At 44.2% G+C, this 70,964-nt stretch overlaps 3 protein-coding genes and 1 long non-coding RNA gene across 7 annotated transcripts; 1 reads left to right on the top strand and 3 right to left on the bottom strand.

Annotated features, from left to right (window-relative positions):
- Positions 1-4,196: 4,196 nt before the first annotated feature.
- LOC100710015 (phosphatidylinositol 3-kinase regulatory subunit alpha) lies at positions 4,197-24,630 on the bottom strand. Of its 4 annotated transcripts, XR_003213130.1 has the most exons (18): positions 24,421-24,630; positions 20,749-21,203; positions 19,824-19,953; positions 17,103-17,195; positions 16,561-16,632; positions 16,359-16,475; positions 16,061-16,259; positions 14,299-14,381; positions 8,664-8,763; positions 8,447-8,545; positions 7,723-7,903; positions 7,525-7,650; positions 7,117-7,259; positions 6,650-6,826; positions 6,457-6,531; positions 5,929-6,099; positions 5,489-5,789; positions 4,197-5,457 (listed from the first exon to the last, which is right to left on the bottom strand). XR_003213130.1 is itself a non-coding variant. In XM_005463450.4 (17 exons), the coding sequence occupies exons 2-17, from the start codon at positions 20,938-20,940 to the stop codon at positions 5,600-5,602; spliced, it is 2,148 nt and encodes a 715-aa protein (XP_005463507.1). In that variant the 5' UTR covers positions 20,941-21,203; positions 24,421-24,630; the 3' UTR covers positions 4,197-5,599. The 4 variants fall into 4 exon arrangements, 3 of the variants coding, with proteins under 3 accessions (XP_005463507.1, XP_025752611.1, XP_005463508.1); XM_005463450.4 differs by having other exon boundaries at positions 4,197-5,789; XM_025896826.1 differs by lacking the exon at positions 24,421-24,630 and adding an exon at positions 21,326-21,485 and having other exon boundaries at positions 4,197-5,789.
- Positions 24,631-25,305: 675 nt separating this feature from the next.
- Positions 25,306-40,155, bottom strand: shld3 (shieldin complex subunit 3). The gene is made up of 2 exons (XM_025896827.1): positions 39,610-40,155; positions 25,306-26,526 (listed from the first exon to the last, which is right to left on the bottom strand). Exons 1-2 carry the CDS (start codon positions 40,117-40,119, stop codon positions 26,323-26,325), a joined length of 714 nt encoding a protein of 237 aa, XP_025752612.1. The 5' UTR covers positions 40,120-40,155; the 3' UTR covers positions 25,306-26,322.
- Positions 40,156-40,606: 451 nt separating this feature from the next.
- On the top strand, positions 40,607-40,980 carry LOC112841779 (uncharacterized). Its single transcript, XR_003213131.1, has 2 exons — positions 40,607-40,741; positions 40,828-40,980. It is a non-coding gene; the product is annotated as an uncharacterized LOC112841779 (long non-coding RNA).
- Positions 40,981-41,829: 849 nt separating this feature from the next.
- LOC100710281 (serine/threonine-protein phosphatase 2A catalytic subunit beta isoform) lies at positions 41,830-55,880 on the bottom strand. The gene is made up of 8 exons (XM_003458432.5): positions 55,447-55,880; positions 53,221-53,259; positions 50,404-50,574; positions 48,992-49,165; positions 45,160-45,249; positions 44,410-44,571; positions 43,201-43,319; positions 41,830-42,538 (listed from the first exon to the last, which is right to left on the bottom strand). Exons 1-8 carry the CDS (start codon positions 55,546-55,548, stop codon positions 42,466-42,468), a joined length of 930 nt encoding a protein of 309 aa, XP_003458480.1. The 5' UTR covers positions 55,549-55,880; the 3' UTR covers positions 41,830-42,465.
- Between the last annotated feature and the right edge of the window lie 15,084 nt (positions 55,881-70,964).

Raw genomic sequence — 70,964 nt, forward strand, 5'->3', positions numbered from 1 at the left:
GGTTTCAGAGCTCATCACAGCACAGAAACAGCTTTAGTGAAGGTTACAAATGATCTTCTTATGGCCTCTGACAGTGGACTCATCTCTGTGCTTGTCCTGCTAGACCTCAGTGCAGCGTTCGATACTGTTGACCATAATATCCTATTAGAGCGATTAGAACATGCTGTAGGTATTACAAGTACTGTGCTGCAGTGGTTTGTATCATATCTATCTAATAGACTCCAATTTGTACATGTAAATGGAGAGTCCTCTTCACACACTAAGGTCAATTATGGTGTTCCACAGGGTTCAGTGCTAGGACCAATTCTGTTTACATTATACATGCTTCCCTTAGGCAGCATCATTAGAAGACATAGCATAAATTTTCACTGCTATGCAGATGACACGCAGCTCTATCTGTCCATGAAGCCAGGTAACACACACCAATTAGTTAAACTGCAGGAATTCAGATCAAACTGAGGGTTATTGCACTTGACCCTGAAAATCTTAGAAATATGGTATCTAACCGGGCTTTTATTAGCATTCACAATTACTGGAGGCAACAAATGCAAAAATAGTTCTGTAAATATATTTTAAGTGGACAAAAGGGAGCTGATTGATTATAATGTAAGTGCAATAACACAGTCACAAAGATACTTGAGAAACAGGTAATTTTTTAATTTTAAATATAACCCCTTTGTAATACCTGTTCATCAAAGTCTATTTAGCAACATATGTAACGATATTACACATAAAAAAAAACACACGCAAACATTGGAAATCAGTTTTTGGCACAACACCGGCCTGTGATCGAGGCCTGGACAATTATCACCAACACAAGCTGTAGTTTGACTCGTGGGGTGTTAGCCTTCCAGTTTGGGGTGTGTGTGTGTGTGTGTGTGTGATTTCTTTTATTAAAGATTGAAGTTTCAGGTTTTTTATGATATGTAGCCAGCCTGACGCTCGGTGTTCTTTTATTCTTTTAACGTGTTATTCTGTTTTATTTCAGTGAACAGAGGACGTGCCAGTGGCCCTGGGACCTCAGGTGCTGGGTCGTTTTCACACTTCCTTTTGTACAGCACTGGGTGGGCTGTAGTCATTTTCTTTTTGTGCGATTTTCTTTTGGGTCCACGGCTGCTGGTAAGTCCAAGTTCCATGATTGTTTTATTGTACTTTTAGGACACTGTCAACTACGACGCTACATTTCTTTTTCTTAATATTTTATTTATTTATTTATTTTACTATTAATAAAACTGTATTAATATTGGAGCCAACCTGCCTCGGTGTGCATCCTTGAATCTGTGCGGCCTTTTTATTTGTTTTTATCCATTTTTCTTAAATATATATTTCCTGGGGGTGAAATTCCCCTAGGTGGCATTGTCATTGTATTACTTTTTTGTATAACCCCACCGACCACTTGGTCACATCAGTGTTGCCAACTTAGCGACTTTGTCGCTATATTTAGCAAGTTTTCAGACCCCTTAGCGACTTTTTTTCTAAAAAGCGACTCGCAACAAATCTGGCAACTTTTTCTGGTGTTATTGGAGACTTATTTATGACGACTTTTTGACGTGAAAACGCGTATCGCTCTTACTCTCAACAAGCAAAATTCTCTGTGGTGATGAGCAGAGTCATCAACACAGTGTCGTTATTCAGATACTAAAAAACTTAACTGTGTCTCTGTAAACACCTGAAATATCACAGAACGAAGCTTTGAGTCGTAGCAGCACTCAGACCTGTTTCTGAACATCGAGCAGTGAAGCAGATGGCTGAGCTGATGTGCCCGAACGCGTCTGAACACTACGCGTAGATAACATGTAGGGACTTGAAGCAGGGCAGACATTTAGAAAGTGAAAGTACAAGTATGTGGCCGCGCTGTGTGTAAATATGTCAATAAAAACAGAGCTCAATTTTCTCATAAATAAATATTTTATTCATTTATCATGTAAACTGTTGAAACTGGAAAATGCACCATCTTAAGAAAAATGTGAGCACAAACCTTGACACTCCTGGACGGCGTACCCATGTCGTTTCTCCATCACCCTGGTGGTGGACTCTGATGTAAAGGGACAAAAACGACAGCTTGTGAAATAATAAACGTCAGTGTGCGTCTAGGAGCTCAGAAATAACGTAGACACTCAGCAGCTATGTGCGGAAAAGCTCTTTTTCATTGACAGCCTTCATTTTTCAGCAGGACGATGTTAAACCACACGCAGCAGGACTTCGTAGCAGATGAGTCCAGGTGCCAGCTCCAGCCTGGAGCTGCAGCGCTGTGCTGCTGCTGGTCATGAACATTTGATCCAAGAGTTGAGCTCAGAAACTGAAAATGAGAAACTCGACATTTCAAAATTGAGCCGCCTTCTCCTCTGCAGTGGCTGATTCACCTCATCATGGGAAACAAACATTTTGTACATCCAACAACCTTTTCTGCCTCCTGGGTTCGTTGGCTCGCTGTGCTTAAAAAACATCTTCTGAGAAGATGAAGTTTTGTGGAGCTCAAAAGAGAAATCCAGTCATTTTACTCAGATTTAAAAACATTTATTGACCAAAACAACTTTAGTGTGAATCCTGTTCGTACACGACTGCTTTCTGTTCTCAAATGTAAATGAAGTACACATCTGTGTGGGGTTAAAGCTCTTTACTCAGAGTAGACGATGAGGCTGAACGGACCAATCGGGATGGAGGCCACGACTCAGGTCGAGCCCGCCCCCTGGTGGTCATTTGGTGGTATCAGATGGTTAAGCTGCAGATTAAAAAGCATGTTTGAGATAAAGTGAAGCACGACACAGAGCTGAGGCTTTAACGTCACTCATGGACACGTTTAAACACGTCAACCTGACAGGAAGCTGTTTTTCAATTTCTGGTACTTTAAAAATATTAAATATTTTCTAATATTTTTAAATATTTTAAAAATTGATGGTTGTTGTTGTTGTAATACTTCTAGAATAATTTAGTGGTTCCACGGGATAGTACAGATACATTAATTAGTACTGAATACCTTTTTTAATTTCTTGTAAGACTAATGAAATGAATCAGTGTTGTTGGTATTATGCGGTGTCCACAGTCACATGATTTGATGGATGTGCAGGTTGTGTTTGACGTGTCAGCTGTTTTATACTCAAACCTTCTATTGTAACATAATTACACACTTACAGCTGTTAAAATCCTCTGATGTACAATAAAAATGAGAAAAGTGCTTTTAAAACAAACAAACAAAACAAACACTTCTTACTTCAGAATAAAACACTATTAAAACTTAAACCTGTTTAATGTTACGACGGCCAAAGCAGCGCTGCTGGTTTCAGCCTCCTTAAAACACGAGAAGTCACATCGCAGCTTCACTTTTCATCTACAACCCTAAACGTTCATTTAAAACCAAAAACTTAGTGTTTAAAAACAAAGATTCAATTATTTAAACAGGTTACAGAGAAAAGTTCGTCCTTCTTGCTCGACAGTAAATATTTTTACAAATTGAGATCCCGTCATGGAGCAGTGACTCCATCACATTCAGCTGTTTTGGTAAATGGACTGGTTCTTATATAGCGCTTTTCTACTCTTCTGAGCACTCAAAGTGCTTTACACAACTTGTGCATTCACCCATTTGCACAAGCACATTGTTCCAAGTGCTTTCTAAGTAACATTCACACACGTTCATACAACGATGGATGCATCGGAGAGCAATTTGGGGTTAATATCTTGCCCAAGGATATTTGGCATGCAGACTAGGGGAAGCCAGGAATCAAACCACCAACCTTCCGATCAGTAGATGACCTGCTCTACCGCCTGAGCTACAGCCACCCACCGTTTTGTGCAGTAACTTTAAGAAGATGTGGAAATTTTTACTTTCAAACGCTGAAAAGCATCTTTGGGCGTCGATCTGAAACATCGACCAGCGTGTCACTGAGCCGTGTTCACTGTGATCCTCTGCTGTGGCCTGTTCTAAGCAGCCCGATATGAACCTTCAAATTTTACCCAGAATGCACTTTGTTAAGTTTCCTGCGGTGAATCAAATCGATCAAACAACGATGCTCGTCCCTGCTCCCGTGTCAGTGGGTTAACACCTCCACGTACCCGGAGAAGCTGCAGCTCTGGTGACGTTGCAGCTTTGTTACATCAGCTGAGTTTACTGTACAAATACATCAATCAGCTGATTTTCAGCGAGCACTGAAACGTGATGCTGACACTAAACTGAGCACAGACTGACGACAAACAGACGCTTCAATGTTTCAGCGTAAAGGCCGACATTTTTATTTATTCGAGCTTCCAAACAGTTCATCTCAAACATTTTACACAGTTTTGGTTTTAGTAACAGGCGTCACAGAGTCCACAAACCTGAAGCATCCACGGTTCAAACGTCTCAGCGGGAGTTCAGGCCACACCCCCGTACTGAGCGTCACAGTGGGGCGTGTCTTCTAACGAGCCACACAGGAAAATAATAAGCCATAAAAACATCGTCAGTGGTCGTTCAGCGGCTGTTTAGTCCAAAGTTCAGGAAACTCGATTCCACGACTGAAACGATCCACCGCTCGTTTATGATTGTCCTCGGTTCTGATCCGGACCTCCGACTTGTGCTGACGGGCGCAAAACGAAAAGAAGAATTAAAGAGCGGCGAAGTCCAGGATGCACAAACTGAGGAACTGAAACACGGGAGGGAGGGGGGACGAGTCCTCGCTCATTCAGAGTCACAGTGTTCACACCGACGCCTCTTCATCATCGTCCTGCTCTCGTCTCAGAGTTCGTCCGAGCTGCAGTGGATCAGCGCCATGATTAAAGCGCTCATCATGCCGACGTGCCCGCTGCGCTCAGGCCGAACACGTGCCCGTATCACGCTGGATCAGACCCGTCGGGCTGAGCTTTGTTTCCCCCTCAGACTGAAACACGTTCTTCAACAAACCCAGCGTACGAGCTGCTGTGACTCTGATCCACATCACAAAGAACAAAACGCTGAAACCAAAGACTCAAAATGATTTTTGAACTTTTTAAATCAAACGTATTAATGTTTACATGTGTGAATGTGCACAAATGACAGGAAACTGTTGCACAAAGTTAAAAACGAAACAAAGGCAGGGAAACATGGGCGCAGCTGCAGGGTCACAGTCAGGAAACCCCTTCACCTGCATTCTACCTGAACGCCACCAGAGGGCGCCAAAAATACTTTCAGTCCTACAGAAGTCTGAAGGACCAATGACCTCTGACCTCCAACCTCTGACAACGGCTCATTTTGGGTCATACTGAATAAATCATCAAGTCTGTAAATTTTGGTCACACCAGGTTTTAGGCAACAGCAGCCCCGCCCATCCTCACACCGCCCGTGAAACACCGTCAGCTGAAACACGGCGGCCCTGCCTCGCTTCTGTTCCTCGGCGACATCGATCTGTGACAGAGAAACAGCCCGCAGCACCTTGAGCATGCTGACAGAAGGGAAAGCGTGATACGGGCACGTCTGTAATGTGTTCCTCGCAGGAAGTTAAAGCTTCACGTCGCCTTTCACAGGAAAACGTTTATCGGTGCATCAGCCTGAACAAAAAGCTTCATCCAGACGCTGATCTGTGTCTGAAGAGGGAAATGAGGAGAGCTGGGGATGGGGAGGGGGGCGTGTAAACGATGTCGGGGGGGCGGGTCACCGTCTCTGCTGGCTGTAGACGGGGAAGGCCAGCGTGACGTTGAGCGAGTCGTTGTGCTGGACCAGCGACGTGTGCTGGTAGTGCAGCACCAGCTCCTTCAGTGAGCCGTACAGGTTGTAGGGCTCGGCGAAGCCGTAGCCGGTGCTCGTCTTGTTGATGACGCAGTGCTTCACCTCGCCATCCACCCTGTGAGAGAGAGAGAGAGAGAGAGAGAGAGAGAGAGAGAGAGAGAGGTGAGACTGAGGCGATAAACACTGAAGCAGGCTGATGTGCAGTAAATGGGTGAAGAAGAGGAGCAGGAGGAAGATGGAGGAGTGTTTCTTACACCACGGAGCAGGCGTAGCAGCCCGGCTTGCTGCTGTCCCGGACCAGGAAGGTGCCATCCCTCTTCCCTCGCAGCAGAGACTCCGCCTGGCTGCGGTTGATGTTTCCGAGGCGCCACAGACGCTCGTCGTGATGAGGAAGGTCCTCCTCATCCTCCACCATGCTGTACTCGCTGAGGGGGCGGAGACAGGACTGTGAGGAAGCTGCTTTACTCGAGTATTTCTACTTTCTGCTTGGATTCAGGCTGAGAGCTGCCTGAACTGTGTGTGGGGGGTGGTGCCCCCTTGTGTGACCTTTGAGGTAAATTTAACGAGGTTTCTCTCGAGAATAAAGCCGAGTCACCTCCATCTTTAGTCACATGACAGGTTTCTGTGGCTACACAGCGTAACCTGCCATCATCATTTTACAGTCACACTGAATTCTAAAGGCTGGACTTATTTGTGACCCCTCCTCCTTTGGGTGGAGCAGCTGACGGAGGCTTTGAGCACTAAAACAAACTGTTTGAACCCCTGGTGTGGTCGGTACTTACTCCTCTGTGGTTTCGTTCTTCAGGCCGAGCCACTCGTTCAGCCTTCTCTGCCGAACTCCTTTCTGAGTCAGCCACCTGTGAACACACACACACACACACACACACACACACACACACACACACACACACACACACAGTTATTAGTCTATCACACCGGGCGTCACAGCCGTGCTGCGCTCTGGGCGTCACCTACATCAGGTACTGGTCCCTGGTCTTGCGGAGCTGGATCAGGTCCGGTTTGATGCTGTTCATCTTCTTGTCGATCTCTCGGTAGTCGGCCGCCTGCTTCTTCAGGTCCACCTCCAGGTGGCGCTTGCTGTCCACGATCTCGCTGATGCGGGACTTGAGCTTGTCGTAGTTCTCCATGATCCTGCGGAGACGCAGCGGGAGTTCACTCTCACGTGACAAACACGCCGCTGCACGGCGAGCGCGCCGACTCATCATCCTGTAACGTTTGTTTCTATCGGGTTTGTCGTTTCGATATAAAAACATAATTCAGATCAAACTCTGAGCTGAAGCTCGTTTCTGACTCCAAACTTCGTTTACCAGCAGATGGCTTTCTTCCTACAGTCTCTGCTGCCATGGCAACCAGGCTTCCTTTTAGTGTGTGTGCTTTTCCCCTCAACGAGCTCTGTCACAGTTGCCATGGTAGCGGCTTACCTCTGGATCTCCTTGTCGTTTCCCTCCCGGCGAAACTTCTCGATGTACTCTTTGCTGAAGCGCTCCTGAGTCTGACACTGCTCCTCGAAGATCTTTATGGTCTCGTTGAACGCCTCGATGGCCGTCCTCTTCATCTGGATCTCCTGAGGAGGAGGAGGAGGGGGGAGGGGGGGCAGTAATGTTTTATTTACCATAATTTAAATGTAATCATTTTAATTAAACTGTAGGCCTCAAATCTCTCAGTCCTCTTCCACTCCAGTACTAAGAGTTCCCCGTTAACACCCTTAAATGATACAAGTACTAAAAGTAAAGAATCAGCTACTTCTTAAAAACCCTGTAAGATCATCACTGTTTGTAGTTCTGTTTGATAAATCTGTAGTTTTATTAGAGTACTTCCTCCGAGCGTACCTGCGACGTTCTGGTGTACTCCTCGTACAGCCTGTCGTACTCTCGGTTCTTCTCCTGGTACTGCAGGTGATACTCGTGCAGCTTCTTCCCCACCGCCTCGATGCTGTCCTCCTTCACCACCTGATCCTGAACGACAACCACGCAGCGGTCAGACGCCGCTCGTTAACCAAACGCAGACTCTCAGAGAGCGCGACCCACCTGCTGGTGCTTGGAGACCGGGTAGAGCAGCTTGACGTCCAGTTTGGGGTTGTACTGGGCCAGAGACTCGTGTCTGTAATGGTTGATCAGCTCCACCACAGAGCTGAAGGTCAGGGGGTCGGAGAAGCCGTACTTCCCCTCCCGATGGAAGATCTTTATCAGCTTGTTGTTGCCTCCTTTCCTGCAGGTGACGACAGAACGGAGAGCTGGTAAACTCAGAGCCCGCGGCATCGTCCAGACACAAACCAGACAGTCGTACTGTGGACGTTTACTGCACAAATAACAAGACTGTAACTATGCAAACGATGAAATCTGTAAATCAGCTGGAAGATGTAGAGCCTTGGCCCCCTGGTGGACAGTGAGGGCGCTGCAGGTGAGCAGCCACAGATCACTGAGTGTAAATTATTTTTATAGGATTTTAAAAATGTGAATTGACGAGTATAAAGTTGTTTAACTTTGTATGAATGTTTTAGTCTAACAAGATTAGCAAAGATTTTATCCTGCACAATGGTTCCATATTCTATTAAATTATTAGTTTCGACTTTCAGCTGAACGTTTCTCTCAGCTTTATTTGAGCCTCGTATCCACGAGTTTTGGCTCTTCCACGCTTCACACCTGTAGATCATTCAGTCTTTACATTTAAACAAATATTTAAACGTTTCATTTCTGTTCACTGGATTTTAAACCTGTGTTTGAAAAGCTGGTGATGCACTGAGAGCTTTACCTCAGAGTCAGAGTGTAATCTCCGTGCATCTTGGTGGAGGCGTCTCGGACCAGAAACGTACCGTCGGCCGTGTCCCTCAGCTTCTCGTTCACCTCCTCCCTAAAACGCCAAAAACAGACTCTGCATCACTCCGTACATCCTGCATGTCCTCCCACGGTGTGTGTGTGTGTGTGTGAGTGTGTGTGTGTGTGTGTGTGTGTGTGTGTGTGTGTGTTACCTGGAAATGTCTCCCCAGTACCACTCAGCGTCCTGTAGAACCATGCTGTTGTTGAAACTGGTGGAAGGAGCCGGAGCCTTCACAGGTTTAGGAGGTAAAGCTGAAACAGAGAGCGAGGAGGAGGAGTCACACCCCGAGATGGAGCAGTTGTCTTTTTGATGGATGAATAATCAGACCCCATCTTATCTTAATGACCTTGTAGTACCATATCACCCTATTAGAGCACTTCGCTCTCACACTGCAGGCCTACTTGTTGTTCCTAGAGTATTTAAAAGTAGAATGGGAGGCAGAGCCTTCAGTTTTCAGGCCCCTCTTCTGTGGAACCAGCTTCCAGTTTGGATTCAGGAGACAGACACTATCTCTACTTTCAAGATTAGGCTTCAAACTTTCCTTTTTGCTAAAGCATATAGTTAGGGCTGGACCAGGTGACCCTGAATCCTCCCTTAGTCATCCTGGTTTCTTTTAATAGTTTCCAATCCGGTCTTTAAGTCTGATGTTATTAGCCGTGTCTGGGCCCAAAGTCAAACGAACACTGCAGCATCACTGGGAGTTAAAAACTGTCTAAATTCTTTCATCTTTAATAAAATGATCAGCGTTGCTGCTTTACCAGGTGTAACAATTAAGTTTAACATCCATGAAAACAGATTTTATTACATTTAACAGAGTTAGAAGTTAGCAGGAAGTTAGCTCGCTAGCTTCCACCTAAACATGATATAGCATGTTCTGACTGAGAGATTTCTGAAACATTCAAACGTACAGCTCTGCTGTCACTTCCAACATAAATGAAGACAGAAAACTAAACAGCAGTGACGTTTGTAGGGTTACTGAAGTTGGGCTAGCTGCTATATAATGATGTGCTACGTGATCGCTAGCTACACAGCTACGTTAGCATAACATAAACAGTGAAGCTGGAGGATGAACTCTAACTTTTTTCCACTTGATAAAAGTTAACGTGAGGGTTCCTGATGGTTAGGGACAAATGCAATCGCATGGCAGGATGCTGTAAACGGACCAAACTTCAGCCAGGAGAACAACTGAGATAATCCATCCACAATACCAGGTTAGTCATTAATATACTGCTGCAGGGGCTGGGCTGTAGTTACAGCGTAGGGTTTAAACACTGAGCTTTAAAATGATTAACGGTAATAAAAACAGTGAGAAGCCGACAGTGATCACTGACTATTTTTAGGGGCTTTTTGAGATTAAATAGAACAAGATACCAAGCATTAAAACATGTTAAAAACACAACAGCCTTATTAAACGCAGAGTAGTTTGGGCCTGGAAGCAGGTTTCATCACGTCATCACTTAAAGAGCGGATTAAAACAGAGTTCTTCCTTCCCACTGTCACCAAATGCTCCTGGGTGAGTTTTCTCTCTCATGCTGTAGAGCGGGGGGGGGGGGGGGGGCAACTCCAGGCCTTGAGGGCCGCTGTCCTGCTGGTTTTAGCTCAATGTTCTCACTTTGGGTCAACACACCTGAATCAAATGATGAGTTCATTACCAGGCCTCTGGAGAACTTCAAGACATGTTGAGGAGGTCATTGAGCCATTTGAATCAGCTGTGTTGGATCAAGGACACATCTAAAACCTGCAGGACACTGGCCCTCGAGGCCTGGAGTTGCGCCCCCCCCCCCCGCTGTAGAGTCGGTGCTACATGAAACACCGTGAGGTAAGTGCTGTTGTGAACCGCTGCTCTCCTCCTCACAGTGTCACCTGTTCCAAAGTCACACCACCAGGGGGCGCTAACAGGTGAGCATTTGAGTGTGGAAATGAACAGAAAGTATTTAAGCCTTTGTTAAATCAGCCTCACAAACATCCTGCGACTGTGTTGATTTATAGGCGCTCACTGACTCTGACGTTCACCCTGATGTCAAAGGTATCTGCAGTCAGGTGACACATCAATGACTGATGAGGGGAGGGGGGAGGAATCACTTTCTTGTGCAGACTATATCGAAGAAACCACAACCAACCAGCAGTGTGACCCACAACCCAAAGAAAGAACAGTGGGACTGTGTGAACGTGTGCGCTGGCGGGGCTTTTAAAGCTCCACACCAGATTTAGAGACGCGTCTTCATCTGACAGCACAACCAACAGAAGCCTCAGCGACGTGCCGGCAGCACGGAGGAGACGTTGGTGTTCCTCACTGAGAGCAGGTGCTGCATAAACACCTGCTGTGCAGTCTGACACACACCTGTGCACCTGCTCCACACGTCACCGGCTGCAGCAAACTGAGCTCAGGCTGAGACGATGTTTAAATCAGGCAACAGGCCTGAGTCTAAAGGGGGGCTCGGGGGGTACCAGACCACAACTGTTTCAAGACTTTAGTAACTTTATTTTGAAGATTCAGATTCACATAAATATGAACAAAATGTTATGTTTATTAAATTGTCTTAATAATTGAAAATTATTCTTAACATTGATTAAGTATTTATATTAACTATTAATTATTAACACCAGAGCGTCTGTTCTCAGCAGGAAACGTTGCATCACAGCAGAGAGTAAAACTGAGCTCTGAGAACGTCGATGCGCTCATGTTCTTCAATGCACACACACACACACACACACACACACACACCCACCCATCCCCCCGTCAGAACCGTTTCTGCTTCCTCTTAACGTCAGAAATCCTTCACACTTCATTCTATCTGACAGAACTCTACACGTAAATACAGCGACAGCGTTTAGATTCTTTGCGGTTTCTAAAATGGAAACAAATGATTGGTTCATATTTATTATTTCTCATTAATGAGACATTTAGTATTTCTTATCCAAATACTCGATTATTAGACTAAATACTCGATTACTAAAATAACCGAGCATATTAGGACCGAGCTGTAGAGTAAGAGCATGATTTCATTTGTTAAAGAAGAAGTGAAACTGAGCTTTTCGTCACTCACAAATAAAAAAAAAGTGACAGCGCGCTGCGTTCAGCCCATCCGGCCTGAAAACAGCAGCTTCCAAATCGACTGTCTGCTCACCAAAATAAAGTTTAACACGTTTCATGTTTCTCTGAGGAACACCTCGCCCTCTCCTGACTGAAGCTTCACTTCCTGCTCAACTGAACAGCGAGTGAGTCTGAGCTTTTAGAGGAGGAGCCACGACACAGGAGGCGCACGGGGAGGAGGCGCACGCCATTTATAACAAGTGAAAACCAGAGCTTTGCAGCACAAAACACCTGAAACTAAACTAAGCGTCGGAGCAGTTTCTCTGAGCTCGCCGCGTCTCGTGGCCATTTTTAGGTTTGAACTTTAAGCTCAGATCAGGTTTGACACCATTTTTCTTTCTCACGCGTGGCAGGAAGCTTCAGACGCGTTTGCGCTTCGGGAAACACTCCGACACACGGTTTGGTGAAATCACCACGAGATGAAGTGCGGGGTCATCGTGTGCCGACTCCTCAAGCACACAGCGACGTCACATTTTAACCTCTGACACGACTCCATCAGATATCTGCACTCACACGTGCACCGCCGGGTTCAGCCTGAACATGGTGACTTGGGTGGAATGACGAGAACATCAGGAATAACATGGAAACACATTTTGAGGCTTCACAGCAAACAAACTTCCAGCTTTAGATGCAGATTTTTAACCCGACACAGGTTTAGTCTCCCCGCTACGGCCATCTGATCAGGCGCTGCTACCTCCAGGTGGGGGTCTGACTCCTACCTGGGCTCTGCATGTTGATGTAGCAGAGGATCTTGTCTCGTCCCCTCAGCGGCTCGGCCTCGGCCCTGCCTCCCTCCTCTCGCTCCATGTCGGCCCCTAAACCGTCACCTGCCTCCACGACGAAGACGAGTCCTCAGAAACGAACGGACGCCCGGCTCTCATGTCCCGCTGCTTTCAGCCCGTTCGGCTGCCAAAAATCTGACGTCATCTCAGCTACATCTTCATTTTCGGTCACCTCGCTCAACTCAGGCCTGCCGGACGTGGCTTCGCGCTGCACCTGCAGCTCTGCTCCGCCTCCACGGTCTCAAAACCTCCTTTTTTATTTTTCCAGCTCGCTGTCCGCGGCTCGGAGACGTTTCCAAACGACGCAATTTTCTCCCGTCCGTCTCTCTCTCGTAGTCTCGGTTCAAAGCTCAGGAGAGCAGCTTGGAGATGTGTGACATCACCGATGGCTCCAGCCAATCCTGTGATGGCAGTGATATCACCAAGGCAACACCCCCCTCCTCCCTCCCCTCTTCGTGTGCTGCATCTCTCACTCTGTGGACGGGTGATGTCATCGTTTCAGCTGCTGACCGGCTGACTCAGAGCCGGGCTGAGTGAACGGATGAGTCGATGAATGAGTGACTAACGCAGTCAGAGCTGCTCGTTGACCCACTTTACTGACCCAGAGACAAACGCCAGCGATCATGTGTGCATCGCTTTTTTTAAAACAGCTGATTTAGGCTTTAAATATTCCCTCCCATCACATCTGAGAGGTTTTATCTGCTGAAACCTTCCATTTCTCTCCAAATCCATCTTTCCTCTGTTACCCACAGCACCCGATCCTTCAGCCAATCATCATCCTGAAATAACAAAACAAAGAAAAAAAAAAAAAAAAAAAAAAAAAAAAAACACCCTCCTCCTTCCTTAATGGGACAGGAATGAGCTGCAGAATTCCTGAACCCCCAAAATGGCAAATGTATGACAGAAATCCTGCCTCTTCCCCCCCGAAGAGCCAATCATCTGCTTTCTAACAGCCAATCACGTGTGCCGGTGCACACACGAGGACCAACGTTAACAACTGAGTGTAAATGCTGCCAAAAACGATCCAGAGGAGTGAGCGCTGTAATTAAACAGCGACACAAAGCAAGCATGAAATAATAATAATAATACTAATAATAATAATAATAATAATACTAATGATAACAATGATAATGACGATGATAATAATAATAATGACAGAATAGAGGTTCGGTGCTCTGGGTCATCCTCGCTGTGAGAAACATGAAACAGGAAGTTCTGGAACCATCCGTGAGCTGCGCTGCGTAAAGCTTTCATCACGAGCATTACTTCAACCGTTTCCACCGTCTGCTGAACAAAAGTACCAGACTGTACCTCAGGCTGATCACTTCCTGTCACATGTTAAACCAAAGGCCTCACAGATGTTGCCAAAGTAACCGCGAGTTTAAACGTCGTCCGATTCTTCCATACGACGTGTAAAACTTAAAAACATAAACGTGTCGTTCGACAGTGTGAGGACGGCGCTCTAAACACTCCTGGATCTGTGTGATGTCAGAGAGGATGGATAAGCCCCACCTACTTCATGTTCACGAGGAGCAGCCAATCGGCATCCCTGATCATCTTAAAGGGGGAGGAGCCAAAACAACTTGAGTGTAAGACAAAGGAGGATTATTTTTGGACTTCAGTCCGAGAATAAAACTGCGGAGCTGGAAATGAGCTTCAGTACTTCCCTGAGTGAAACCAAAGCCTCGTGCAGTCGTAACCAATAAACCCAGTCATCAAATCTTTGTTGCTGCACTTTTTCAGACTCCTCTCTCCCGCCGCCGTCTCATCTGAACCGTTCGATTGAGCAACAGCTGTGCGTGACAGACTAAACGTGACGGCCTTTACAGGAACTGAGAGCAACCGTACGCGAGTTTTACACTCATGCACATCAACACTCAGCCACTCGAACACGGGCAGGTGCGTGTTACCTGGTGCGGCCTGGTTCATGTTGAGCTCGCTGGTTATCAGAACCTCCAGGACCTGAACCAGAGGATCCAGACCGGACTCAGACCTGAACACAGAGACACAACATCATCAGTGCTGTTAACAAAATGGGTCAAAGGTTTTCTCTGCTTCATCTTATTAATCATCATTAATCATCGCACTTCCTGTGAGTGTGGCCTCAAATATGTGGATGTGCCAGGACCTGCAAGCAGCTGACCTCCTTCCTGACATCAGTGACTCCCTGAACCAGACCAGCGTGACCCATCTAAGCTAAACTTCAGGCCTCAGGGTTTGCAAGCCAGACAACACGACAACCTTAACCTCTTAAGCCCCAAGGGGGTTTCTGAGCTTCCTGCTCGAAAATGTAATTGATTATTTCTCTGCAATTACAAACTCTGTGTATACAATCTTGGTATCAAACTAAAGCTAACACTCGTGAGATTTCATCAGAGGTGTAAATATTGAAGCAGATATTACTGTGTCAAAGTTACTGAGACTGGAACACAGAAAAAGTAAGTAGATTTTATCCACGCCTAATTTTTTTCTTTAATTTTTAGCATATAACCCTTTTAAAAATATGCCTCAGATCACATTTGGTTCCAGGATTTCAGTAACCAACATATAAACATCATCTGTGCAAAGATTTATGTTTCTAAAGTGAAACAGTGAAAAATTACAGCACTGTAAATACATGAATATCCAGACATTGTACAAAAAACCACGCCAATTGAATTTTTTAGGTATTAAAGAGCAGAAATTAATTAGTTTTATTAACAGGCCTAAAAATGCTTTTTTAAAAAAAATATATTTTTGAAGAATTAACCACACATTTACATGGTAATGGTCCTTTTCTGCCGTGCGCATGCAGCGCTTCATTGGCCTCTGGCCCTTTAAACTCTGAGGGGCTGTAACTTTGGTTTATTTTGGTCAATTTGCATGATTGACACCTCTTTTTAATCGTTTTAGCCAATAGAATCACAGTAATGATGCCACGTTCATGTCACTTCAACCAATCAGACGTTGCAATGCCAAAACCCACGTGGGCCCAAATTTACTGCATGTAGCGTCTGTCCAGTCACGTGTCTGTAGGTGGGTCTAAAATGGAGGTTGTTGACGGAAAACAGCTCTGATGCAGCTAGGTAGGCATGGTAACTACTGGTAATCACGTGGCTACTGGATACCAGCGAAAATAATGGAGGAAATCGGGACGGTAAGCCAATTTCTGTCTTAGCGCATTTGCGCCGCTGCGTGTTTTTGTGGTCTTCTTTTGCGGCTCATTCAGTGAATTTTGGTCAAAGTGTGGTGAAACTTTGTGTGTGGATACAGTGATAGCTCTGGAAGCTAACCAGCCTGTCTTTAGCCGGTTACATGAAGTTTGAAGAACTTCTGGTTCGGTTTTGTTTGTTTAGCGGACTTCTGTGCATTTACGTAACTGCTCGTTTAATCATGGCTTGTCTTCGATGTGTTTGGTGGTTGTAGAAATGGTTTATATGACATTTTAGCTGAGATTCTGAGGTTTCTGTGGATACCACACATGTCTGGATTTATATTTCTCACCCCGTGTTATAACCGATTAAACGTGATCTCCTCCTTTTTGCCCCCGGTACTGGGGGCGTGGGGCTTAAGTGGTTCTCTCTCCATGTTAGCTGCTCTTAAGAGTCATAAAATGATGTGTTATGAAACATTCCTTCAACTTACTATGGAAAAGAAAATGAAAGTGTGTATAAATAGCTGAGGATCACTGACCCGGCTGTCTGTCTGAACAGCAGCGGGCTGAAGCTCTCTGCGAGGTTTCGGGGGCTCAGCTGGTTCCTGGAGCCGTGCAGGCACAGTCGGGCCAGGTGTCTAACCACGCTGAGCAAGGTCAGCCCGTACTGGGCGGGGCAAGTTGGCGAGCTGGCCACGCTCCGCAGCAACTGGGCGCACTCCTCTAAGTCTCTGACCTCTGGAAGCAGGAACAGGAAACAGGACAGAAGTGTGAACAAACTACCAGATCAGGTGTGAAAGAGGAAGACGGGGGCGGGGTCGTCGGGCTTTTTCTGACCTTGAACGGCGTGGATCATGTCGGCCTGCAGCGAGGCTGGCAGGACGGGACCGGGGAGATCCTGCAGGAACCGGACCACCCCGTCACACAGGGACGGCACCTCCAGCTGCTCCAGGTCTGAAAACAAACACACCTCAGTTTAAGCAGAGATTTCACGATGCAGTCGTTCTCTAATTCACAGGTGAAAACACGTCCTCCTCACCTGCGTCTGCGAGCTGCTGCGTGTCCACGCCGCCGCCGCTGAGGCTGCGATACACGCCGGGGCTGTCCAAACCTGCAGCAACACACGCATGTTACAAACACCAGCTGAAGACTTCATCAGATAAATATTTCAAACTTCACGCTCACAGTTTGCTTTATGTTCAAACTGACCTGAGGAACAGAGTTTAGATAGAAGTATTACAAGCTCCTAAACTGAAGCTGGATCTAATAAAGTGTCCACAAATGCATTTCTGACAACTCTGCAGAACTCTAACTGCACAAATGAGGAACTGTGAAAAAGTTCCTACAGACTGAAAGTCACGAAGCTTCAAATGTTCAGTTTAAATGCTGGAAAACACCAACGCAGTGACATCAGAGTGAAGGAATAAAAGGTCAGAATAAAGATGTAAATGCATCTGAAGGGTTAGTGTGCTGTTTGCAGATGTAGGCGCCTCGAAGCTTCAGAAGAACAACAAAGATAAACTCTGAAACCAGACGCAGAGACAGGAACTGGTTGGAAATCCATGACAGTGTGTTCGGTACCTTTGGTCTCTATGGCCTCCATCAGTCTGCTGAGGAGGGGCGGGGCCGTGTCCGGGGGTCCGAAATGCTCGGGGAGGTCCGGCAGCACGAGACCTGAAGAAGAACAAACAGCACACACAAGATTTCAACTCAAGAGTCAAAGTAATAAGATGGCTTCGTAACGAGACATTGATCTCCCTCCCTTAACCTTTATGATGTCATAAAGTATGCCACCTGCCACAAGGAAACCAGGTGGTGGTGGTGGTGGGGGGGGGGGGGGGGGGGGGGGGGGGACTGAAATTATGGAGGAGGAAATGAGAGCATATAACAGCTTTTACTTTGAAAGGATGTAGGCAACAGGAAGCTGAGTGAGCAAAACAGTTCTGTGAAACACGCAGGTAATAACAATAATCAGGATTTTGCTGCCAGCAGCTTTAACCACAGCGCACACACACACACACACACTTCCTGTGCTCTGTGAGGCGGGTGGCAGCAGATCTGTTCACTCAGCAACCGCAGCCCTGACTCAACCCGAGCTCTGTGTGTGTGTGTGTGTGTGTGTGTGTGTGTGTGTGTGTGTGTGTGCGCGCGCGCGTGTGTGTCTTTGAGTGTATCAGGAGGTGAGTGGTCGTCACACACACAGGTGTGTGCTGTGGCTCTGTTGAGGAAGCAGCTGAAGGAAACTGAAGGAAACTGAATCACTGAGCGATCAGGCTGAAACCTTTCAGTTTCTTCAGAGCGACAAAAACAAGTTTCAGTGTCGGTTTACAGATTTCACGGCTCCCTCTTAGAGCCGAGACTTTCAGGCTTTCGGCTGGTCCCGGATCAGAATCTGTTCTGGCTCCGTGTGACGGCGAGCATCACGTCTACCTCGAACTGAAGGTTTAGGGAAGCTAACGTGTTCCGTGACTGTGGCGTGACGTTTGGATGTTTTGTAGAGTGGTTGCTGTGGTAACAGCTGACAGGGATCAGGCTGTTTCAGTGTTTATGAAATCAGATTCTTAGTTGTTGAGTTTGCAGTTGTGAGATTATGAAGCCGGGATCAGAGCACAAAGTCCTGCAGCCCGGAGAACTGCACCCGCAGGAGGCTGCGCCTGTGTGACGTTTCCCTGCCGACCACCTCGACCCGCCCGAGGAAAAAAATATAAACACAAAATAACAATAATTCACATTTTTATTTACTCACTTTACTATTTACCATCTTTACTCTCTTGCCGTCTTCCCGTGCATCATTTTAATTCGATCTGCTGCACAGCTGATTATCTCTGAATTTGCATTTTGTATTTTTATGCCAGCTTTTCTTCTGTCTTCTATAAAATCAGCAGAAAATAGAGAAATACAGCATGTGTTTGTTTTAGCAGCCTAATGTTTCTCATCCAGTCTCCACGTCGCTGCGCTCACTGGTTCATAAACTGGAGGACTTCCTGGTTTCTACTGAGGACGGCTGACGCTCGAGCTAAAACATAAGCACTTCCTCTCAGAGAGCTTTTATAAAACCCTGTGGGACACCAGGAGGACGGCTCCACATTGTGTCATGCAGGCACGTCGGCCTCTTTATTTGGCCTGACATATATGACAAAATTCAATAACGTTTAAAAAATGGAAAAGGGTGGAGTGCCCACTCCGGGTCGGGGACGAGACCCTGCTCCAAGTGGAGTTTAATTATTTGGGGTCTTGTTCGCGAGTGATGGGAGAAGGGAGCGGGAGATCGACAGACAGATTGGTGCAGCGGCCGCAGTGATGCGGCCGCTGCACCGGTCCGTCGTGGTGAAGAGGGAGCTGAGTGTAAAAGCGAAGCTCTGAATTTACCGGTCGATCTACGTCCCTACCCTCACCTATGGCCACGAGCTGTGGGTGGTGACCGAAAGAACGAGATCGCAGATACAAGCGGCGGAAATGAGCTTCCTCCGAAGGGTGGCTGGCCTCTCCCTTAGAGATAGGGTGAGAAGTTCAGCCATCCGGGAGGGGCTCAGAGTAGAGCCGCTGCTGCTCCACATCGAAAGGAGCCAGCTTAGGTGGTTCGGGCGTCTAACAAGGATGCCTCCTGGGCAAGGTTTTCCGGTATGTCTCACCGGGAGGAGGCCCCGGGGCAGACCCAGGACACGCTGGAGAGATTATATCTCTCGGCTGGCCTGGGAACGCCTTGGTGTTCTCCCGGATAAGCTGAAGGAGGTGGCTGGGGAGAGGGAGGTCTGGGCTTCTCTGCTTAGGCTGCTGCCCCCACGACCCGGCCCCGGATAAAGCGGAAGAAGATGGATGGTTGGATGGCATCCCACAGATGTAATATTATCTACAGCTACTTTCAGTACCATTGATATTCATTTAGACTCTTTTTCTCCAATTGATCTTTCTGAGTTAACTTCAATAATTACTTCCTCCAAACCATCAACGTGTCTTAAATAAAGCGGAAGAAAATGGATGGATGTTTAAAAAACACGTGTAACAGCTAAAAAAAAACAAACAAACAAGAAAACTCTAGAAGCAGGCGAGCTGGTTTGAAGCAAACTAGTCACACAGTTAAACCAAAGTGGAGTCGAAACCTGTAATCTACGACTTCTCTGTTTGCAGCTTCATCACTCGTATCAAACACCAGAGAAGTCCTGGGTGAACGACTCCATGACAGATCATTAGGATGGTCCATGGTTACTGTTCAGGTTAAAAATGTTTCTGTGAATTCACAGAAAACTTCAGCTGGATGGGACGTGGTTAACAAACTAAAAGCATCTGAGCTAGTTTACTCACCCTCTGACTCCGAGTCGGCCCTCACCGACGCTGCAGATGGGGGCCTGGGTGGGCGGGGCTTCGGGGTGGGCGGAGACATCCGCTTCCTGCCGACAAACTCCACATACGTTCCCGGGAAGTCGCCTTTTTCCTGTCGTACACGAGTCAAAGATTGCAGATGTGAGAATCAAATAAAATCAGCAACGATCATTTTTTGGAGGCTAGTTTTGGTCACAGGGCAGAAAAGCTACAAGCGTTCCCGTTAATCATTCCCAACAGACTGGACCAAACGTGAAGGTCGGAAAACCTGAGCTCCTCGCTCTGACCCCACACCAAGGAGCCCTCGGTGTGGGGTCAGAGCGAGGAGCTCCTCTGAGCGCTTCTTTCGGAGGATGTGGGATGCAGAGCTGTTTGTGGAGTTTCGTGATGACGGAGTCGTGCAGCTACCGCCGCTCCTCCACTTTTACTTCAGCTCCGTTTTCTCTTTGCATCACCAACAAGAAGCCGAGAGGAAACGCAAGTAAAATATCTCACTTTGACGAGTCAACACGGAGCATTTCCTCCATCACATGAGCTAAATATAGCGAGTGCTTCACTGACTGCAGGATTTATTCAAAGCGCTGCTGCAGGAGTTATGACTGAACGAGCTGGACCGGGGTTCAGTCTGCACAGCAGCTTTTAAATGAAGGAGACATTTCTGTGCCCAGACTGAGCTCTGCCTCACATCTCTGTGCGTTACAGGTGATTAGCCTCTCACAGAGCTTCCACTGCTGTAACTGATGTCACCACATCAGCTCTTTCACAGAGACGACCAGCAGAGCCAAAAAGAGTCCAAAATAAAGACTAAGAACTTTTATTACTTTCTTCTGCTAAAGGAAGAGCTTCCTGTGACAGGAGAGGTTCGTGCGGTCTCAAAGCACTTCCTGTCTCTGCTGCGGCGTCGTACCTGTGTGGTTTCGTTGAAGCCCGGCAGCCAGCCGATCTCCGACGGCCGTTCTTCAGCTCCATTGGTGCAGCCGAGCGCCAGCAGCGCCCCCTTAGTGACCAGCAGCATGTCCCCGACGTGCAGGTCGATGTCCTCCTCCCTCTCCTTCTTGTAGTCGTAGAGCGCTCGGTACTGAAAACCCTCCGAGCTCATCCTGACTCGAGTATGGCTTCACGAAAACTAACAAAACAGCTCTGAGTGAAAAAAATATGAACATAGGTTTGAGTCCGTGTCCTGAGGGGGTCTAAAGAGGAGAATCCACGTGGACGCGCGTCTCCCCTGTCTCCATGTTGGTCCGCCACAGTCCTGTCATCCCTCCAGGCCGAGCCGCAGCCGCTCGATCAGCGTGTCCTCGCGGTTCATGAACAGCAGTCTCAGCAGAGGTAGCGGCCACATCTGTGGAGGCGACAGGTCACCTGAGAGACGAGAGGTCAAAGGTTACAGATGAGTGTGAGGAACGTGATGCGGCAGAAGACACTTTCATCATTTAATGAACAAAAGCTCCAAAACAAAAATTGCTTTTCTACACAGTCTGTACCTAATAAACTGCTCCCCGAGCGTTTATTTAACCTTTAAAACGAGGAAGAACCAACTTCCTGTCAGTTTATTTGTTGGTTCTGCTGCAGTGCTGGGTTTCCCCCAGGAAGCAGTTCAGCCACCACAGCCAGCCGCTGTCATTCCCGCTGCCTCGGATCTCCTCAGAGTCCGTCGGAAAACATCAGCACACTTAAATCCAAAGCTTCAGGGGAGCGATGCTCCATCTTCACGAATATCATCGTGTCTTCATGATGCTCTCCGTTAGTGCGCAGCCAGGAAAAACTCAAATATTTTCACTGTGGGTTATTTTAATAACTAACCGTTTAAATCAGGGGTGTCAAACTCGCGGCCCGGGGGCCGCATGCAGCCCGTACGTTGACATGAAGAAATATGACACACATGAAGTGACTTTCTGTTAGAGAAGATTTGTTTGTTGTTGAGTGCAACGTTCTTTAAATGACTTAATATGAAGGCAACATGAACACAGTGTCACAGACATGTTAGCTCAGTGAGAGTCACAAACTAATGCGCACACGCAGGTCTGCAGTTAGTTTGTTACATACGAACACACTGACAGCAGCAGTGCTGCCACGTGTGCACAGAGAGGACCAGCGTGTGTGTTTGATAGTTCAATGAAAGGATTCAGTGAAGTTTGCAGTTTTGTTTTTTTATACAATATTAGAAATTTAAAAACAAAAACAAAACTAGATTTCCTGGAGTATTTGTGTTTGGTTTGTATTACTTGAACACTGAAGTGGGCTCACATGAGACCACAGTGCCTGCAGTGGCTCACAGCTCGTTTACGTTCAGCCCCCTGATCTACACGGCTGTTTTATTTAAAAATATAATTTATGTTTTTATGATGTAAAATGTAAATAATATAATATGCAAGTTATTCCAATCCTATTAATGAAAGAAAACGGTACAAAGACAATGAGACATTTTAAATTTAAGTTCTGTAACACGTTTCACCGAAGCTGTGAGCATCAAGCCTGTGACCCCACGCCGACGAGCCTGCTCCAGTTTAACAGAAAAAAAAAAGGTTTTGGCTGCGAGCGAGTTCTGTTTCAGAAACCTGCGAGTGCTTCAGCGAGTCACGGCCGGCTGGAGTTTTGTGCTTAAACACAGACTCTCTCTGAAAAAGACACCAGAGCAGGTCGACCGTCACCTGCCTCCTCACACCAGCACCGCCTGATGGAGCAAATGGTTCAGCTTTAATGAGGCCTCCACCCAACCCCCACCACATCAGGGGCGCTGGCTTTGAACTGAGTGCTGATGACCTGCAGCATCCATGACTTCCACCCAGACCTCAGACTTTGATTGGTCAGACTGGAAGGACAGGTGCATCGGCTGCGGTCAGAGAAGGCGGCGCCATGCGTGAACACCATCATCAAGTCTAACACAGGCCATCACCAGACCATCAAAATAAAAGCTTTCAGATAAAAGCTGCTGCTGACAGCTCCTGTTATAACTCAGACACTCCAGGTCTTCATCAGGCGCCTCATCATTATTATTATTATTATTATTATTATTATTATTATTATTATTATTATCATTATTGTTATTATTGTTATTATAAATTCTTTTATTCTCGAGGATTTCACAACTTTTCTCATTTCTTTTTTTTTTTTTTTTTTTTTTTTTTTTTTTAACCTGTCCCGTTTGGTTCTTTTGCCATCAGAATTATTGTCTAAAGGCGAAGAAAGATGCCCAACGGATTTACTTTACCAAATGGACCATCCCAGCCTTGCCGTAATGGTCCATTTGATTCACCTTTTATTGTTTATTTTATTTTCACTTGCTGAATACGGGACAGACTTGACTGGTGGAAAGAAAAGGGGAGAAAGAAAGAGGGAAAGAAAAACAGCTGAGAAGAGGGACGGGGGAGAAGGGCAAAAACCAAAAACCAACAGAATAAGGAGGATTTCACAACTTTTCTCATTTCTGAAGAATGTGGATGTACAACAATAAAAATGAGACAACATTGTTATTATGCAAACAAAGCCTCATTTTCCACAGTGGCTCACCTTTATATTAATTTATGAATCACATGACAAAAATTATCTGAGGATTAATATTATTATTGTTGTTAAACTGTAAATAACTGTAGCTTAAATCCAACCACAGAAATGAAACATGTTTAGTTTTTGATCATTTAAATGTAAAAATCGCCTCCAGTTAATCCACAAACTGCGTTCTGTTCACAGACGTCTATAATGATCACAAGATTCGGAGCTGAGAGCTCAAATTTTAATTTTGAACTTTGGAATTTGTGAAAAATATTTCGGGCATTAAATCATAACATAAAACATGAAAATAAGAACAGAATAATAAAGTGGGACAACAATGAGTTACACGCCGTGTGGATGCTGCACAACATTTTAACAAAATAAGCAAAATAAGTTCCGTGGTGACGTTTAACAGTCAGATATTGAACTAATAATTATTTAATTAATTATTTTCTTTCCCATGTGGCTGAAAAAGGTTCACTCGAAGCTGTTTAAGACCCAAAACACCAAGTCCGAAACTGAGGAGCTGGAATCTGAATTCCGGCCATTTCTCTTGAAGCAACCATTAATCGACCGATAAAAAAACAAAAAACATTTATGTCGTTTCACGAATTTTAATTAGTTCAGGTTCAAGCGGACATGCTTTAAGATTTAATTTAAATAAACTGGAATTTCTGGATAAATTGACATATAAATGAAAACAAAGCGACGACATTTAAAAATGCTAACAATTATAACATACAACACACAATTTACAAACATTACACACCAAACAGAGAAAATTTGTCGGGTTTTAAAGGGACTTTCGTCGCTCAAAGAGCAGAAAAGGAAGAAAACTTCAAAAGTCTGACTTTAAGGGGACTTTCCACCTCGCGGGGTTTGTCCCACAGAGCCTAAAATCAAACACTTTGATTTTATTTTAGCCACATGAAATCTTAATCGATACAGAGTTTAAGTAAAGCTCCCAGAAGCTATAAAACAGCATCAGGAGCAGCTTTCAGACGATGGATCCCCTCAGGAAACGGGAAACGACAATGCATGCCAGCGCTAGCTTAGCCACCTAGCTTCAGACGCTCAAACGTCTCACCTTTATTTCTTGATGTTTCACCAATAAAAGCCTCCAACAGCACGAGCAGCGGGCGCCATGACGAAGCAGTGAAGGCACACGACCTCCTGATGGAGTTCAGAGCTGAGATGTGCCGCTGTTTTATCGATTATTTCCAAGATGAAGACACTCGTGCTTCGTCCGTCTGTATTACAGCAGGGAGACAGGTGTCAAGTGCGCGTGACAGACAGAGGTTCCGGTAGGGGCTTTCAAAATAAAAGGGGCTTTTAATTTTACAGCGCGAAGCATCGGCATAAAAGTTCAATTTAACCGTAAATGCTTTGTTTTCAGGATAATAGTGTTTATCAGAATCCAAAATCTAAATGTTAAAGTCATTTATTTTCTGCTTAATGTATCAAATATGTGTGTTTCTTTCAAATAAAACAAGCGATCAAAATGTTACATTTCCGAATGTCTTTCACAATAAACCTCAGGATACGAACATGCTTAAAAATCAATAGTGGTAATTTCAAGCAGGTGAGACGTTTAGCAAACCGAAGATAGTCACGTATTCTGCGTTTCCTTTATTATTGCATCATATATTTGAGGCGTTAATGAGCTAAAAACGCGGATTCAAGATCTGACAAGCGATTAAAGCTGAAAACGGGGGCTGGGTGGTTACATCACATCCGGTAACCCGGATTTTTTTTTTTTAACGCAGTGTGCAGAGAGCCCATAGCAACAAAAGAGTGCATGTGAGAGGGATGGGGGTTGTACTGTATTCATGCTGCACTCATTCATTCAGGCTGCTCGGGGTGTGTGTGTGTGTGTGTGTGTGTGTGTGTGTGCAGACGCCAGCATCATGTGACTGCTGCAGCTTTTCCAGAACAGTCACATCACATCACAAGCAGCAACTCCAGACACTAATTACAAATATAAAAAAGCTTTATTGGCATCAGGGAAGGATGACAAACGTCAGTATGAAAACACTTTACAAACACACACACACAGACACAACACACAAATCCAACTGGAGCACCCCCCTCCCCCCCAGCTCATGAATAGTTCAGTAGATTTGAATAAAATATAAATGGATTTCTGCCCTTGAAGCATTTGATGAAGAGGAAAAACAGCTTTAGCTTAACTTAGATATATTTTTACATCCTGTGTGGACGCAGAGCAGCGCTGAGAGTTAACAGTGCACAGCTGTAACACTGTTTCACACAGATCAGGCTTACTGGTGGAAACTGGGTTTGATCTTCTCATAAAGCCAGTATGGCAGAAAACTTGATGAATATTTGCCTTGTTTACTTCAGAGAAAGCCTGAACAGTGGATAAATGGCAGCGTGGATTTGCTGTTTGATGATCATATTTCATTCACTATCACACAGCCTCGCTCTGAGCGTGCACTCTGTAACACTAACTGTTCTTTTTAATGTGCTCTGTGAGGTTTTTGTTAATGGACTCTGGTTTATTTGAAGACAGAGCAGAATGTTAACTTGATTTTTCTTGGCCAGATTTTTGGTTTTGCCGAACTGGAGACTGAAGACAAACATCTGGAGCTTCTTCGTCTTCATCAACAGTTTCCAGCTACAACCTGATGTGAACAGCTGATAAACATCAGCTGGATTATGTCTGCATCTCTAAAACAAGAATGTTAACTATGGCAGAAAGCTTCCTGTAACACAGCGCGTCTCCCTGAGTGGGTCTGATCGTTTCACTCTCACTGTTTTTTCCTTTTATCACTTTTATTGTGCTGATTATTATCAGACTGGTGTTTGTCAGGACTCACACTGTGACTCACACTGATGCCGGCCGGGCCCAGCTGCAGGTTAAACCACAGTGACAAAGAATAAGACTGAAGCTGCCCCCGCAGACGTCATCACAGCCTCCGTCTAAGCTGCGACGTCTGCAGAAACCCAAAGAAGTGCAGCAGGGGGCGCTCTACATGCTGAAGACGTTTCCTAGCCGGCGCACCGACAGGCCGATCCTCCCCGACAGCCGCAGCTCCTCCTTCAGGAAGCACCCCACCTGCTCGGAGTGCAGTACGTCGCAGAACACCCAGATCTCGCCGCGCTCGCGCTGGATGTTGGCATTACACGACGGCAGGCAGGAAGTTCGCGCCGAGCGGCTCAGAGTCCGCCACACCTGCGGGGAGGAGGAGCAAACTCCACGTAAACAGTGACAACATCAAACAGCTGTTTGTATTTTCCGTTTCTATTGCTGAGCAGACTTTTATTTCTGTGGGACGTTTAAAATGTGATGAGCTGTGGAAACAAGGTGAAGGTCGGACACTCAGATAAGGATCAGCAGACACAGCACGCAGGAAAAAAGCACACGCTGGCGCCGTTCACAGGTAACATTTAACCAGGAGCAGACTCACAGTGTTCGTGCCCGCTTTAACATTTAAAGCGTGAAGATTGTGGAGAGGCTTAGAAACTGCATCTATGATAAAGCACGTCTGACTCACACAGTCGTTATTTCATCGCGAGACGTCAGTGGAAAACCTGGAAGCTGCAAATCTTTGGCATTTTTCTCTGAGAGCCAACAAATGATTAACTTTGACGAGCAAATAAAGTTTTCTTTCTGTGACTTTCTGTCGTTCTAATATTTAACATATGTGTGTGTGACACTCACACCTGGTGATTACCACGAATGGTCCAGATGATTAAATATTCCACAGTCACTGATTATTAAAGACCATTTGTGTTTGGTTGTTTTTGTAACGCATTGTTATGGCTGAAGGTGGCAGTGATGCACCTAGAAGCTGTCTGAACATCAAGAACGGGAGAGAAGCACTCGGACTCGTGACGATTGTTGGGATTTAGAGATTCTTTTATTGCTGCCATATACTCTGCCTTATGATAAATGCATTAATAACATGTTCTACAGTATTATTTTATCAGTAATATTGTTTACAGGGTTCATATTGCATTGAATATGTTTGTCATCACATTCATTCTATTCACAGGTTGAGTTCATTCTATACACAATGCATAACTGTGCTTGTTTAGAGTTGATGTTCTATCCAAGAGGGTTTTAAGCTTCACTGGTGAGAGTGTCCAGGTGATACATGTTGAGGGAAGATGAGAACATAGCAGGTTAATTGCATGCATGCTTACAATACACATAAATCTAGTAGCAGGCCTGAGCGAAGGCCCAAGTGTCTTCTGCTTCTTATTTGAGACCTGCGCCAATTTAGTCTACTTAGTGATTGAGGACGAGGGTCCATTATTAGCCCTTAGAGGCCCTGAAGCTTGAAGTTATTACCTTAAAAGGAAGGTGTTATCAAAGAGAGAAGTTATATGTCTGTTTATAGTTATTAGAGATGTACAAGATGTACCCTTGTCTGTAAACAATGACTGGACATAATGTATTTTTGACCTGTATTGACGTGTATGTGGGGGTGTGATCCTCTATGCTATAAAACCAGAACTCAGTGTATTTTTGTCAGAGCAAATAAGCCATATGCTGATGGTTGTTCTCCGTTGTCAATAAACTCATCGTTTGATTGTACTTTTCTGGGCCTCCATCGTTTGTTGTCTGGTCTACAGTTGACCGATCTCGCTTCATTTGGTGGAGGATGCGGGCAACTAAAGATCAGCAGTAAGAGGTACAGGTGTTTGTTGTCGGCGGAGGTCGAGGCCAGATCAGGTGATCGAACGGCAGACGTCACGGTGATCGCTTGACTATTGGGCCCGCAAAAAGGTAAGGCACAAACCTCTTAAACTGAAATTGTGCTGTAGTGGATTATAATTCTAGAATATGTAGTCAAGTGGTCATCCGTTGATCTCTGTTTTGAGTTTTGTTTGAAACGAAAACCTTTGTTGCAACGAAAGTGAAACTTAAGAGTAGTGTTGTGTTCACGGTCGCTCTGAAAAAGCAGTACTGAGCTAAAAGTAATTTGTGTTGTGTTCACGGTCGCTCGGAAAAAGCAGTACTGAGCTAAAAGTAACTAGAGATTGAGCTGTGATTAAGGAATAAAGAGATTATAAGTGTCTAAAAGTCACGGAGCCGGAGGACTCCACCCCGGGAAAGACGTTTCCTGGGTATTAAACTGGGGGAAGGGCCCCACTGAGATTTTGTGGCCTCAGATATAGCCCTGGTGATCGCAGAGGATCATTGTTAGGGAGACACTTAATTGTGAGAAAAAGAGTAAAATACCGGACGCAAGAGTCCGAGGAAGTTGATATATGATTTAAGAGAAACTCAGGTCAGCCGTAAGCTTGAGGTTTTGCAGTAAAGCCAGCCGAGCAGTAAAGTGAAACTAAGGTCTGTTGTGTTGAAGTAACTCTGAGAATAAATACTGTGAGCTATGAGAGACGATTAAAAAGTATTACCTATGCATTTGTGGACCCGCTGTGGTCAGTGAAAAATTTGTGGACCCGCCGTGGTCAGTGAAAATTTGTGGACCCGCCGTGGTCAGTGAAAATTTGTGGACCCGCCGTGGGCCGAGAAAAGCTGTGTTTTTGTTGATATTCCTGGAGAATTTGCAGACCTGTTGACGTCTCTTAAAGACGAGCAGCGGTGTGTATATCCGGGTTGTAGGGACCCACTCATACAGCTGGAAACCGTGACGTAAGAAACTCTCTGCAATGATTTAAGTGCCAGCCGGTTGCAGGCTGTGTGTGAGAGAGAGGCTGTAAAAGTCTCTTTTTCCGTTCTTTTTGCTGGGGAAAAGTGCACAGTTAAAATTTGGGTGCGGTCACTTCCCCTTTTAATTTTAACAAAGAATAGATACATTGATTAAATGAGGGGTAGATAAAAAGGCATGCTCATTGTGCCGGTGTTTCATTATAGGTGCTTGGAAATAGACAGTGAGAGGCCCACGGGGATCCCATTAAGGCTGCTGAAGCATTTTCCTGTTTTGTGAGCGTGCCTTTGGTGATTTTGAAATACAGTATCACTGGACAGGGTGATTCTAATATAAGAGTTGTTTTAATCCAACCAGAAACAGAGTAAGAATAAAGCTGTGAGCCTCCTCCTGAGTGGAGAGAATGTGCAGAATTTTTGAGTATCTCTTGTTAAAGAAAAGGGAAAAGAGATTCTGTGTACGGCAGACCGTGAAGTTTCTAGATTAAATCAGAGAGAACTAATGTGGCCGAAGGTTGGATCTGATATGAGGTGAACAGAGGACCGGTCTAAAAAGATTAAAAGGTACGCACAAACCTGTTCAATAAGCAAATTTGTGCAAATTGACTGAATTCTAAATTATCTGTTCGCTGAGTAGATGATCTTAACTACTAAATTGGCGCAGTAGGGGTAAAACTGAATTCTCGAGAATAAAGTAAAACATCGAAGTAATGAATGAGTAACTTTGAAGTAATGAGAAGCTTTGAAGCAAGGATAATGAAACTTTGAGGAACAGACAGTACTGAGTTAAAAGGTTATATGGGATTTCATGGTAAAAGAGAAAAAGAGACCAATGCATGTTTAAGAATAGAAGAATATAAGAGTTATTGGTCAGCTTATGGTTTAATAAGTGTCAAACTCCTGTACCTCTTTGAGACTTCAAAGAGGAGCTCCGGCGTGGGCATATGTCAGGTGGTGTTGCCGAGAGTTGTGGGCTCGGTGAATAGCTAATGATCAAGAGGATCATTTTGGGAGACGCTTATTTGTAAGTAAAAGGATTAAGTTCGGACGAGGAAGTCCGACAGAAAACACCTGGTGCTGTCAGGATGTTTAAGTGACACAGAAGTTCAGAAAATCGAGTCAGAAATGGTTTTGTGGCTCTTGGTAAACTGATTTTGAAGGAAAATCAGTGTTTATTGTGCTGAAGTAACAGATCCGGCGCGGTCTGACGGGAAGAATCAGCTGCACAATTCTGAGTGTGCAGTGTTGTTGATATTAACAGATCCGGCGTGGTCTGAGGAAAAGAAATAAATCGGTTAATGGCTGATATATTTATATGAATTTTGGTGGATCTGCTGAGGTCCAGAAAATAATCAATGCGGACTGTGTTTGTTCGAACGTTGATAAATGATCCAGGAAGAATTGCCCTGGGTCTGTGTCTGTGTGTGTGTGTTGTTCAGTGACAACATGCACAGTTTAAAATTGGGCGCTGTTCCTTCCTCTTTTTAGTTTCAAAACACAAAGGCTGTTGGATGAAGAATTACTGTGTGAGGAACGGCTTCACTTTTGATTAGGGAAATAATATGCTTACTTTTGGGTTTATGAAGATCTCGTAACAATCTGGGGGAGATGCCGGGGTAAAAAGAGTGAGCTCGGACGAAGGGGTCCGAGAAAAGAACACCGTGAGTTGAGCAAGGTGTTTTAACTGACTCAGGATTTCAGAGAATCAAGTCAGCTGTGATCTTGAGTTTTAAGGGTAAGTTGATTTTAAAGGAAAATCAATGTTTACCATGTTGAAGTAATTCTGATGATATTACTAGATGTGTTGTGATACAAGTAAAGAATAAGTTGTGTAAAGGTGAACACACGATTGTGTTGAGATGTATGGATCAGCTGCGGTTCATCTGATAAGTTAATACTGGGTAAACTGAGACAATAAACTGTTTTTAAATCTTCACTGGCTGCAGTGAGATACATGTGCTGAAGATTACTGGACCCGGCGAGGTCCATATGATGAAGTTCTTGGGCAGATAAATGACAGAAACAGTTTCTGAATTTTGAGGAGAATTCTGAAGCACTGAGGTTGAATTTTCTCTGTGCTTGGTGCGCTGTGTGGACTTATATCAGAGTTATAAGTCCAAAGGTTATGACCTGGAGGTCATTCATGGTGTTTAAAGAAGAACAGGAATTAGAAAAGGATATTTCATGTCATATTTTGTGTAAATTGAGGAAAACTCACCACATGTGTTCACCTTTTTCATTTAAAGGGACACAGACATTAACACACACACACACACAGGGTGTGAGTTACTTCCTCTTTTAATTTTAAACTGCAACACGTGTTCATTGAACTAGAATTTCAGCAGTGGATGAGACAGGATTTAGGTTAGGGCTAGTCAAAGATAAAGATGACCTTTATTAGTCCCACAGGTGGGAAATTTGTTTTGTTAAAGCAAAAGTGCAAAGTTATGCAGCAGAAATTAGAAAACACTGGAATGCAATAAAATAAAGTAGAATAGAATAAAATAGAATACCAATACTATATACAGCTGAGTAAGAAAATACAAAATACAACTTTGTCAAAGAAAGAATTGCACATATAGCAGTCTTATTGCACGTATGAGGGTTCTGGTAAAGTACTAGTTCTGGTAAAGTAAAAGATTATGCTCAAAGTTTTATGCCCTGGAGGCCAAGAGTCGTGTGTAGAGAAGAACATGACTTGGAAACGGACATTTAAGGTCACATTTTGTCTAAGATGGGGAGAATTGTCCCATATGTGTTTATTTCTCTTCTTTTTAAGAGGACAGACGCACTGAGTGTTGTCTACTTGCTCTTTCTGATTCTAAGCAACCATGTTTGATAAAATACTCTTAGGAAAGCGTATTTTGAGTGCTTCTAAGTGTGTGAATGTTGTGAGTACTTGATTTGAATGATTCTGTGTGATTTGTACAAAATAATAAATAAGTAATAATAACTCATAGGCGAGTGCGTGAATAGAGGAGGCCTGAGAGAGTGTGTGTGCGTCAAACAGGAAGTCTGATTATAGCTGGGGAGAGACGTTGCAGCATGAAAACAGAGCAATTAGAGACTGAATGTCTTAAGAAAAAGTAATAAAATATATTAATTACATGTTTTAGAAAAAGAAAGACTGAGAAAATAAATACATGAACTAACAATTACATTAATGAATAGAAAACACACGTACACAAATTGTTACAGGTGAAATGTTGGGAATACTCAAGAAGTGAGATAGCTTAATATACTGATGAAATGAAGAAAGCAGCTTACACTCCTTTGATTTCCAGAGTCAGTGTGTCCCCTCCCCTCATAGCACCCGTGCCCACTTGGCCCCCGTATCAGGCGAAGCATGGAAGGCTGGACAGCCCATGACGGGTAAGATCCCACCTCGAAACCCTGGGACAACCTAAGGCAAGGCGCAGTCACGATTGCTTGAACCTAGGTCCCTAAGTGAGCTTGGACTCACTGGAGGAGACGGGACTACAAGGGTAAAGCCGCTGGGGCAGAGGGGGAAACGTCATTAACAATGACGAGTGATGAGCCAAAGAGGGGAGACACTCACTGTCTTACAGGGTGAATTGTTCCCTGAACCTGAAAATCAAGCTTTAACTTCTGGCTGAGGACAAGGAATGTTGTTATTTAAGGAGGGAGATCAAATTTGGGAAAGAGAAAAACTGACTGTTTAAGTGGAACCTTGTGAGGGAGTCTGAAAAACCACGAAAAGAAACATATACACAATCACACACACAAATAGAAAATGCGTTAACCTTAGAATACAAAAGAGCTCATGAAGATCAGATAGCAGGTTTAGCATAGGAGTCTGTTTATCATGTTGTCCAACTCGCTTAGTGTGTAGTAAGTTTTCAGAAGAGAAAATTTAGAATTTAGTGTTGATGGTGTGCAAGTTGTGTGGTGTTTAATGAGATTTTCTGTGTTTTGAGCAGGTGAAATTATGTTAAGTTGACCTGAGAGAGTCAGGACCTTGAAGAACTTGTGGCAAAATGTTCTGTGTTTAAGATTGTTGAGGTTGTTGTTGTAGTGATGGGTTACTTCTATCGGTTAGATTTGTGTTGTTTTCTTATTTTAATAGAGGGAGTTTTATCAAACATGCACATGTCTAAGGGGTCCATCATTTTTGTAACAGTGCACTTAGAAAAACCTGTCAGGTGATTTTGTTTTGTGTTTTGATGAGCTAATAATCAGCTCTCTTCTTCTCATTTTTGTTCTAAGCAGGCCTGCAAAAGAGTGGATAACAGCGCTGAAAATTCTCGGTGACCTTCTCCAGATTACAATAGGCAGAGGAGAAGGCTAAGTCTCTGTCTAAAAGGATTGCCGCGAGCCAATCCAGTCTAAAAGCAGAAAGAACTATTTTCTTAAAAACAAAGTAAAACAAATAAATGAGTTGATGTTGCTGAGAGTGAAGACTGAATATTTGCGAGATAGTCTCCACTGTCAGCAATACCTGATGTTAATGCATGTGAGTGAATGTGTGTAAATGGATGGTGACTGGACGGACCAGGCAGACCATAGGTTGGACCGACTGGACACTGAGATAAAGACTGGACTAAGGTTAGACACATGACTGATAACTTTTCTGGTTTAAGTTTTCTTTCTTATAACACAGATTGGATCATAAGTGGGGAAAAACTGAGTATGAAATGTGAAGTTCTGGTTAACATACAGGTTTTTGTTTCTACGAAGTTCCAAGGATGCAGGCTGTGGATGGAGCCAAGAAAAGATTTGACATAATGATTAATTTGATTTCATTCCTTAAACACAGGTTTGAAGGGCCGGAGCATGAATATCTAATATGATATGACTAACCTTTTTCTTTTAATCTCCTAAGCTCGAGTGAAGGATTTTGAGTTGGTAACACATAAGATGTGTCACAAAAGGGGGGAGTTATAGGATTTAAGGTTTAATTTGAAATGGGTTTTAGGATCGTTTTATGACGTTTGGGGTTTTTGATAATTTAGATATAGAAATTGTTTTGTGGTTCTTTTTGATCTGTTTCTATGCTCAGATGGTGATGGTTTATATCTTACCCTGGGCGTGTTTAATAAAACTAAAAGTGTTGCTCACACACATGAAGGGCATGGAGATTAAGTAAAGTTAATATAAAGGACAGAGCCCAGAACATGATATGGTGAAACAACTTTGAATGATTAAAGGAACCTTAGATGAATATAGTAGATTAGTGAGGTGTAGCAGAGAGAGGCTGTTTGTTTTCTATCCTTTACAGGAGAAGAGTTCAGGACCACAGCGACCACAGGGGTGGCGAGAATCCTGGAAGCCCGAGACCGAACGGAACCAACCAGAGAAAGGAGAAGAACAGAGCACAAAGACACCTAGTTGTTTATATTACAAAGAAGATCAAAAGCTTGTTAGACACAGGTTATAATGGAAGCATAAAAGGGATGAGAGGAACTTTACATAACATAGAAATCCTGCAACAATTCGTAAATTGCCCAAACACAGTGTTCAGACTGGATATGCGCTACCCGTTAAAGGGGGCGAAGAAATCAGGCCTAAGTTTGAAAAATGAAACGGGTTAACTCGATAGAGGATGTTTCCAAAGGTCGAGAAAATAATGTAGGACCTTTTACCAGGAGAAAGCTAATTGTATCTTTTACACTTTACAGGGTGCACTGAGGGAAGTCAGGAATAGTTTAAATTAGGATTGAAAAAAAAAATTAAACTAGGTGAAAAGGGGGTGTAGCAAGTAGATTTAGGGCAGCTCACAGCCTGGCGTAAACGCAAGGTGCCGTCACACAGCTTAAGTTATTTGTTTGATTTATTTTAAACATTGAAAACATACAACCCGTTGAGGAGACAGATAGGGTTGGGGAATTGAAAGGTTTTGTTTGTTTAACATAATTTCTTTTGTTATATTTTAGCTTTAACAGGGAACATGCCTCTCTGGAGCTTCTCTCCTGATGCTACCCTGTGTTATGATTTAATGTTGTCAGTGTTTTGTTTTGTCATGTTTAAGGATTTTGTTCTCGGTTGTATCTCACGTTTAGTTTAGTTCAGGGTCCATGTGTCATTCTGTCTCAGTGTCAGGTCTGCGTCTTGGTGTAGTGTTCTCGTTTCCTGTTTTATTGTGAAGGTCTGCGTCTCATGTGAGTGTGTTCAGTTTTACCCCTGTCTCGTCTTGTTGATTATTCCCAGCTGTGTTCCCCACCTGTGTGTAATCTCCCTGTGTTTCCCTGTGTGTATTTAAGTCGCGTCCTCTGTCTTTGTAGTTTGGCCGGTCCGTCTGTGTATCCACTATGTCTCATCCGTGTGTTTCCCTGCTGCCCAACTGTGATCTGTTTTCTGCTCGTGGGTATTCGTGTTCAGGTTTGTGTTTCTGTTCAGGGTCAGTAGTTTAGTTTTTCCCAGTATAGTTTAGTTCTCCGTTCACCATTTTGTCCATCTCTTTTGTTGTGTTTGCCTTAGTGGCACCAGCCATTTTTAGCCGATCTGGTTGTCCATTTTAAGATAAAACCTCTTCTCACCCACAAACTGGTATTCATCTTCTTTTATGTTGCGGCCTTGAGCCGGGTCGTAACACCTGCCAAAGACCCTTATCCATAGAGACTATGTCAGCTCCCAAACAGACAGCAACAAACCAAATCTAGCAATAAAACAACTTAAACATCAATAGTAACAAAGCAAGAACAATACAGAATCCACATCTGAACCGAAGAATAAAACAGTGAAATGTGGATTATTAAATATTAGGTCTCTCTCTTCAAAGCCTCTGTTGGCTCACGCCGAGCGGTCGCAGCAGATGGCTGCCCGTACCTGAGCCTGGTTCTGCTGGAGGTTTCTTCCTGTTAAAAGGGAGTTTTTCCTTCCCACTGTTGCCAAAGTGCTTGCTCATAGGGGGTCACAAGATTGTTGGGTTTTTCTATGGCAGATTTAATGGGATCAGGAGAACCTCATGATTGTACCAAGAAAGCAGAAGTTGAAGGGAAAGTCAGGGAAGATTTAAAAGCAGAACCTATCCCTGGAGCTGAGGATTGGTTCATAGATGGCTGCTGTCATCGTGATGAAGAAGGATCGAAAGCAGGCTATGCTATAGTCTGCAAACAAGGAACTGAATTTGAGCCCACGAGGAGCTCCAGCAGTGGAAGGAGCCACGCTGGACTGGTCCTTATGAGGTCGTTGCCAGAACAACTATAGCAGGTCAACTAAAAGGGAAAGGCGATGCCTGGTATCATTGGTCGCAGTGTGCGCCAGCACATGAGAGCTTGCTAGAGGAAAACTCGTTTTAACTAACACAGGTGTCAACGATAACGAGCAGAGGCAAAATAAATCCTCTCACCTGTGCAACGGGCCAACCAGTAGTCTACCTGGGAGGCCGAAGAGAGAAGAGGAGCAGCGCAGAAGGTCGCCACGCCAGCAGAAAGGAGCGGTGACTAGTTGAGGACTCCACAAAAGCAGGGGAGTTTCATTCCAGGATATAAAGTTTATATAACATGATGCAAACACACGAGTCAGAGACACGTAATGAGAAAACTGATTAGAATGTTCCTTACAACTACATGTTTATTGTATGCAATGATATTAACTATGGCTGTGTTGTTTATTGTCTATATTTTGCAGGGCACTCCGGACCAGTTGTCTGAACACGGAGGCCAGTCCAGCCCAGCACTTCCTGAGACTGTAGTTGCTAAAACAGGATCGGTAAAAAAAAAAAAAAAGACAAAAGCGCGAGGTGTCAGGTAAAGGTGATGAGTGTCTCCGCATGAATAATGGCATAGAGTTGAATTATGGTAAAGGGTCTACCCGCTCATTCACATTTGATTTGTGTGACGTTATTAAGTGTACAGGAGCTAGTAGTAGCTGGAGAGCGTCTGATGTATGGGTCTGCAATCACCCCATGATATGCTTAGGGCAAATTTAGTTGATGCAAAGTCTAAGCCGCTCGCAGAAAGCTTAATCACCATTCTGACTGATCAGATGGTAACTTCGAGAACAGTAGCTCAAAAGGAACAGGAACCAAAAGAGAGATTACTTCTGACGACAGATTACTCTAGACTGAAGCCTAAGGATTTGATAAAGCGTGCCACCGGTTTCAAGGACAGTAACCTCTGGCTTGATTGGGTGGCTCAAAATGCTAGAGAACAACATGTATCTGACTGTGTTGCCTGTGCTTCAGTTAGGCAGGTAAAGGCTATTCCACAACACAACACACGTACCTTAGCCGCCAGAGGTAAGAGACATATTTTGGCCGAAAGAGGGACCCAGGGTACACATGCATATGACCCTAGGTTAAACTCTCCGACCTGGATAGACTCTATTGGGGTGCCCAGGAGAGTTCCAGATGAGTACAAGCTGGTAAATCTGATAGTGGTAGAATTTGAAAGTAACTATGTTCATTGGAATCTGCTGAGACTCTCTAACCAAACCAGGGACGCCATGATGGGGTTCGCAGAACAATTGGGTCCGAGTTCACTGACGGGAGAGCAAAATCGAATTGTCTAAAACCATGCATGAGCACTCAGGTATCGAAAATCTGCTGGCGTCCTGGATGACATCTGTGTTTGGACAATGGAAAGGTGTGGCTATGTCAGTGATGTTTTCTTTGACTGTACTTTTGGGAATACTGGTCATCGCTAGTTGTTGTATCATTCCTTGTGTCAGAGGATTGTTGGTAAAAGTAATGGCGAGGGTTCCTAACCCTGGCTGGGTTGAGGGCATCTACCAGATGAACTTAGAACCCATAGAGTGGGCCAGGGAGTGATACAACATGAGGTATGGTGACATTCCTTGATGGAATGTCAAAAGAGGGAATGTTGGGATTTAGAGATTCTTTTATTGCTGCCATATACTCTGCCTTATGATAAATGCATTAATAACATGTTCTACAGTATTATTTTATCAGTAATATTGTTTACAGGGTTCATATTGCATTGAATATGTTTGTCATCACATTCATTCTATTCACAGGTTGAGTTCATTCTATACACAATGCATAACTGTGCTTGTTTAGAGTTGATGTTCTATCCAAGAGGGTTTTAAGCTTCACTGATGAGAGTGTCCAGGTGATACATGTTGAGGGAAGATGAGAACATAGCAGGTTAATTGCATGCATGCTTACAATACACATAAATCTAGTAGCAGGCCTGAGCGAAGGCCCAAGTGTCTTCTGCTTCTTATTTGAGACCTGCGCCAATTTAGTCTACTTAGTGATTGAGGACGAGGGTCCATTATTAGCCCTTAGAGGCCCTGAAGCTTGAAGTTATTACCTTAAAAGGAAGGTGTTATCAAAGAGAGAAGTTATATGTCTGTTTATAGTTATTAGAGATGTACAAGATGTACCCTTGTCTGTAAACAATGACTGGACATAATGTATTTTTGACCTGTATTGACGTGTATGTGGGGGTGTGATCCTCTATGCTATAAAACCAGAAGTCAGTGTATTTTTGTCAGAGCAAATAAGCCATATGCTGATGGTTGTTCTCCGTTGTCAATAAACTCATCGTTTGATTGTACTTTTCTGGGCCTCCGTCGTTTGTTGTCTGGTCTACAGTTGACCGATCTCGCTTCACGATTTATTAATCGACGCCGCCGCCAGCATTCGTACATGTGTGAGGTTTCCCGTGCGTGCTGTGAACACAGGTGCAGCAGATGTGATGTCACAGCTGCAGATTCACAGATGTTTCAGACGGACACGCTGCTGGAAACGACCGCTCCCACTTTAACTTCATCTACACCCACACACTGCAGCGTTTATTTCTACCATGCAACACCTGAAGTTCAGAGGAAGACTGCAATGAGTCCAGCACCTCAGGCACCAGGAAGTGGTCACAAGGCTGTAATGATGTCACAGTAGCACACGCAACAACCAATACAGCGAGTGTAAAGTCACGGCGCCGCCATCATTAAAGAAAAGTCTCTGAGGAAGAGTCGAGGAGTTGTCGTTACACATCGCCCTGCGCTTCTACTCGAAACCCACCTGTAAACACCAACATCAACCTCCTGCAGGTCCTCTAACATCCAGCAGGGGCAGCAGTGAGTCAGTCCCCATAGACTCCCATGTTAAAACTTCACAGTGTGTTTCCAGCCTGATAAACAAACTGGTCTCTGTGGATAATTTCCTCCTTCACAACAGCTGCAGAGGGGAGGATGCTTTAATAACGGACCTGTTCTAGTAAGACTTAAACATTTTATTATTTTACATTATATTATTGTGTTGTTTACTTTTATGTTCCCTGCTGCTAAACTTATCTCCCCTTGTGGGACAATAAAGAATTTGAATTGAATTGGGGGCGTGGCCTCTTTGACTGACAGCTGGATCTAGCTGCTAGCTGTCTGCTAGCTTCACCTGAACTGGGCCTCTGCAATGTGTTTGTTTGCTTAATGACATCATGTGACCAATAACATGGCTGCTGTGAGGTCAGTGCACTGACCCCAGCAAGGCTGGGTGAGTTTTACTCAGTGACATTCTGGGATTTTGAGTGAATGTTACAGAGCCCTGATTAGCAGGTGTGTGTGCCTGTGTGCACTCTACTTCAACAGCACTCCACCATCTCACATTACGTCTGGCTCCAGTCTGTGGTTTTTCCTCACTTTTAACATCTTCATCAGCCTTCAAACAAAATTTTAAAACATTGTAAAGCTTCACAGTTTCTACAACATTCCACCGACCTCCTCGATGTCTCTCGCTGCTCCGCAGTTCAGCTCACCGATCACCCACTTGGCCCTCTGGCGGAGGTGGAGCCCGTGGACGGAGACGGCGTGGTGAAACTGTTTGGACAGCGACTGCGAGCTCTGCTGCAGGACGCCTCTCTGCGTGAAGACGCTCCACCTGCTCCGCCTGACCTCCGAGCTGGTGCAAAGGGCACCATCTTTGTCCTTGTGTGGCTGCTTCTTAGGTCTGTTGTTATGAGACACAGGGTGGAGATCGCAGTGGGTTTCTGGGTCACCATCTCTGGGTCTCACCTCTGCTGCTGGGGAATCATCCAAACACGTGACGACAGGAGCTGGTGTCGCAGGTCTGATGGGCAGAGGGCGGTCTCCGGTGAGCGTGGGGAACCACGGTGTGAAGGCCGGAGGAGCACGGAGAGGGAACGGCTCCAGGAGCTTCTGCGTGGTCTCCAACAGCGAGCCGAGCTCATCAGCTGATCCAGGCTGATAGTGCAGGACTACATCCTCCATACAGGCGGACGGGTCAAGGGACCGACTGCAACACCCTCCTCCTCACCATCATCATCTTCCTCTGTGTGATGTCAGTCCAGGCAGACATGAAGCACGTTTCATTCACACCGACAGCCCATTAACGTCATCAAGTGGTGAATGGATTAACTGTTAAAAATGCTCAACAGAAATTATACTGCGCATGCTCCAGAGTTCACATTTCTACACACGCTGACCGAAGCATTCACACTACACAGCATCCCGACCGGAAATGTCACATTCAAACAAATCTTTACCGACTCCGTGACCTTTCAACTTTGCGGCTTTAAAGTAAACTCAGGCTCAGCTCGCGCTCCGTTCCCAAACTTCCGTCGAGCTCCGGGGGCTAATGTTTTTAGCCTCTGCTGCTAGCTCACTTTAGCTACCGTGCTGACCTGTGAGCAGAGCCGGTATTTACCGGCGGGCCTCTCCGAACTGACAGGTGGTGACTCTAGCCCACCTCCACACCTCAGACCCGCGCGCCTCCATCAAACAGCCGCGAACCACTCCAGGAAGCTAACATGGACGGTGTCGAGCAAATATCGCTCCAACTCTCGCGATATTTGATGTAACGCTGAGGCGGAAATCATTTTAAGTTGAAAATGTGTGTTTTTTACAGTCGCTGATTTTCATCAGAGTTTGATATCATAAACAGTAACATCTGGAAACATCTGCTCATCATCCACAAAGGCAGAAACATCCAAAGAAGAGCTTCAGGAAGCCCGGAGAACTTTGTGCTGTGAGCTGCGCAGAGCTCACACTGAGCTGAAGGATGAAGCTGCTCACACCACAGATTCACCTGCAGGCTCTCACCCCCTGATATACTGCACTTCCATGTATCTATTCGCATTTTCCTGCAAAAGGTGGAGAAACGATGGTTGTTCAGTTGCATAAAAATAGCAAAAAGTGGAAAAAACTTTTTAAACTTTTACCACAAATTCAAAAATAAATGATCACTATCAAATTTGTGTTTAAGGCTTTTTTAAATTCTCAATTGTAAAAGTCGCTCTGCAGAAATAATTTTTTAAAAAGTTCCTGCTGATTTCTACAACACATCAGCCAGTTCACGTTCATAGCCTGAATTCAGAACAGCTGTGATTCACGTTACGTGACGTCACTCATACTTGCCGGTGAGCTCCGGTTACCGTTTCCAGCAGTAGATGCAGGTCTGAAGCTGGTGTCTTCTCTACAGGCTGCTCAGCACTGTGATGTTAGTCTTTCATCAAAACACAAATAAAAACATCCTTCAAAGTACAAAGTAGTCTCATTTAACACTTAAACATTTCAGATTTCCTTCTGAATCTCTGCATTAAAATATGTAAATAAAAAATATACATTTCCTGCCAGCATTCTCAGACTTGACCTTAGAGCACAGATGTCAAACTCCAGGCCTGGAGGGCCGGTGTCCTGCAGGTTTTAGATGTGTCCTTGATCCAACACAGCTGATTTAAATGGCTAAATGACCTCCAGAGGCCTGGTAATGAACTAATCATTTGATTCAGGTGTGTTGACCCAGGGTGAGACCTAAAACCTGCAGGACACAGACCCTCGGGGGCTGGAGTTGCCCACCCCTGGGCTTAAGTAACAAGCTGAACATGTGTTCTGAGCACGCTCAGAAAACAACAGAACTGGAGGACAAAGTTTGAACCTCCAGGTGAAGCAGGAGAAGAACGAGGCCGACTCACACAGGAAGTTCATCAATAGGACATTTTATTTCATACGTCTGTTGTCTTTATTCAAATTACAGTAATATACTTGCTGAGATGACCACCGGCTGCAGCCCGGACAGCTAAAACTCACAGCTGTACTACTAGAAGCAAACTTAAATCAGTTTTTAAAATTATTTCGCAACAGAAAGAAAAAAAAAAAAAAAAAAAAAAAAAAGCAGGTATGCCAGGAGACGTGTGGTGTTGGCGGTGACGTCAGGTCGGGTTTTAGTGCTGTGGTCTTTTAAAAAAAAGAGAAAGGAAACAGAAGAGGAAGAAGGAGGAAGCCTGCGTTTGCGTTGTACATGTGGTAAAGGAGCAGAATTATGGCACATTTGGTCCACGTTGGTAGTTTTATTCTCTCGATTTCAAACATGTAAGAAACAAAAAGAAGAACAGATCAGAGTTTACATGTTTCTGCAGCACAGCATTAAAGACAGCATACTGAAAACACGACTGTAGGGGGCCGCCCTCTTTAAAATCTGGATTCAGCCAATCGTTTGTCTCTATTCATCATCATCATTATCAGAAGAAGGATTAGAATGGTCTTTCCATCCAAAATGACTGGGGGGAGGGGTGGGTGGAGGTTCGTGGACGATGGACGATGGGATGCTTCGGACATTCACAGGAAGTAGTCGGGAGTGCGTCTGGTCACATGGGGCTCACCGCGGCGAGGGGCGGGGTCAAACTGAAGGCTGAGGAGACAGAAGAAACCTCGTTAGTGATGACTTCCTTTAAGTCGAGTGAGGTTAGATCAGTTAAACCTTAGCTTCTGTAGCCATGGTAACAAAGACAGTCATGTAATTTTAGTGGATGAGACCTAGACTCAGACTGTACATAAAAGATGGTCACAGTGATGTAAAGCCTTGACCTGGCATTTTAAAATCAGATGTTAAGGAGCGAGCCGTGGAGCTGCTTGTCCGTCACAATGAAGCCCCGCCCATAAGCCCTCCCCCTTTCTGGATGTTTCAACTGTAACAGGACCAAAACTTCCAGAATAACTACATTTTATTCAGACCAAAATCTCATCAGGAGAGTTTACTGAGCTCAGCTCATGTCAACCTTCAGGAGTCGCCCCCTGCTGGCAGCTGTCAGTGTGTCCATGAATGAAACTGAATGTGTGCTCTGATGTTTCTGACTCAAGGTTACGCAGAAGCACAGTCTGCAGTATTTATGCTAAACTTTTTATATGAAAGAAGAGAAACAAAAAAGGAATCTGGGGATTCGTGATGTTTAGTGTGTCCAACCCTCAGGGTCCCCACACGGCTCACTTCGTGTATTTTACATGGATGTATTCATATTTAACCTCAGCACCGTTCGGCCTCTCATATCATGTGAACGCATTCTTCGTACTTACAAAGAATATTTCAGAGTGTCGTCCAGTTCCATGATGGCCGCCTGGTTTCCACAGCGGTAGCAGTAGTTTGGAGCACTGAAGATGGTCACCACGTTCTTGTCATGGCCCCAGTTGTAGCCCTGCAGGAACAAACATGTCAGTTAGACTGGGACACCTGTGATCAACAGGGGGCGCTACTGAGCTGAACGAGCAGGGCTTCTTGGGCTCAAGAACAAGTTTCATTTCTTTGTTTTTGACGTTTCTGAGTGAGAATCAGCCAGTCATTAAACGACCAATCAGCACAGAGTAGCAGAAATATTTTACTCAAAGACAAAATCGTCTGTGAGAAGAAAAAAAAAAGGAAAAAAGGACTACAAAGTCATATTTCACTTCAGAAACATGAAATTGTCAAGTTAACCGTGAACTGAATGGCGTGCTAACATCAGCAGGAACGGCTCTCGCAGATCAGTTCAGGAAAACTGACGAGAACTTTGTAATTTTAACATTTCCAGTGAGAATAACGGTGGAACCAGAAACTCTCAGCTCGACCTGCTCTGATGAAACCAGCGAGGGTGACTGCTCTGTTGGGACGAGTGGAGGGTTCATCTGTGGGCGCGGCGCGTCCTCGGCCGGCTGTGATCGGAGCTTTCCTTCAGCTGCAGATGAAGTTCGGGCAGCTGCTTGGCGAATCTTCTGAACAGTGAACTGAACCTCCGTGGGAGTGAAACTGGGACACCAGGGAGGAGATGAGGAGCCTGCTCCAACTTCATGTTGTTGCCATGGAAACCAGAGGATTTTTATAGGACCCTTCAGTCCACTTGCTGTGTGAACACGTGTGCCAGGTTTAACATAAAAATAACAGGACACGTGAGCGCCAGTCTGTGAGGTTCACCACGACAAACCTGCAGCAGCGTGGGTTTCTGAAGCTCATCATCATGACATCAGAGGACAAACGGGTCACCTGACCGGGATAACGAGGTCACCTGACCCAAAATAAAGTGTTTTGTTTTTTTTCTTTCTAATCTGAATCATAACAGGTTGGATTGCCTTCTTTTATCTGAAAAGCCGTTTACGCAGCCAGATTTTTTTTTTTTTTTTTTTTTAAAGTGAACCCCCGAGGAGATTATGTACAAACACATATTCATACTCATTCTTTGGTTAAATAGCACAATATTTTCACATAAAAGTGACACTGTGCTGTGAAAAAGCGTCCAAAAGTCATCGTTTTACCTCCATGACCAGCTGATGGGCGCGAGACACCAGAGTGAGGCCGTTGGCATGATTGAAGGTTTCAGAGATGTCCTGACCGAAAGTGTAGCCGGCACCTCGGGGAGAGATCCCCCACCCGCCGCGGTCATCGGGGTCCGACCACAGCAGGTCGCACATCGGGCCCTGAAACAGAAGCAAACAGCTCAGATAAACCACACAGTTCAGAATCTTAAATATAAACCTGATAAATGACGCTTAGAGTTTAAACTAGAAGCACAGATCATAACTGCACTGCAAGCAGAAACTCATGATGGACACCGGACGTTATTGAAGGTTTGATTGGTGTTGCAGAGCTTTGCAGAGTACTGATTTTTTAAATAAACTGCTCTCCTGTTCTTGCTTTGGTGACAATTTTGTACATAAAGCAGTAAAATTACTACGTGTGAACAGATGAGCTGTGCCTGTAGTTTTTAAAGTAATTAATGACACAATCAGGTCTAACCTCGGCTCTGGCTCCGCTGTAGCTCACGAATGAGCGTCAGCATCGAGCCGACCGACGCGTTTGTTCTGCCTATTTATCACCACAAACTGCTGTGGTGCCAAACGTGGATCAGTGTGAAAATAAAAGCTCCACAGAGGCCGTCTCTCAAACAACCGACGGGCTTTCGTTTAAAAAGTATTTCTGTCCTCCGTAGGAAGCAGGTGGTTTCCATCCCTGACAATCTGAAAGCTGACGTGTGTGTGTGTGTGTGTGTGTGTGTGTGTGTGTACCTCATGTGGAACTTCTTGCAGGCGGTCCAGAGCTCGTATGTGATCCAGAGTGTCTATGGAGGGAGACAAGCCTCCGTGGAGACAGAAGATCTGAAACAAAGAACAACAAAACCTCCAGCTAAATAATTCATGAACAGATTCACCAACAAACAGTTAAAAACATCTTTATTCAGCTTTAAACTCAGGCGGGAGTGTGTGGACGCTCAAATATTCACTCATGAAGAAAGAAAAACCCAAATAAAACTGACAGGATGTGGCTGAAAAACAGACAATGGGGTAAATGTTTAAGAGGCGGACAAACCGCAGACACGAGAAACAGGCGATTAAAAATAAATAAGAATCATGATCCATGCTGACCGTTTTTAATGTCAGATTCATGCTCAAGAAAAAGATATGCCACATTTGCCAAAAATAATATGATCATCATTCTTTCATGTGTTCAGGTTTCTTTAATCAGCTACAGTTCACAGCAGATCTCTGTACTCAGCTTCTATTCTAGCCTATCAAAAAGCATGACGGGATTTATCATCTATGGAACAATCCAAACAATCATGAAGTCATTTAAATAAAGTGGTTTCTCCCATTTCTACTCTTTCTAGCTGCATCACCAGCAGGGGGCAGTGATGCAGCTACAAAACGTTTTCCAACCAACAAACAAAAACACTTCTAACATCTTATCAACTACTGGGTGTGTGTCCAAGTAACCATCTGTGGGTTATGATAATAAACACAGTGTCACACCTGAAAAAAGGAGCACTGATTTAACCTTACACGCAGGGATGGGATACGAGAACCAGTTCTTATAGTAGAAGAACCAGTTCTTGGAATTCTAGTAGTCTACGTCCTTGGAATTGTTAGTCTGCCTGCCTATAGATCCTTGCACACTGGCTACGATCAGCTGATTTCAGTTTGTGTGTTGGAGGAGGAAAATAGTGGCGCCGTCTCCAGCGTGGACGCAATGATAACATGGAGACTCCTCCAGGACAGAAGCGCCTGCATCATACTGTTAACACATGCTCTTTAACAGCATGCTAATGCTAAGCTAGTCAGACAGCATGCTCAAACTAAGCTAGCCAAGAGCCCAGAGTGACGCTAAAGCTGAGTGAATCCCAACACCACACCGTGGTGGTGAAGTCCTAAATGATCACCTTTAAAGTGTTTGTGCTAATAACATCATGTACAGTCAGACAGGCATGGAGAACAGCACTGACTGAGAGGCTTTGAACAGATCACATAGTTCAATTCAACATATGAGACTGAGAATGCACAAGCATCTACTTAAAATCTATTCAATTTATCATCTGTGATATTATTCTGTACAATTCCAATGTATTTTGTTCATCTCCCTTAAATAAACAGGCAGCCTTAAAGTATGAAATATTCATATACAAATACACATAAATGTGTGTACTATCTGAGTGGCTGATGGTGCCCCACAGGCCTCAGTGTGAGCTTGAAGACATTTATAATATTAAAGTAGTTTAATGTGTCGGTGCTGACGATAAACACATTTTGAATGAAAGCCGGGGAACACAGAAACGAGTGGCTATTCTTTGTGACCATATGGATCGGTCCCTCATATCACCATTATTTCACCTAAAGCCACCAAGTTAATACTCAAAAAAGCTGCAGCAATACACACAAACATAAACAGTACTTGGTGACAACTTTGCTTTTAGCCTCTAACCCTCTGGGGTCCAGGGTGTAACTGGCTGTTTTTGACTACTTTTGATTTGGCCGCTATACTTCACCTTTAAAAACTGTTTATCTTGCCAATCTGTTATTATCTCATTTTGACATAATGTGTCAGCACAATTGATCTAAATTCAGACAAAATATAAAATACGAGTAGAAAGTGATATTTTTGACTGTAAAAACCACAAGCATGTTTAACGAATCATTTTCATAACTTGAAATGCAAATAGAAATTTTACATTTTTTAAAAATATGCACAAGTTTTGCAAACAACAAAGTTATATGGTACTATTTACCTAAAAATGCAGCCAAGGCTCAGACGTTTTTCATATAACCATTTCAAACTATTTACAGAACAATCAGGTGCTCTTCGTCAAATAAGAAGCCACACAAATTATTTATGCAACTCCAAAAAATAGTTTGTGTCCAGTCTAAGACAGATGAGAACAGCACAGGGATAAACCTGCAGGTCTGACAGCAGGTGTGTCGCTCAGCGTTTACACTGCAATCTGCCTTTGGTGGCTTTTTTACAGCAACTGTGACGTTCACTAGTAGAACTGACACAAAACAAAACAACGACTACACCACACACTAACTACACAAGACAACACACTAACTTGAGACTCCAAACACGATAAACATCACAAATCTCTCACGTATCAAAACTCTCTCTCTCTTTCGCTCACTCGCTCTCTCTCGCCGGTCACTCCTAAAACTTCCCCTCTCTTCCCAAACAACCAAATACCACATGTTGCCATATCATTTTTTGATTGGTCGACATGGTACATTTTTCTACCAATAGGGGAGGAGTGTTTTTTCTTTTTTCACTCACAAGCAAAGCGTGTTTGCTGGCGCTCTCCTTAGAAAACGCAGTTTTTACCGTTTCTTCCTGGAGTAAGCGCCACTGCTGTATTCAGAAAAAAAACATCAGTTTTACGTGACCTATCAACACAATTTAAAAACTGGTATATAGTTTGAAATCCGCACGTTCGACCCAAGTTGAAATGGAGACTCTGGGTCCGTCGACCCCAGAGGGTTAATCAGAAAGCCTTAAGTTAGCTAGTTATGTATCGGGCTAATGTTTAAAGCTTTCACTTGAGTAAATTAACTCATATTACTGCTAAGTAATGTTAGCTAAGTTCACAGCATATTCCATAATAGCGCTGCCATACTGCATCACACTCAGTGCATTTCAATCACTTCTCCAGCGAGTTTGATAGCTAGCACAATAATAATCATAATTTTAAAAAATAGCATGTGTAACGTACACGTGTACATTACACATGCTACATACACATGCTGGAAAATTATTTACTAGGACTCACCTATCATGCGACTAGAGAGCGCAAACTCCGCTCTTGTCGTTTTCCATCAAACGCTCATTAAAACAGAAACCTACAGGTATGTTAGCGCACTCATCCCCGACTGTCCGAGGGAGGGGCGGGGTCACACGTTGAAACAGACAGAGGCGCAAAGCAGCCCAGGCGGGGAAACTTTGCTTTTACATTTTGCGACTCATTTTATTTCTCTATCTGATAAGAAAACTATTCAATCAGATAGTTATTTGTGGTGAATGAAATACAAGTTACACTTTCAAGCACTTTTAAGCACCACATCGGAAATTCAAGCACTTTTCAAACCTTGAAAAAACAACATTAAAATTCAAGCATTTTCAAGGATTTCTAGCACCCGCACGAACCCTGCAGCGTGTTTCAGATCATTCTACATGGTAACATGACAGTAATGTAAAGAGTAGTGTAATGAATGTCTTTCTCTTGGGAGTAATTAAATAATTTACTGCATTACTTTTAAGAAAAGTGTACTGTGTAATATGTGTATTAACGTTTTTACTTGACTTTGAGTATTGACCCAACACTGATCACAACAAACAGGAAACACCTCTAACTGACCACACAACATGAAATTAATCTGCATGAATTGATATGCTGCTCAGTGACTGTGGCCACTCTCAAAGCACAGCCAATGAGAATCAATAAGGGAATTAAATCGATAAGTAATATTAATAATGGAATCTGAATAACTAAATTCTTATCGATTCCCACCCTAATTGCAGGTCTGATCAGATGAAAACATCACAGTGAAACTGGGATCAATGAAAGGGCGTGGCGCGTCCTACCTGTCCGTCGACCAGCGCAGTGAGCGGCAGGTAGTCGAACAGGTCTGTGAAGTACTTCCACACGTTAGCGTTGCCGTACTTCCTCAGGCACTCGTCGTAGAAGCCGTAGACCTGTGTGATCTGCCGAGACTCGTGGTTCCCTCGCAGGATGGTGATTCGCTCCTGGAAACGAACCTGAACGACAATTGAAAAATAAATAACGTTAAAGACGATCTAAACCCGGGTCAGACCCCCAGGGAGCAGCATGCTGACTCAGCTACATGTTTAATGACTGTTCAGTCAGACTTCATGATGTAAAATAGAAACGATTAGCTAAAGGAAACCATCACGCTGTGATACCGAGACAGGAAAGAAGAAGCACTCAGACAAAAGTGTGACTCTGCTGGCTGCCTCTAGAACAGAAACAGGACCACCACTCCCCACCGGGGGAGGAGTCTGACAGCAGGACGAGACATACCGGAAGAACCTTCGAGACAGGAAGCTAGCTGGATGGCATTAACTATACTTTCAAAATAAAAGCAAAGAGGTTGTAAACTACTAAAGCAGCAGCGCTGTTCTCTCAAACAGGTTAAAAAAAAATTATAACAACCAGGTAAACATGTGATACATGCAAGTACAACAACAACCACAGTGATGCAATTTTCTAAATAAAGTTTCTTTGCATCATTTTTATTTGTCTGTGTATCATTTTAACTACATTACACTAAACTTTAAGTATAAATAACTTTGTCTGAAGGGCCGATCACGCCGGTGTGTTCCTGTGAACAACCAGGTTTCTGTAAACTCAAAGCTCACAGCCTGTGAATCCCACAACAAACCTGATATCTAACCAGAATCACACGTCTGAGTCCAGGTCTGACACGTGGTGTGGTTAGAAAACAAAAAAAAGGTCATTAAAGTCCATCAGTTTCCTTGAGATTTACATGCTGCAGTTGTACTGTGAACACAATCAGATTCAAACTAGTTCACATCATTTTCACATCATGTGGTTGCTTCTGTTCAGACCACATTTATCCCCCGACTGCTCCTCTGTGTGCAGCAGAAACATTGGCCATCTCCTCAGTCAGCTGATTTCCCCTCACATGTCACCACTTCATGTTTTTATAAAACGTGTTTATGATGCTCTAAAACTTTACTCAGATTAAACGTCTGCTCAGCTGAGCTGATGTTGATCTGTTTGTTTGAACAAGTCGAGTTCAGACGAACTGCAGATGATTTTTGGAAGCTTTCAGGCTGACGGAGCAAACAAGTTCAGTCTGCTTCTTATCAGAACAAACAAACAGTCTGTCAGCCTGTGGCGACCGAGAGGGCCGCTGTGATCCTAACAGGAAGTAAAATCAGAGAACATCAGCTGACATCAGAGCGCTTCCACGCAGCACAACTGAACGCCACACAGAAACACAGAGGTTTACCTTTAACGTGACGAGCAGCGTGACCGTCTCCACAGAGTAGTAGCCTCTGTCGACGTAGTCCCCCATGAACAGGTAGTTGGTGTCGGGAGACTTTCCTCCAATCTTAAAGAGCTCCATCAGGTCGTGGAACTGACCGTGGACATCGCCGCACACCGTCACCGGGCATCGCACCTGAGGGGACAAACACAGAGTCACATGGTCAGCGCCACAGAAACTGTTCAACGAAGCTCATTTGTTTTGTTTTTGTTTTTTTTACACCAAGCCAAAAGGAAGCCAGCGTTTTGCTTTTTTTTATCTTCCTGCTCTAACATCCACTCCAAGGTCTGATTTTAGATAAAAGCACAAATATAGTTCTTAGATACTGGCCCCGATGACTGATGATCAAATAGGATCCAACTGTTGGGTCATATTAAATAAATTACATTTTTATTAGGAAACAAAGCTGAAGGAAAAGTCAGGGATTTTCTTTAACCCCGAACAACCTGGTTTTATGTTGACATGACTCATGTTTGTGTCTGCAGCAGAGGAACGTCAATATTTAGGCTGATAACAAATGAACACACATGCACACACACGGACACACACGGAGCTGAGCGACAGTACGTGAATATTTAATGCTGGGTTTTATTTGGGATGCACTGACCTGATCTTTGAATCAGAAATTTGATCTCAACTCAAAAGGTTGAACTGGGTATCCATGACAACAGGCTGATATATTCTAGTCAGTTCTAGTTTTTACTGTTTGTTAGCCTTTTGGACACAAATACATCAAACCTGCAGGAATCAGATCAGCAACAAAGACGATGAAAATGCTGATCGGTGTAACACTGTTCGACCTTCAGGTGACTCACCTGTGCTCACTAATTACCAGGAATGTGTGCGACTCATCAATTGGATGTTTAACAGCTACGGCACTCGACAGTTACATAACTACTCTGTGGTTAAACTGAGCAGTATTTCATTAATCTACAACCACAGTTTCCTGTAAAGCTAGCCCAGTTTATCGGTGGGCCAATATCAGCGTCAGTATATAATCATGTCGATAAGAAACAAAGATGTTAGAGACATCCATTTGTTTTGTTTCTGAAAGAAAAAAAACATTCCCAGCTGATCTGTTGGAATATCACTAAATATCCACACTGGTGTTAAAACTCCTGCATGTGTTGGGCTCTAGTTTCCTGGCACACTAACATAAAACCACGGGACCAAGGCGCCCACATCATGCACATGATGGCTGCAGGTGCTAGCACTGCTAACGTTAGCCTCACCGTGCTGAGTACACTGGCATGTTTGTGCAACATCACACTGAGCGCACCAATTACTGCCAAGGCACAACACAAAGTGAAGTAACGTTTCAACACACCTGGATTAATACCTGCAAGGGAAACGTCTTCATGTCACCTGTAACAGCATCAAGCTCTCTTCAGGATATGCTCACTGGATCATAACTGGTCTTATCAGACACTCCGGTTCAGATCCAGCTTCCTTTTAGAGGAGGAGGTTTCTCTGAAAGCTGCCGACACCTCTGCACACCTGATGTCGTCAGGCAGCTTTCACTGTCATTTCTCTCGACTGTGTTTTCCTGCAGGTTGTTTCTCCAAACGTCAAAGGGATCAGTTTTACCTCTTCACCATCAATCAGGCCTTTCATGTGTTCACACACAGTAAACGTAACTTTCACTCGTTCCTTTTAGTACACCTGAGTCTCAAAGAACCCCCTACTTCAGACGTCAGCGTTTGCTTACTTCAGGGTTTAAAGAGGTTCTAAGCTGCTGACAGAAATCCTCATTTTTGTTATTGTTTATAAATAAAAAAAAATGAAGGCACCAAAAAATGTTTAAGAACGGCATTAAAACAAAAGACAAATCTGATCCGATCTGGGAACTGCTCTGTTGACAGGAAGTCAATATGATCAACTATCTAAACAAAGTTCTTTAAGGCCGAACACACAGGAGGAACAATTTCCTCAAATCACTTCCACCTTCCTCACTGCAGGTGAATCAGTAACAAGCAGCTGACAGGAGCTGCTGTAAATAGGACGTTCACCGACGGCTGAATGTTTGGATCAGTTTTGTGCTTTTGAGGGAAAACCGTTTCCATAAAAACATGGCGGTGGGCATGTGTTCGAGCCCACGCCTCAGCTGTAGGCAGTGTAAACAGGGTGTGAGATTGCTCAAACACCCCACAGGGAACAAACCGCACACTGAAATCTGTTCCTCAAATCTTTTCCACACTTTGATACAAATGAAAGAAAGAATTTGGACAAACAGCCACCTTTCTACACCTGTGCCCTGCAGAAACACCATCAGCGGGTGGAGAGCTCATTTAAAAACAGGCTGGTGCTCACCTACACGTGCTGATACCTGGAAACTGTCCATCATTTCACAGCTTGTTTCTTCATGCTGCTTTTATGGGTTTTTTTTTTTTTGGGGGGGGGGTTAAGAGCAGCCTGGAGGTGTTTATGAGGAGAAAGGAGCCTGTCACAGTTTACAACTCCACTATCTAGAAGGCTCCCTGGGCTGGATATTGTCAATATTGTCAAAGGTAGAGTCCTAGTACCGTGGCTCTGTGAGCAGTGCAGCTCAGGTTAACACAGAACTATGGATGCATGTAAAATGTTAACCTGAGCTCCGCTCCACCCGAGTCACAGAGCCACATCTTCACTCTGAAACACATAAAGGACCGATGACCCATAAACAGCTGACTTGGATTAGAATCTAATCGTTTGATATCAGCTCTGGTTTTATCTTCTGCTTTTCTTTTTCCTCGTGACTTTCATTTTTCCATGAATAATCAATAATGACTTCGGAAAACTCACCTCCTGAACGTTGGACTCCTTGGTCAGGATCTCCTTGGCCTGTAGAGGAAACAGATTTAATGAGTGTCTTTGGGTTGTTGTTTTTTAAAGGAATCACAGCTCAGACAGTGGGGGGGATCATGTGACGAGCTGATAGGAGGTGAAATCAAACTAAGCTCCTACGTGCCCAGAGTCACACACACACGACTGTTTTTGGTTTGTTTGTTTGTTCCTTCTTAAGATTTCAGGCCCACGTGACTGTTTGGAAACCTCTCCTCACCCCCACAGCTCTTTTACATGAGTGAGAAAATAAAGTTGATCTTATTTTAGAGTTTTAACCATCAAACACTCAGCAGCTAAACTTCCCTCCTTCCCATCAGAATTCATAGGATACACAGGTTACAGCTGGGACTGCCTCATTTTTGACCAGCTAAACACGTCATACACATGTGACATTTAAGCTGTCATTTTTTTTTTAAAATTCTCTTACTGATAAAGTGAAGTATTATTAATTTATTTTACTGGAAACTGGAAACAGCTAACCGGGCAAAATGCTAAATATCTTTTTATGCTGTACCAACAGTGTCCTCCAACCAGAACCCTTCAGAACAGCAGGTTATAGTTCCCTCTATTCGAAATAACACCATCTTTGTTAGTCAAAATGTCAGAAATATCCAAACCTTATACAGCCCTTTGTTAAGCACAGTAAACTCATCAACACTGAGTCATCAGCTACACGTGGACTTGCTGTGTGAGGTTCATTTAGAGCAGGAAAAACTTGATGCAATGAATCATGCAACAGCTTAAATACCTGGAAATATAAAATCAATAACCTTTAAAAATTTACCCACCTAAGGAAAAAGTCCATAAACATGTTGCTGGTTTTTATTCAAATTTACTGCAAACAACAATGTGTAGGAAGAGGAAAATAAAGACTTATCAGTACTTTTTACATCACTTCAGCTCCACTCATAGCTGAAAGATGACAGCATCTATCTACAACAGGCCAAACTTCATTCATCTCATGAATTTTACTGTTATTAACTGTAATAAGAGCCCCCTTCAGTAACTGATTAGTTCATATGAAGTCAGCTGGCAGAACCTGGCTGGGCTCAAACCTCCTCACCCATCTGACCAATACCACCTGGATACTTTCATTTCCCCTCAGGTTACTGCAATAATCTCCTAATGGAGATCAATCAGATATGAGCCAGTCTGTGCCATGTTCATCATACCTCCATTATATTCTTCTGTCCTTCAAATTTCATGCCATGTTTATCCAGTTTTTACTTTGAGACTTTCATCTTTTTATTATACTGAAAATCTAAGAAGACTAAACGGGGACACCAGAACCTGTACTATGAGTCTCTTTATTTATTTATTTTTTTTAACATCTAAACCATCTCTGACTCTGCTGATTAGCTAGAAAGAAAGAAATGACTGATTAGTACAGACGGTTTCAGCCCTCATTTAGATGTTAAATGGCATCAACAATGGATTCATCTTCATGCAGAGAGCATAATAAATCAGGTTACAGACATTTTACGTTCTGCTGTCTCGGACGTGGATTTTCAGTTTGATGGGCATTTTCTCTGTGAACATCGCTGCTATAATAGAAATGTCTTCAGATCAGATCATTTAGTCAACGCACACTTCTAAAAGTATGCAACGAGGAATATTTCGGGTTTAATCGCTTCGACAGAGGACGAGAGCCGCCACACGGCTGCACAAACGGCTCATTTTTAATGGTGCAACCAACCTGCCATTTATGCAATCAAATGGTTGATCAATACATTAAGGGCGCGGTACTAATCGATCAATCGCGACACACATTAACAGATGATTAGCCTTAAGAGAGAAATAAGAATAAAGCCCCCTACAGTGAATGGCTGAATCAGGCTGAATCCCGGCCTGTGCGCAAAAAGCAGCGCAGGTAATAACCGGGCAGTAAAATGGGCTGCGTCTATTTCCTGGCACTGGGCAAGAGATGCGATTTTTCGGCCCGTGTGTAATGAGTCGACGATAGTCGGACAACAGTTCACAGTGGGGATTATTTAATAGAAATACACACATATATATCACACCTGAAAGGGAATTCTGACTCAGAATGCGGAGGACAATTGGGCGCAAACAGCCGCCTCGTCGCTCCTTTATTCCGGAAATTAACCGGAGCCACTTTCGCAACACAGGCCGCGCTGGACTGAGCCAGGCCTGCCGGGAAATCATGTCAAAAACTTTGGAACTTACCTTCTCACAGAGCGTCCGGACTTGGTTTTCCGATAGCTGCTTGCACTCGTTTAGCTGTTCGATCCATTGGTCTAACTCTTTAGTGAATGATTTGTCTTCCATGACAGCCGCGGTAGCTCGCTAAGCTAGCTGTGTTAGCTACCTGAAGAAACAAGCGGGCCTGTGTCTCTACGCTAGCTGCTAATTTAGCCTTTAGCTCTTCGTATTGTTAACCCACCGGACCGGTTGGAAAAAAATCACCGCAACAGTTTAAAACAACGACCTGTTTAATCAACTTCTATCATGATAAATGACCGATGTTAAGATACCAATGTTAAAAACACGGGTCTATCGGCCGGGGGAGTGAAAAGGATCAAAAGTCCCCGATGCGGCAGAGCGTAGCGGCAGAATACAGCGGCGTCGCAGCGGCTAGCCGATTTGCTAAAGGAGCTAGCCACAATAACATCCGGGGATTTAACCAGCGTGTGGACTCAGCACAGCAGTGACACCGTGTGGACAGACCTTGAATTACGGCGCGAATGCGCGCCACAACACTACTAGTACTAATACTAACACAGTACAAGTACAAAACTACTGCTGCTACACTACTACATTACTGCTGCTACAGCTTCATTACTGCTACTTTCACAGTACACCTACATTACTGCAATACTATAACTACGCTATTACTACACTATCACTACTGTTAATGAGGAGGTTCAAAGGAAAGTTGAAATTGTTAACCTCATGAAATCAACCGGTCAGAATGCAAAATAAAACAGCCATCAATCTGTTGCAGTATATCAGAGTTATATAGTGTAACTTAAAGGGAGACATAAGCTGTGTCCCAAAACGTAGGCTGCATCCTCCTGAGGCCACATTTGTAGGCCGATTACATCACAGCGGCGCAGCAAAGGCTGTCCCAATTCGTAGACTCTTCCGAAGCCGGTCGACAAATGCGTCCTCCTTTTCCCCAGATTTGAAGGATGGGTCGGGTGTGTCCTTCGTGGCCCACCATATCCCAGAATTCAGTTTCCAACAATGTCAGCCGCTACTAAGTAATAAGTACTCTTATTACTTTTATGTATTTAAAAAAGTAATAAGAGTAATATATGTATATGTAATACTTTTATGTCCACTGTGAGCGACCATCTTTGAATCCGCTCACACCCTGGGCCATCTGACCTCAGGAAATCACATGATAGGGTGGGGCTAGGTTTCACAATGAGCTCACCCGAAACCCTGGCTGATTGTGACCTACACCCATTTTCACACCTTGGCTCATGTGATTAGGTAGAGGATCATTAGGAGGTCCATTGTCCCTCTAGGGGGGGACACTCCCACAGGGTTTAAATCAAAAAACAAAAAACTAAATAAACTTTTAACATATATTCAGACAAGAATGTAGCTGTGTAAACTTCAAATATCTGCTCGGTTTATCAAGACATGACATATTTGCAAAAGTGCTCCGACGTTTTCGGAGACGTCTGTTACCCACCAGCTTGATAGCTGACTGGGGGTTCAAGGGTCACTCGAGCCGGCGAGAACACCAGACTCCTGGCACATCGTTAATCGTTCAACATTCAACACACGACACGGAGATGCAGCTGGTCAGAACGCTCTCTATGGTGCTCCTGTAGAACACGGTGAGGATGGGAGGAGGGAGGTTGGCCCGCTTCAGGCGTCTCAGGAAGTGGAGGTGCTGCTGGGCCTTTTGGTGACGGAGGTGATGGATGTGACGGAGGTGATGTTGAATTTAGGAATAAAGGTTTAAACTCAGGAGACCAAATCAAACTCACCTCAGCTGCTGCCCCATGTGGGAGTGTGTAAGTGACTGCAGTCCTTATATAATGTGTGCCAGGTGAGTGCAATTAAGGGCAAACTCTAGAGCCAATCGAAGGTGAGAAAGGGAAACAAGGTAAGTCAGGTAAGGTTAAGGCGAGTGAGGAAGAAAAACAAGAATCTTTGCAACAACTACTACTAGTAAACTACTACACTACAACTGCACTACTGACACTGCTACACTATTGCTAGTATTACTACAGTCACACTTCTCAAATCGTGGAGTGTAAATGTTTAACTGCAGACACCACTTTGACCTCTGACTTGTTTTTCCCGCTGAGACCTAAAAGCAGCGTCAGAGCTGTGCCTGCAGTCTGAAACAGATCCAGGATCACTTTTCCTGATCCGGTTTATCTGATCCTAACATCAGCAGTCACGTGAAGCTGGTTATGAGCTTGATAAGTCGACACAGGTTTATGAACCTGGTTGCAAGGGCGTTTACACGAAAGGGGCGGGGCTAGGAGCATCTTATTTTAAAATGTTTGGGTTTGGGGGCCGCTGCTTTTCATATTGTATATTAATGAGATATGTGCTATTTCAAAGTCTTTGAAAATAATATTATTTGCGGATGATACAAACTTACTGTGCTGTGGAAGTAACTTGGAACAACTTCTGAATGAGCTAGAAAATGAATTAAATAATCTGAAGACCTGGTTTGACCATCATAAATTAACATTGAACCTGAGCAAAACAAAATTCATAATATTTGGGAATCGCACATATTCTACTAATAGTAAACTGACAATAAATAACACTGAATTAGAGTATCTGAAATAAAATTCCTTGGTGTGATAATACATCACAAACTATCCTGGATTCCCCACATTACTCATATCAAAGGCAAAATATCGACGTCTCTGGCAATTCTCTACAAGGTCAAGGATCTCATAAATCAAACATCATTATATATTCGAGCACATGCATTCTGTAGACAGATATATACATGAAAACTTGATGATTTTTAAGTCTATCTATCTATCTATCTATCTATCTATCTATCTATCTATCTATCTATCTATCTATCTATCTAATTATTTGCAGCCACCAAAAATAAAAATAATAATAATCATGGAATAAATGAGGGATTTATTCAAAGAAACCTTTGCAAAGGGATCCACGCAGCACCTGCCATTGCACTGATACCCACTGTGGAATAACACACTCACTGTGTGGATGCTGGCTTTGTTCTGCTTCAGGGAGAATTCTTCCCACCTGCCTGAAACGCGCAGGTGCCTGATCCTGTACAGTCCAATGTAAATACATGTTGTTTATGAGGTCTTTGTTGTAAAGAAAAAAAAATGTAGTTCATCAGCCAAAAAAGCTAAAATCATAAAACTTTGATCCTTCCCAGCAGACGATGAGCGTTCATTTGTTCTGAGAGTTGTAGGTAATAAATCTGTAACTGAAACGCACATTTGAATATGTTTGTTCCTGATTTACTCTCAGTCACTGTGACGAATGTGACCGATGATCTATTCCTGAGTCTCTGACAGTTAACCTCTGACATCAGCTGCTCTGTGTGCACTGTTACTATAACAGTAATAAACAAAGATAGAGGATGCCGCCCGGTCGGGGAATCGAACCGTCACTACGGATGTAATATATTTTTGGCCACTGTGGTCTTCTCGCACCGTTTCGAGTTTGAGTCACAGCGTTTTTTAAAAACTTTCCACTTCCAGAGAAGAAATCGGACCTCAGAGCTTCGTGTTTGTTAACCACAGGTAAGAAACGTCGTCTGAAATAACAGTAAACCTGCAGGATAAATATCCAGCTGTATTTTGAAGGTCTATCGGATTCATGACCGCTAGCTTCCATCTATACTGATGCCCGAGACCTTTGGGACAATCCTCTGTGGACTGATGAGAGTAAAGGTGAATCTTTTGGAAGGTGGGTGTAGTGGAGGTATCAGGATAGACACAGCTGTGACACTGATTCACTCTTCAGCACTACAGTCGCTCCGGTGTGTCGGCCAGAAACACACTTAAGGCCAAATTGTCCAGAATATGGAAGGAGGAGCTTAAAGTTTGGTTTGAGGCAGTTTATTCTTTCACAGCGCGGTTCTTGTAGCTGTAATCACATATGGTTTTTTTAGGAAGTACACAATCAGTGTTGGGCGAGGTACTTGGAGTTATTTTCATAACTCAACTTCTGGGTAAAAGCTGTAGGTTGGTAAGTTGGTTTATGGTGAGCAAATATTGGTTCAATAGTCATGACTCTGGTAATGTGCTGAGTTCTTTAATTCACTCCACAGCTTGACTTGTCAGGCTCTGCGAGGCAGACCGTGGGGAAGTGGGGAATGAGGACCCAAATGCTGGACTCTTTATGCTGAACAGTGCGTTTATTTACAGTGCAGCAAAATGACAATAATTCCCCGTGTGCTCCCCTGACTCCCGTGTTGTTTCTTCTTCTCAAAAGTCCGTGCTCTTCACTCCCGTGTGTCGGCACACCCCGTGCTTGCTGCCCTCCGGTGTTCCACGCTCTTCCTGAGGGGAAATAACAGAGGCAGCTGTCAAGACACTTAATTCCAGTAGGCATACCCTCACAGACTTTAACTAAGCTAGAAGACTGACGTGGAGTCTCACGCAGCAATCCAGCGTAGAGGAGCGCTCAGCCACACTGCTCTGTAGCTCCCCCGACGATCCTGATCAGTTGCAGGTGTGTGATCCTCTCCCTCAGGTGTGGCCAGCCTCCAGGCTGAACACACCGACTTACACATACCCACAAACAGACGAGGGACAGCAGCACCAAAAATACACGTCCATAACATATTCAATAACCCTGGGTTGCTCGGACCCAGGTCCGTGACATGACTAATTCTGTTGGGTCATAGGTCGAGCAGCTTTGATCAAAATTAGGTCAAAATTTTACCCAACTGTTTGGGTTGAAGATAAGCCTCAGAAGAAGCCACATCAGTCTTCACAAAATGCCATTTTCAGCTAGACTGTGACCTGATCAGATCACTGGACTTCTCCACTACTATGAAATAAAACATGGAAAGTAAAAGGTGAATTCTAACAATTTGAAAATCATAGAGTTATTTTTGATAATGCAATTTATTGGTTTAATCTAGAGCTTTACCTGCTCATTAAAGGTCTTTTAACAGATAACACCAGCTAGCTTGTGATGAAGAAAATTATTCCTACTTAACAATGCTTGATGTCATCTTTTGCAGTTATAATTTGAAATGAGGCTGAGGTTGCTCTGTTTGACTAACTATTTAGAGATCACTGTATACAGAACAAAGGAAGTATGAGACTGGGTGTTGCATTTGTGGGACAAAGGTAAAAAAAGAAAAAGGAACACAGTCGATCTAAACTATTTAATTTAATTCAATTATTTAATTTAACCTAAATGACCTCTGTGTTGATAACAGCATCTTTTTATTTTAAAATTTAAAGGCAATGATAATTCGTCCAATTTAGATTGTTTAAAAAAAAGATAGATTGTGCTAATACTTTGACCCCCTTTTTTCCCTCGTTTACTAGACTGCACAAAGGGCACGCGCATCCCTGCGCTTAGCTCGCTTGCTACTAAAGAAAACGTGATGGCAACAGCAACAAACGTGAGTATTGATACTGCCACCACCAATATTTAGCCACCATCTTCAATCCTCACTCTGATACCACAGTAGCTTTAAGGTCCTCCTCTCCAAAGTTTACGTGTGTGTGTGTATATATATATATATATATATATTAGGGGTGCAACGATACTCGTATCGATATTGAACCGTTCGATACAGTGCTTTCGGTTCGGTATGCATGTGTATCGAACAATACAAAATTTTTAATTTATTTTATCAGCTTTTCTTCTGACGATGCTGTCTGTGTTGAGAGCTCAGTGGATCTGTGTTCGACTACTCCGCCTAGGCTGCACTGTCCAGCTAAGCTCGTTGCAACATGGCAATTTGAACCTCCCCCACCCTCATTCAGATCTGGCCTTTGGGACTATTTTGGTCTTCATGTGAAGTATGACCCTGAAGGTAAGCGCGTCATGGACAAAAGCAAAACAGTATGTCGGATGTGCCACACAATGCTCAATTACATGGGTGGGAACTACTGCGTTAGCGCAGTTTGCTCCTTAACGTGTTGACGCTGTCCAGCCCCTCGCACGGGGCGATCCGAGGTAGCTCGTTAATGGAGATTTGCCATGTTGTGGCGTTAACGTCATTTCAGATTGATGCTGACAGCACTAGTGGGAACACAATGAATATGACTGCACATTTACTCCGACATCATCCTAGTGCAAAGACAAGTCAAGTGGAAGCAAAAACAACAAGCACGCATGCTACAAACTTTACCCCAGTCATTTAGACAGCCATTAGCACATGATTCTCCTTATGGGGACCTGATATGTTTAATATGCTGCTGAGAATATAGCCCAGAAGAAGCGTATAGTATAGCTTTTATTTTGGAAAGAGCCATTTATCTGTAATAAACTCTCTTTTCCAAAGATGAGGGATTTCTTGATCAGATATTTATTTTTTTATTACTTTGTCATTTCAGCAACATTAAATTTAAAAACTGTACTTTTGAGTTAAAATATATATTTATAATTTTAATAAATGACAAATTAAAAAAGCATGAACATTTTTTTGTATCGAAAAAATATCGAACCGTGACACCAAAGTATCGAACCGAACCAAACCGTGAATTTTGTGTATCGTTGCACCCCTAATATACATATATATATATATATATATATATATATATATATATATATATATATATATATATATATATATATATATATCTTCTGGAGCAGAAGAGCGCAGAAGATCGCAAGTTCGATTCCTGCCTGGGGCGTCTGTATCCAGTAAGGGTCCTAAGGCTAGACCCCCTATGCTAAGTGAGCCTACCGCAGACATGAGCGAGACAGATAAATATGAAGGCATGCCGGCTCGGACGTCGCCCGGATCAACAAGGTCCGCGTCAGGTGTTGAGGAACCAGGGCACCCTGACGACAAGTGGGCTACTGGAACAAGAAGGCATCGGTGGGCAAGAGACGAAAACAGGGCGTTGTTGGAATGCTACTACGCAAGTAACCCTGGCGGAAGGGGTTACATGAAATGGATGAGGGACCTATGGATTCTTCGCTACCCAACATCCACAATGACGGTGAAACAACTAGTAGCTCAGTGTTCCAACATTCGAAAGAAGGGACTGCTCTCACAGCTAGAGATTGACGAGGTACAACATAAATGCTACAGCAAGGAGGAGTCAGGACGCCAGGTCAGGAGGGAGATATCATCACCCCCACCCGAGATTGGGTACACAGCCCCAAGTGCGATAGGAGAAGGATCGTTGAGTGCGAGAGGAACTGACCTGAAAGATAGGATCATGGCCAAGCTTGAAACCTGGATCCCCCGTAGCCGATTACCAAGATTACGTGAAGTACCCTCAGAAGGTCTGCTAGATGATGTTAAGGCAGCACTACGGACGATACCTACAACCACGATTACCGACACTAACAAGCTGATCTACACTACGGCTGCAGTGATCAGTGAGATGCTTGGCTACAAGTTGAACAGCCACAAGGGGCAGTACCCTCCATGGAGAAGGAGGCTAGAGGGCAAGATCAAGTACCTGGGGATCCCGCAGGCGAATGGGAACCATGAAGAGGCCGCTAGGAAAGCTGCAACCACCAAGTACCTGCAGAGGGTCAGGCAAGTCCTGAGGAGTCAGCTGAACGGTAAGAACAAGATCCGGGCCATCAACACCTACGCCCTGCCCGTGATCAGGTACCCTGCTGGTATAATAAGTTGGCCAAAGGAGGAGATAGAAGCCACTGACATAAAGACAAGAAAGCTCCTTACCATGCATGGAGGGTTTCACCCAAGTCCAGCACCCTGAGGCTGTACGCTAAGCGGAAGGAAGGGGGCCGGGGACTGGTGAGTGTCAGCACCACAGTCCAGGATGAGACAACGAACATCCACGAATACATCACGAAGATGGCCCCAACTGACAGCGTGCTCAGTGAATACCTCAGGCAGCAGAAACCCAAGAAAGAGGAGGAAGGCGAGGATCCATCATGGAAGGACAGGCCGCTACCCGGTATGTACCACCGGCAGATAGAGGAGGTGGCTGATATCCAGAAATCCTACCAGTGGCTGGACAAAGCTGGACTGAAAGACAGCACAGAGGCAGCACAAGAACAAGCTCTGAGCACAAGATCCATAGAGGCTGGGGTCTATCACACCAGGCAAGACCCCAGGTGCAGGCTGTGTAAAGATGCCCCAGAGACAATCCAGCACATAACAGCAGGGTGCAAGATGCTAGCAGGCAAGGCATACATGGAACGCCATAACCAAGTGGCCAGCATAGTGTACAGGAACATCTGTGCCGAGTATAACCTGGAAGTCCCGAGGTCAAAATGGGAGATGCCCCCAAGGGTGATGGAGAATGACCGAGCTAAGATCCTGTGGGACTTCCAGATGCAGACGGACAAAATGGTGGTGGCTAACCAACCGGACATAGTGGTGGTAGACAAACAGAAGAAGACGGCTGTAGTGATCGATGTAGCGGTTCCGAATGACAGCAATATCAGGAAGAAGGAACACGAGAAGCTGGAGAAATACCAAGGGCTCAGAGAAGAGCTGGAGAGGATGTGGAGGGTGAAGGTAACGGTGGTCCCCGTGGTAATCGGAGCACTAGGTGCGGTGACTCCCAAGCTAGGCGAGTGGCTCCAGCAGATCCCGGGAACAACATCGGAGATCTCTGTCCAGAAGAGCGCAGTCCTGGGAACAGCTAAGATACTGCGCAGGACCCTCAAGCTCCCAGGCCTCTGGTAGAGGACCCGAGCTTGAAGGATAAAACCGCCCACAGGGGCGTGCTGGGTGTTTTTTTTATGTATATATATATATATGTATATATATATATACATATATATATATATGAGTGCTTGTTTAAATCCTTAAAATAAAGTGCACTCAGTGAAGCACATAAATAACCTGAATATGTTCCTCGAAAGGCACATCTACAGTCTAACTGCACCTAATCTATAACATCCTGATGATTTTAATACGAGTAAAAAATGAACATATTAATATAAAGAGAAAACACAGAGTCTGTGGAGTGGTTGCCTTACGTGTGTGCAGGCGGTGTTTGACTGGAAAAGATCTTCTGTTTGTCTGCTGTGACAGAGAAAGACCTGCCCTTTATATATGGTCAGTAAATATGATAGTTTCTGCGTGTGGTGTTTTTGTTGTCTCTCTCCTTCTTCTTATCTCCCTGTGTGTGTTTATGTTTGTTCATACTCCCGGATGTGTGCCGCACTGCAGGCTGCCGCACCTGCCATTCATCAGCCATCACCAGCTGCGGCGGGTTACTCGCGTCAGGAGTCTATTTAGGAGGGTGGCTGAGTTCAGCACACGATTATTACACAGTCAAACTCGTTAGCTGACTTATGTGTGACAAAAACCCTCGCTATAGCGGATTGCCCTGCCAATGTGTGCATGTGTTTGTGTGTTGCCAGGAATTGGAGTGGGTGCGTTTTGCTCTCGGGAATGGAGTCACGGTGTGGGAAAAGGAGTTTTGGACTTGCTGCTTTCAATTTTTAATGGACATTTTGCACTGCATGGGATTCTGGGAAGGAATCACCACAGGAGTCACAGTGCCTGGGATGTGTACATAGTTATTTGCTTTGCTCACAGTAAATAGACCTCACTGCTCTTCCCCATCAGAGTGCCGCATTTGGGTCCTTCTTTTCTGCAGAAACTTGAGTTCCTGTCTTAAAAAAAAAAGTATCATTTTAACTCTTTCTGATACTGCAGGGTTTACCACGCAGTATCAAGGCCTCTCATCAGTCTGTGTATGTGTGTCTGAAGGAATGCAGGAAGATTAAAAAAAACTGTGTTGCCGATTAATCATACACATAATCCTGAATCAGAAAAATAGAATTAAGGGTTGCCAGATTAGCTGAGAGCAGCGGGCCTGGGTTCGAGTCTGACCTGTGGCCCTATGTCACTGTCACAATCTGGTAGTAGGGACTCAAGCGCAGAGCGGTTAGACGTCTCCAAAAACAGTTTATTTACAGCACCAGTGCATGATATATACAGTGAAGGGAATCTAAACTCCAGGGAATCACGGGGAAACTCTCTCACACTCGCTCACGTCTTCTTGCCCACACTCACACACGTTCACATGGCAGGGAGGTCACAGGTCCGGGGAGGAAAGTCTGTAGCAGAAGAGAAGGGAAGTCACTCACAAATCACGAATCTCAAATCACAAAGCACAGGTTCACAGGAGCTGGGAGAAACACTAACGTCTGTAGTACAATCATCCAGCGACGAGGGGATCTGTGTTCCAGCCTCAAATAGTGCTCCAGGTGATGACAGCTGATTGTTGCCAGGTGTGTGGGCCAAGGGCGGGAGCCCACAGTGAGCTCCGCCCAGGCAGAGAGGGAGAGAGAGAGAGAGACCCAAAAAACACATGTAGCCTTGGGCAGGCACAGAGACCATGACAGTCACACCTATAGGTAGATGGCGCCAGCAGTATGCACGGCACGGCAATACGTCCGTCAACTCTGCTAGCTTTGCTTTGGCTTTCGCTAGCCTTATCCTTTTCTATATTATCCCAAAATGCCCTTGCTCTGCGTTTGTACAATCGCCAGATACTTTTAGAAATCAAAGCATCGTATGACCTGGCTCTTAAACAAACGGAGACAGGAGAGGATTATGGGCCTCCTCCACTACTTTTTGAGCCCCGTATTCTGGCCTATCTGTGCCAACACTCCTACACCACTTCCTGGAAGAAGCGCCCGAAGAAACGAGGAAAGCGGGCTGGTACACTCATCAAAGTCGAAATCCATCTCTCTCGCGAAGGCCTGGAACTCAGAGCTGGAGAACTGAGGGCCATTGTCACTCACCGCCTCGTCAGGGATCCCAAACCTAGCAAAGGTCGACTTCAGTTTCTGAACAACCTGGCCACTGGTCGTGGATGGTAGGTGCAGTATTTCCAGAAAATGTGAGTAGTAGTCCGACACAACAAGGTAATTATTCTGGTTGTGTTCACAGAGATCCAGGGCTATCCTTTGCCATGGACGATCCGGCAAAGGTGTGGAGATGAGCGGCTTTCCTTGTCTGTGTTGGCCTCTGTGCCAGACAGGTGTGGCACTGCAGCACCGCGTTCTTTAGTGCAGTGAAGATGAATTATCCCTGCACTTGGTGAGGCCTTGGTGCCCTTCATGTAGTTTGTGTAGAATGGCTGTTCTCTGTGACTTTGGAATGACAATCCTGCAGCCTCGTATGACCAGGCCGTCAGCCTCTGATAGCTCGTTCTTCACTTTCATGTACGCTTTGAGGTTCAGTGGCACACTAACTCCATATGCAGGCCAACCCCTGTGTATATACGTGATGACAGTCTGTAGTTCAACATCAGTTGCAGTGGCTGCTTTAATGCTTTCCATTCGGCTTGGGGATGCTGGAATGCCCTGTAACACGGTGGCTATGTAGCAGTCCACATCACTGTGAGTGCTAGTGTCATCCTCAGCCCGAGTCTGTGGGCTCCGTGACAACGTATCGGCGATGACAAGCATTTTGCCAGGGACATAGACGGCCTCCGGCTTGTACCTCATGAGCCGCATCAGGAGGCGTTGACACCTCAATGGAACATTGTCAAGAACCCGGCTGTTGACCAGGGGCACCAAAGGTCTATGGTCGGTCTCAAGCCTGAAGCGATCTAAGCCACATAAATACTTATCAAATGTAGAAATGTTTAGCTTATTTTAGAGTTTAGAAATGTGTTAAGATAGAATGTAGAATTATGGTAGAGACACTGACACTGCCCTGGATATAAACAAAGGCCTGATTGTGTCATGAGCTTAGAAGTAGATTTGTAACTGGATAACTGTGGTCTGGAGGGGAGATGGTATTTATGGCCCCTAGGAAGAGACACACACCCACAGTGTTTTAACTAATATACTCCCACACCTATATGCACACTCACTCACGTGCACGCACATACCAGGTATGCACACACAGGCACTCATGTGCTCGTGCATACACACAGAGACAGAGTTTGCAGCACACTGTGGGGGATTTATGATGGGGTCGCTCCTATAAAGCTGCCTGGAACTAACAAAGGGGTGAAGATTGTTTCAGAGGGACACCGGCCTCGTCTTCCCTTCTAGAAGTGCATGCTTAAATGAAGATGAACAAGGATGAATAAAGATTTTGTAAAAATAACTACTGAGTTCCGGTGCCATTTCTGGATCCCTTGACGAATAAAAGAACCGGGGTAAAACTGATTTCGTAACAGTTTTGGTGCCGAAACCCGGGATTCGCACGAGGCCCAGAGAGGATGAATTGGCAGAGCTGAGATCGTGAAACGAGGCGAACAGAGAGCTAGCTCACATGATTAAAAGGTAAGCACGACCTGTTTATTTTCGAACCGTGCATATTGTTTAAAGCCTAAATTATCTGTTCGCTAAGTTCAGCGTGTCTCAGTGTAAATTCACTCAGTATGTTAAAGAAACGGTGTGTGATCCATCTTAGTTAGTAATTAATAGAATCGGTGTTTCATCCGTGGCGGTGTGTGATCTGTCCTCCGTGCATTAAAGCAGGAAACGTGTTACTATTAGTTAGAAAGCGGGGCTGAAAGGCCTCGTCACCGGTGAGGGCCGTGTGTGTCATGGGTTTGGTTACCCCACCTAGTCTCGGACGCGGGGCTAGGACCTGTGAGGGCAGGAGATCCAGGGTGGTGACCTGGGGATTCGTGGCTCCTTAAATAACTAAGTCGGGGAGAGGTCCCTGTCACAGTCTGAAGTATGCATAAAACCAGGATCGGTTGCTTTCGCTGGTTAGATTCCGAGCTGAGTTGAACCAGTGCCTGATGCAGAAGGAGGGCCGTGTAGTGTGTGTGAAAGCGCAGTTCTGCGTCTCGTCTGAAGTACGGGAGTCAATTAAAGTAACAAAAAGAATTTGGGTCTAAAAATGTGTGTTTGTGGTGTGCAGAAATCGCGGCAGGAGGCGAATTGTTGCAAACTGTGAAGTCAATTGGGGGGTTTAATTTGGTTTTAATTTTTATGGGGAAGAGAAACTGCGGTATCCAGTCCGTGGCGCAGTTTGAATAATTCGTGAGGCAAATGTGGCGCGATCTGAAGATTGTGAGCCTAATTGTCCTAGTTAGGTTGAGGCGTACAAGAGCGGACGGCACCCGCTCTTCGTGCTGATCAGGGCGTTGTCCTGTATCAGCAGAGAAGGTGTCTCGCAGAAAGTTTGAATGGGACTGTGAGAAGCATGAGGTGTGTGTGAGCCAGCCTCAGGGGGCGGGTTCACAGGTGGAACAAAGGAGGAGTAAAATGTGTGTGTGTGAGTGAGAGAGAAAGAAAGGTGGGGGCGAGTGACCAGCCTGTGTGTGTGTGTGAATTCCTTGATGACAAAAGAGGGAGAAAAAGTAGATTAGTTGATTTCCTGTGAAATAATAATAATTAAGAAATCAAAGTGATCAAATAGGAGAAAATGAACTAAAGTAATTAAAGAAAAAACTAAACAGTGGATTAGTGTTAAGGTAATGATAAATAAATTGATAAAATTAACAGTGACATTTAAAGGTGACCAAGTATTCAAGGAGGAATGGAGAATTTGTTTGCTGACTGTATGAGAGCTGTTGGGGTGGAAGAAAAATGAGCTTGGAGGAGTGAGATTACAGGTTAATGTGTGGGTGTTAAAAAAAAAGAGAGAAAGAAAATAATGACAACAAAGAAAATAAAAAGTGTGGAAGTGCGAGTGGGGAATTGTCTCCAACTGGGGAAAGCAGTGACACTACAGGTCACCTTCTTCCCCTGCTGGACACAAAAGAAAACATAATTTGGAGTGTTGTGGGTGAAAATAATTAACAACAACATCAAGAAGTTTTTTGTGTTTGTGGTTAAGAACAAATAAAAAATTTTATTTTCGGGGTTTAAAGTCAGAGTTCAAAACAAAATAAGTGGAGATGTGTTGCTTTAGGAGTGATGAAAACATATGCAGTCACAGTGAATAATGAAAGTCTCTCAGTCTGTCGATTACAGGTGGGAAACGGACCTGGATCAATTCTCCACGGGCAGCAGTCGGAAGAAAATTATAGGTTAAGATCATTAGAAACAAAAAATAGAAACACCCAGCCAGAATTTTTGGCTGAATTGTTTTGCAGCTTCCTGTCCTCATCCTGAAACAGCGAGCTCCAAGGAAGCTAATCTCTCCCTGAAGACACAGAGTGCAGTTCCAGAAGCACGAGGATGAACATCAACAGTGGACAGCAGTCCAAGAGACAATACCAGAGACCTGAGCAGAGAGGTCCAGCAGCACTATGGGCAAACGACATCAGAAAGAGAAGATCCATCATCTTGATTGGATGAATGGAGATGCGTTTCCAGCAAGCTGCAACCTCACTGTGTGTGAAGGACTTTTGAGAAGATTGTTGGAGTTTGACACTTGCTGTGTTTGGAGCAAGATGGCAATGAAAGAGACAGTGGGAGCAAACACGGGACCAAGCTGAAGAGAACTGACTGCGATTGGACGGCAAAGTGGGAGAGGAGAACGGAGAGAAAGGAGCAGGTGAGGACAGATGAATGCTGTTTTAGTGTGGGGAATCAAATTGGGTTAAGGAATCTGGGGAGACAAACGACTGCCTTGAAGTGGAGGATTGACAAAGTGTCCAGACCACCACAAAAGGGGGAGGAAGACAAGCACTGAGGTATGTAAGAGTACTGTTAGAGAAAATGGAAAGACAACACCACACATGCACGTGATATGCACTACAGAGAATACAAAATCATACATAAAGTGTTACACATCCAAAGAGGGTATTTGTAGAAGGGGTTAATAACACACAGCGTGGTTGCCGATGGTAACCTGCAAGCATTTGGGGTTTAGCTGTGCCTGACTATGACAGAGATTTTCATTTAGATGTTTCTGAAACAAAATTTGGAGTGAACAGAGTTTTGTTTCAGAAAAAAGGGGGAAGGTACATAAAAGGACACACAGAAATAGTAAACGTATTAACCCGACTAACACACACACACACTCAATGAAGCTCATTAGGACCAAACACAATTTTAAGTAGGCAATACTGTTACCATCATCCTGTCTGGTTTATTGAGTGGGTTGAGAAGTGATACATAGACGACTGAATTAGTATTATTTTGGGGAACATGATTGAATGATACCAGAATCCAGAGTTTAAATGAATAAAACTAGCAGATTTTTTGTTTTTTGTTTTGTTTTGTTTTTGTTTCTGATGTATGGGGAAGATTGTACCATGGCACCCACTCTTAGATTTGGTGTGTTTTCACCCATTAGAAAAAGAATATTCTGGGATGAGTCCTAAGACCGGGCTTCTGTATTTTTATTTTTATTTTGTTTTTTGGACAGTGCACTGGGAGTTTTGTTTGATAGTTTTGTTTGACGGTTTTGTTTGTTATTTTATTTTATTTTTGTTTTGAACAGTGCACTGACTTGTGTTTGAGAATCTCTTTTCTTTAAGCAGATCTGCACGACGGGAATTAAAAGCACTATACGACACGTCGAGAAAACCGTTGGAAGTGAGTTTCTCCAAAATTACAATGGGCTCTGGAGAAAGTCACTTATTTGGGACAATTAGAAAATGAGTCCCTGCCCAAAAAGGATTCAGCGAGATAATCCGATCTAAAAGTTCTTCTTTTCTTTTTTGAAAGGACGTCATTTTGCTGAGAGTGGAAATGAAAATGCGATGATAATTTCC

The sequence above is a fragment of the Oreochromis niloticus genome, linkage group LG12 (assembly GCF_001858045.2).
Source record: "Oreochromis niloticus isolate F11D_XX linkage group LG12, O_niloticus_UMD_NMBU, whole genome shotgun sequence".
Taxonomy (NCBI): domain Eukaryota; kingdom Metazoa; phylum Chordata; class Actinopteri; order Cichliformes; family Cichlidae; genus Oreochromis; species Oreochromis niloticus.

Bases quoted from the DNA above. Each gene is read 5' to 3' on its own strand.
- LOC100710281 (XM_003458432.5), bottom strand. From the start codon at position 55,548: ATGGAAGACAAATCATTCACTAAAGAGTTAGACCAATGGATCGAACAG. The intron at 43,320-44,409 runs GTAAAACGATGA...TTGTTCCTGCAG, and splicing joins CCCATCAGCTGGTCATGGAG to GGCTACAACTGGGGCCATGA. The intron at 42,539-43,200 runs GTAAGTACGAAG...CTGTCTCCTCAG, and splicing joins GACACTCTGAAATATTCTTT to CCTTCAGTTTGACCCCGCCC.
- shld3 (XM_025896827.1), bottom strand. From the start codon at position 40,119: ATGGAGGATGTAGTCCTGCACTATCAGCCTGGATCAGCTGATGAGCTC. The intron at 26,527-39,609 runs GTCGGTGGAATG...TCCTCCCCGCAG, and splicing joins CAGCGAGAGACATCGAGGAG to GTGTGGCGGACTCTGAGCCG.
- LOC100710015 (XM_005463450.4), bottom strand. From the start codon at position 20,940: ATGAGCTCGGAGGGTTTTCAGTACCGAGCGCTCTACGACTACAAGAAG. The intron at 16,633-17,102 runs GTACCGAACACA...GTGTTGCTGCAG, and splicing joins GGAGGCCATAGAGACCAAAG to GTTTGGACAGCCCCGGCGTG. The intron at 5,790-5,928 runs GTAAGAAACACT...TCTCTCTCACAG, and splicing joins TGCTACGCCTGCTCCGTGGT to GGTGGATGGCGAGGTGAAGC.